This window comes from Colletotrichum siamense (assembly GCF_013390195.1).
Source record: "Colletotrichum siamense strain Cg363 chromosome Unknown KSG_Cg363_contig01, whole genome shotgun sequence".
Lineage (NCBI taxonomy): Eukaryota > Fungi > Ascomycota > Sordariomycetes > Glomerellales > Glomerellaceae > Colletotrichum > Colletotrichum siamense.
In genome coordinates, this window is record NW_023501014.1 from 615340 (window position 1) to 676673 (window position 61334).

The following is a 61334-nucleotide window of genomic DNA, read 5'->3' on the forward strand; positions in this document are numbered from 1 at the left end:
TGCCCCAGGTCCGTCACAGGCTATCGGAACGGAATATCTTTCCGGCAGGTTCCGATAAATTCCCGTCCCGCCTGCATTGTAGATCGCTGACTCATCCCACAGCTAGTCCCAATCGGCGACAAGCCCCTCCAACGAACTAATCCCCGAAAGATGAAGCGCGTTCGCCGGACTCATCTGACGTGAGAACTTCTTCCCCTTGCTCAAAGCCGATGAGCATCTAACTCACTTTCACTTCACGTGATGATGGTTTTCAACAAGCAATATTAATCCTCAACCAACCCGTCTCACTCTCACCTGCATCTACCGACAGGGATATCTCTCAAAAGTGAGGGGCACTCACTCCTCATCCCACATTTCATCCCACCACCTCAACAACCCCTGCCATCTCAAGCAATGGCCAAGCGCGTGTGCATCGTCGGTACATACCCCCCGAAATCCCCGTTCCCTTCCGTACTCCGGTCCGGTCCGGCACTCTAACATGCTCCGTCAGGCGCCGGCCCCTCCGGCCTCGTCGCCGCAAAGACGCTCCTCCACAATACCCCCGCCGGCGCCTTCACCGTCACAATCTACGACGCCCAGTCCCGCATCGGCGGCCTCTGGCCCACTCGCCGCGATGACGCCTCCGGCCTTGTCCACCCACTCATGGTCGCCAACCAGAGCCGCCACACCGTCCAGTTCAGCGACCTCGCCTGGAACCCCGAGGAGCCCGAGTTCCCCCGCGCGTGGCAGATCGGGCGCTACCTAGAGCGCTATCTGAACCGCTACAAGGGCGCCGACGTGAAGCTCGGCCACCGCGTTGTGAAGACGGATCTCGCTGGCGACGGCACGTGGACCGTCACCGTCAAGTCCGACGCTGGTGGTGAGGAGACCAGCGTGTTCGACTACCTTCTCGTCAGCTCTGGCTTCTTTGGCAAGCCCATCGTTCCGGACGTTGCGGGGAAGACGGATGTTCCCGTCATTCACAGCAGCAAGTACCGCGACCTGCAGTCTCTCTTCCCTGATGGAGTCAAAGACGGCGGCAAGATTCTGGTCGTCGGAGGGCAGATGTCCGGCGTCGAGATCTCCGGCACCATCGCGACGCAACGCTCCGCCGCCGTGAACGCACCCGATCCGGTCCCGGTTCCGAACGCAGACAAGCTCTCGGTCCATCACCTCGTCCAGCGTCCCATCTGGGTCTTCCCGCTGTACACGACTCCCAAAGTACCCCGCCTCCCCTCACGCTCATATCTCTCTCAACTGACACGTTCCAGCCCGGCTCTCCAGCAGCCCCCTTCCTGCCCCTGGACTTCCCATCTTACAACCTCAACAACCGCCCTCATCCACTTGAAAACAGCCAAGGCCACATCACTCCTGAGGCTGCAAAGACAACCCACACAATCTACACCACCTCCCTCGGTCAGGACCAGTCCTCCTTCTCCCCCTCCGTCGCCGTCACGCCCTCCCACCACACCGAGCCAGCCTACCTCGCCGTCTCAGAAAACTACATGGAATTCGTCCGCTCCGGCCTCATCACAGTCTCCAACGGCAAACTCACCTCCCTCGCCAACACCACCGCCACAACCACAACCTCCCCCATCGAGAACATCGCCGCCGTCATCCTCGCAACCGGCTTCGACCCCTCCCCCTGCCTCTCCTTCCTCCCCGCCCCCGTCCTCGAGACCCTCAAACACTCCCCAGACCACCCCTCCCTCCCGCTCGCCCTCTCCTTCCACGGCACCCACCTCAAAGACCTGCCCACCCTCGGCTTCGTCGGCTTCTACCGCTCCCCGTACTGGGGCGTCATGGAAATGCAAGCCCGCCTCCTCGCCGCCCTCTGGACCTCCTCCCCCGCCCCTCCTCCCGCGCTCTCAAACGCCCTCCTCGACGACGCCTCCGACTGGCGCACCGTCTCCCTCCGCGACGACCCGCGCTGCTCCCAGTTCCCCATGGGCGACTACGCCTACGTCATGCAGGAATTCGCCGCCGCCCTCCCCATCCCCATCTCCCCGGCCCCGACCCCGGCGACTCCCGAGCTGCCGCATAACAACAAGCCCATGGACATCCTCACACCTGCGCGCTATCTCTCCCCTCTCGCCTCCCCCGAAGCTGAGGCCGAAGCCGCCACCTCACTGGCGCAGACCCACGCCACCGCCGTCGCGGGGCTGACCACCCCGCGCTTCGTCGCCAAGGCCGTCTTCCGCAGTTTGCTGGGCACATGGTCCCTCGAGCGTTCCCTCACAAGCCGGCTGCCGACGCACCCTAGTGGCCACTTCAGCGGCACCGCGCGGTTTCTGCTGCGCGACAAGACCGCCGACGGGCTCAAGTGCGTGTCGGGCTCTGCTCCAGGAGAGGATCCTCAGGATGAAGGGTTGGCGACGGAGTACCTCTACATCGAAGACGGGGAGTTCCGCGCCGATAATGGACTGGTGTTTAGGGCTACGCGGCGGTACGTGTGGCGGTATGATGAGAAGAAGGACTGTATCAGCGTGTGGTTCGTCAAGACGGATGATGCGAAGAGGGCGGACTACCTCTTCCACGAGATTGAGTTCTTGCCGTCCAAGGGAGATGATGCCAAGGGATGGAAGGCTCAGGCTGGGCATCTTTGCATTGATGATTTCTATAATGTGAACTACGACTTTACGTTCCAGAGTGTGAATTTGAAGGAGTGGAATATTGGATATACGGTGAACGGGCCGAAGAAGGATTACACGATAGCTGGGGTGTATAGACGACAGACATAGACAGATATTACAGCCGGCAGGATACTCGATTTGAATTGTATGGAAGCTTCTTTTTGAAAGAAGTTTCTCAGGTAGGGGTAGAGTACTATATGATTTGGTCCTGGCTATGAATGCTATTAACGATGCATACTTATGTGGATACTCAGACACAGTTCTCCGGTGTTCTCTCAATTACCCAAGGCAAGCCTCAACGTGGCTCAATGTCAATCCGTGTGACTCCCAAAGCGTCTTCTGCAAATCGAACATCGATTCCAGTGCCCGCCAGCTCTTGCTCTTACTCTCTTGGAAATCGGTAGAATCTCTTCCCTAACGGTCGGTTCGTAGAAGGTCGTGCGGAGCAGGCAGTGACGACTTCGGTTAAAGTCTCTGCCGCGGATGCAGATGAAGTGTTATCAACCCGCTAAGCATTGTCGTCAACGTCCTGCATCAAGACGTCTCCGTCGCAATCAATCTCACGCAAGCTACCATCTGCTTGTGTTGAAGCTCGTGTCATCCGTGGTTGCCTCCCGGTATTGAGAGCCCAACATCGCCCCAAGCCTTCGGTGCTGAAGGCCCAGATAAGCATGTCGGGACCGGAATCCACCGCTAGAGCTATGATATCCGAGCAGACGTCCACATGTTGACTAGGAACATCGATTGGGAAGGAAAGGCTGTCATGAGAGCTCGCTGTCGGATGTGCGGTATTGTGCGCAGCGACGAAGGAAAGAATGGACGGCTTTGGCCACCACCATCTCCACTGTGTTACTGCTCCGTCGAGGTCTTCCAGCGTGCCATAGAATCTAATATCACGAAACACGTCTGGCGGTATGGTGTAGCAGACAACAAGTTGTTTTTCGGCTTCCTGCGAGCTTTCTTCAGCGGTATGTGTTGTTGGAAACACAGCAACAACACGCACGCCATGCCTGAGGTCGGTACTCGCGGCGTACACAGTTGGGGCATTTGAGGTGGCGCCGACAGGTGGTCTGAAGTGTGCCTTCCGTTGGAATCGCGCGGTGGAACCTCTTGGTGCGTCTGCGCCCAAACATAGTGTTTCGGTTCGAGGGTCCGTAAAGAGAACGTGTGAGCCATCACTCAAAGGAACAGCATGCGTGTTGGCCCATGACTCAGCCGAACCGGACCATGATCGGACGTCTTGTTCTCTGGCTCCGGGACTTTGACGTGGAATGGTAGAAGTGAATGGGTCGGCGAGTTGCTCGGTGACTGTGTGAATACTGGTAATTGACGTCCTTGGCCCGGCAGCCGTTGTTTTGAGGCTATAGACAACGGCTGTTTCGTCAAAGTGTTTGAACCTTGCGAACGCGTCGTAAATGGGATGTGTCGCAGGACCTACAGCGGTGGCTGAGCTGATGAGCCGGAGCCACAGCGACGTATCAACTCCAGATGCTTCGGAGGTGGGCGGAAAGAAGTACAGAAAGTCGCTTTCTGTGGACAGAGGGAAGCGTCGAGCGAGGTCTTGGCCAGTTGGCTCGTCAACCTAGTGAAGCTCAACCGCAGACGCGCAGCCGAATGCTACACACTCGCGATGTGGACACATGGCAACGGAACGGGGCTGATCATCAGCGCCACCGACGCTGTAATAGACACTTCGTAGTATTGGCGGTTCGAGCCACGCGTGCCATTGTTGGCAGACGCATTCCCCATCTGGGTTTACGTATGAAGGTTCCGCGTCGTTGTCCGAGTGGCCTAACGGAGCCTGGGGTGATGTAGTCTCCCAGTCAGATCTTTCGTGGGAAGACAGGTCACAGACCAGACCAACCTGTTCTTCGATGAGAATACCAACGGTGTGTCTTCCGAGGCTGGCATCCATTGCGCAAGCGATGATGTTCGCAGGACACAAGATCCTCGCCACGGGCCTAGGTAGGCCTCTGGGGCGGGAGCTGTCTGCTAAGGCCGACTGTGCCCAACGGGAGCGACAAGGCTCACATCGGTGATCCAGCTCGTAGATGTCGAGTGTTCTGTTGTGGCTGGCCATCAAGAACCGACCACACACACTGGTGCTGAGTTTATATGCACCTGTACCATCCCGACAATCCGAAAACAGCGTTTGGCCGACCTCGACAAAAGCGGGCTGCTCGCTGGAGTATTGGCAGCACAGAGTGCATTCCCTCGATAGCCATTTCGACATTGTCCATATTTCATCGAGATATTGCTTTCGTTGAGAAAAGAGGCTGAGACCGAGAATGTCTTCGACACTTGACCACCAGCCTCCCCTTTTGAGCATCTGAACGAGGATGGATCGGTTGAGGCTTAGTGTGAACCAGGAGCGACAGGTATGTCTCGCGGAGTTGAAGTCGCAGGGATGTAGATAAAGGTAGACTTGGTGCAGTATCTCGACGGGAAGTCGCATGGGTGGTGTTTCGGTCGTCGCAGTGGTGCGAGTGTCGTCGCATTCGAAACTTAGCAGCTCAGGTAGCTCGCCATCCGCGGTGGTGAGGTAGTGAATGATGGGAGAAGTCATGACGGATGTGGTATATCAGAACGAATGTTATTGGGCGTGGATCCTCCGTCCGCTTCGAAGTCTTAAAGGATGATACAGCCGACCAACGTTGCGATATTAGTTGAAGGATGATGTCGAACGAGGTGGAAATGAAAGTGGCATGAAAGATGGCGTCAAATTCGAGCCGCGGCAGAAAGAAGGAGACACAAAACCCAATGCAAAATGCCAGCGCGAACGAAGTAGGTAGACCTACAAAGGAGGGACATACCTGCCTGCCAAGATGCCCACTGGTGACTTGGGGAAAGAGCAAGCACTGCGCCGGGCCGTCTGACCCACTTTTCGTTCCTGAACACGGGGCCGAGCTGTTGCCGCCAAGGCCGTGAACTCCGAAAGTGCAGAGCCGCTACACACAAAGGAGGCAAAAGATGGAAGCCAACAAACCAGTCTGGGAGAGTTGGTTAAAACGCAAAAATTGATCAGTGGGAGGCTTGAACTCCCGGCCTTGGCATTACTCAACACGATGGATGTCGTATTAGTACCACGCTCTAACCAACTGAGCTAACCGACCTCGATGACGGACTTGTCGTAAATATGTCTTATGGAGGTAGCGGTGGATGGCCGCAGAAGTACGAATTGCAACCTCAATGACCCCCCTCTCTCTGTTCCTCAGCTTTTGATTTTCTAAGCGTCGTATGCACTGTATCTGCCCACTTTAACGCTTGCAACTCGTATGCATGCCTCGTTAGGTGCGAAAACGCCAGGGAGCGGCACCCCCTCAGCTCATCAGCATCCATCGTATTCATGGCGCGACCTAGTTCAGGTGGACTGCTCGATGGCCTGCTGATTGACCTTGTTGTCGACCAGGCACCAGATATACCACGTGTCACCTTGTCTAACACATTGCAAACTTCACGAATAATGTGAGCCGTCTCTTATCTATAGACAGCTAGTCTGCAATGCACATTGAAATTCTCACTTGCAAGACTGAACGACGAAGGCCGTACCCGTCACTCCCTCAGGGGCATTGGTGACAGTAAGCTCGCACGAGCTGCCCACCTCGTAGCTAACACTCCGCTGATCTGAAATGAGCACGCCACCACCACCAGGAGCCTGGGAGCAACCCCCAAACGACGATCCGCTTGCGGGGTCTTCAAATTGGACACGGCAGAGGGTTGCACCTATTGCAGTGTGCACCAGAGCAGCATAGAGAGCCGCCAGCAGAAAGTGCGCCCGCGCCATCGCTGTAGCACCTCAGGGTTAGATGCATAGGCCAGATGAAGCAAGCATGATAAGACTCACGTACGGGATGGTGTAGATAACTGACTAGCTGACTGGAATGACCCTATGGCGGAACAGGAAGTCAGAGATAGAAGTTTGGCAAAAAGGCAACGCGCCGACGAGATAATGACGATAACAGTGAAAGTGGTGACAATCGGGCTAGAGGTCCTCACCAGCGGCACTTATGGCATTAAATACTCTCACCTGGATCATCAGTTCGGTACATCTGCTGATTCAATGCCACATTGCATGCTCGTGTCTTGTGGGGCGAGTTTGATGATTTCCATAAACAGCAGGATTCAGGTTGAACATCCTTAGTAGCGGTTCGCTACACTGCTAAGAGTTGAGGTTCACGGCCAAAAGTTGCGTCCAGCCTTCCCTGTGTCGTGTCACACCGCGTCTCGTTTTGCTCCCCGGCTTGTTGGTAATATTCCCAGCTCCGCGGCAATCGCAATAAAAATCCTTGTCTGACTTGCGGGTTAAAGAAGATGGTCAAGCCCTATGAGGGTCTGAGACCAAACTCCTGTCAATGTACTGGTTGCTGTAAGTAAGGCGGCAGCAATGTGAAGGTTTATCACAGCCCTGAGCCTAGCCCTGAGCCTCGGATATTCGGAGCCAAAAGCAGCAGAAGAATACCGAACACAGAAATAGCAAGCAGGCTTTTGTCTCAGAATACATGTACAGCATTCATGTATCTGCCCGGAGTGCGGCAGTCTGTCTGCAAAGGTTACTAGCAGTCAATCTGTGATTTTCCAATCCGACGAAAGACTGTTGATCGATACCGCCACTTACTGTGTGTAATGATCTAATCAGTATCCTGGCGGGCCGGCCCATCAAGGACAGCCGACGAAAGGGTTCGGCTAAACAGTCTTTAGCGCTAGAATGTGAAAGCGAGTTTCTTCCATGAGTCAGGTTTGAATTTCCATGTCATATCTTGGCTGTTTGAGATCCTACCGGCCTGAGGCGGCGCGCCCGCTGGTGCAGCCAGTCCGGCCACTTCTTGACAGCCAAACTCCGACGAGAAGTTAATTGCTCATGGGCTGTTCACCTTGAATTGCGTATTTAACAAGCTTCACTTGCGCTTTATCTTCTCGAGACTTCAATCGGCTTCTAGCACGTCTTGTCACCCACTCTCTCAAACCATCCCTCCCTTTCATCTATTACTCACTTACACCAGGCCATAGTAGCCGTCGTCGACCGACGCTATCGCACTGTTACAAAATGCAGTTCTCTACCTTACTAGTGGTCCTCTTCGCAGGAATCGCCTTTGCAACCCCTGCCGTTGTCGAGCGTCAGCAGAACACTGTGGTACGTAAGCCATCTCACTATTTGGATGATGATCACTATGACTAATGAGGTACCTGGTAGTGTATCGCCTGCCGCGACGATTGCACTCGCAGTAAAGGAAGCGATGCCAACTTCAGGAAGTGTCTTAACACGTGCAACAAGGACCTTGGGTGCACGCTGTGACGTTGAAAACATTTGAATAAGGGCACTATGTATAGCTCAAGAAGACATGTCTGAGATGCTTAACAACAGCCGATACTATGCAGAGGCATGTCTGCGGTTGATGGTGCGTGATCAAGGCAGAATGAACATAGTTCTTCACTTAGCTGCAAAATTGCACTCTTGCACCTGACCATTCTTGCCTCAGCTTTGCCGTGCGTGGGGGCTGCATCGGATGCCAATTTGAGAATTGAAAGTTGAGGGGCGATTTCACCGTCGTTGTTGAAATCGAAGTCGGTAGAAGGAAGGGCGTGAGTCGAGTGGTGCAGTTGAAGTGAGAAACAACCCGCTCAATCCGAGCTCCCGGTTTGCATACCGGCCCCACCTGTCCGGCGGTTGCCGCTTGGTGTTCACATCCAATGTCTTGCTGACATCTGTCAGGGAACCTTTACGTTCCACCATGTCATGTAATTTACATTGCCGCTGTGGGATGAGGGAGAAAGACTCAAGAACCCGTTCGCGGATGACGAGGAAGATGAAGACGCCGACAGCGATGACGACGATAACGACTGTCAGCGCGGCTCCGGAGCAGCTGGTGCGGTGACGGGCGCGTGGAGTGGGTCGTGCCGAGAGTCTCGAGAAGTCAATTTGCTTCCTGCCATCAGCATCCTCGTTCTCAACTGGCACAACTAAGAGTTGACAGGTTGGGCGACGAAGCTGGTCTCAAGTACTCCATGAATGACTTTCTCGATGCTGCTCGTGAGGCTGATCGGAACATCACAACGTCACGAGTTCTTGAGCTGCAGACATGATATATTTTTCAAACAACTACCGCGCTGTAGGATTTGTGCAGTCAATTCTAATACAGTAGCGTTAGTAAAAGTGCCCGCAAGGGCCCGAGTAGAGGTGCCCGAGTCTGGAATCGTAAAGCCGAAAAGGTGGGTCTTTCGGACGAAGTTGACAGCACTAGAGGTTTGCCTTGACATGAGGTTCTAGCAGACGTTCATTCATTGTCAGTCAAGGTGATCGGTCGCGGACTGTTTTTGGTGGTCGCGAGCCTTCCGTTGTGGTGCGGATGACGATGGGGGAAGGCACGTCGGGGCTCCGCTCCTGCCATTTGCTGACAGAACTTCGCGAACATGCCTAGACAGCACCGGAAAATGGCGTTGGACTTTCCCCTCAACAACCCAAATACAACCATCGACGGCGACATGCTTCAATTTACTTCCACCACTTGAGCTTTACAGCGAAAGTGGTCAGAGATTGCAGGCAGAGAACGCCCTTCCATCCGCTGTGGGTCCGGTCCGGCAGTCTCCCGTGTAAGGTACAGGTTAACTCGCAGGCTACCCCAAATTGGAACCTCAGCGCGACCATCAGAAGCACACGTGCGGTATCGCGCCGCGGTACTTCGATGTCGGTAAAGACTTCATGGCGAGCCGCGCCGTCTCAATCCTCCATGCGCGGCCCTGTCCTCGCCATCGGTGGTGTGCCAGCGGTCCGGCCGGTCCGGGGCGATCAAGGTGAACGATTCAGGCGATTGTCGGCTCCTCGAAGGCACCCTGGTTGGTCTGGCATGCGGTAAGCCGCCTCCCTTTCCTCGATACTGCTTGGCGTTGGCGCACAGGTCGAACGTGACTGGCTGACATTCTCAAAAGAGATAGAGCCAAGAGCAATCCCTCGTCATCCCGCCTGGGCGTGGCTAGCAAGATAAACTCTTTTAGATTTCAGCGTGCTAGCGGCACTGCAACGGCACCACCACCGCCGACCACGAGGCGCGGAGACGCGGGTACCGCAAGTCGCGAGCTCCGACTTTTAGACACGGCGCTCGCTCCACCAACACCCGCTGCCTGCAGCAGGGCAGCGATAGTCAACAGCCTTCCGAATCGAAAGCACCCATGACCACCAAACCCTTGGATCATCGATATCCGCGACAACGGTCTGGGTTTTGGGCATCAACCACGAGAACCCAAGCCCGCGTAACCCTTCAAGTTGGAGGCACCGACGCTCGCCATCCCACGCTATCCACACGCAAGCCCTCAACTGCTACGTCTCTCCCGCTGGATGCACTCCCCCCTCCGCTTATTACCATCCCGACAAACTCCCGCCATCTTGGCTCATCTCTCAAAGTGCGTTCTTGACCCCTGTTATCGTAAGATGCTCTGTCATCGAGCCCCTTGAAGGACGCGATTGTCTCTTTATCCACACAGGATCTTATCCAGGCAACTGACAGTCTGTAGGCTGCCTCAAGCGATATCGGTCCTGTTCCAAAACCAAATTCCCTGATTAGTTCAATCCCCTCTTATTAACCTCTTGGTTATCTTGTGAGAGAAGGGATATGCAGTGGGCTTGCCGTACCAATGTTTCGTGCTGCAAGGTCCTTAGCAGCACACACGCCTAACACGCTCAGCAGCCAAACACCGAGCTTCAGGCTCGCTGATAACGGTAGCCGGACTCAGTCAGATCCCCACTTGGCTCCGCCGGGAATAATCACAAACCGCGATGCAATCAAAAAACCTTTTTGCTCCGTCTCCACTGACCGAATCTTCGTGCACCGTCCGCTTACAATCCTCGACACTCTTGTCCACATTGCCCGCTAGCGTTTGGCGTCAATCGTCCTTGGCATGGGAATAATCAAAGATGGCCAACGCCCGCGAAATGGCGTCGCCCTAGGAGACGGAAGATGCCACGAGACGACGAAAAGTTTGTGTGCAAAGAAGCAGGGAAACGAAATCTCTGTGGCGGCCGGGGTGGACCCCTCCGTACCCGGGTCTCCGCTCTCGGGTGGATCCCATCTTTTACCGGCTCCTGCGATCTGTGCGTCCCGGACGAAAGGGGGCTGCTCTTTGCTCTGCCAAACGGCCAACCGAGGATGACAGCGGCATCCCAGCCAGCTTCTTCGTCCCCAAACGTGAACCGGAATAGACTTCTCAAGTTCGGACGGAAGATCAGCCAGCGGCTTCGAGAAGGGAGAAAACAGGAGACAATCCATGTTGATCACTTGGCTCGAGTAAATGTTCGAGAAGAATGGGGAATCGTCGCAAGAAAAAACGCAGCAAACGGTTAAAAAATCATGACGACAACCCGAACTCATCCCGAGATTTCTCCCCCTGCTCAGCCCTGAGAGGGAACATGCCCCCAATCACCCGGGACCCCCGTCCAACCAAGCACGGCGCCACGGCGCTAGGCCCGTTCATAGTCATTCCCTCTTATTCCCAGACCCATCCCTCGACCTGGATTGCCTAGACTCTCCCACAAATACCGGACAGAGCCGCAAGACTCACGAAAAAGAACGCGCCAAGCCGGTCGCGTAAAGCGGGACAAGTCGGGCGGTCTGCCAATGGACACACAAAGATCAAAGTTGTCTAGATCCATGCGCACGCATTGCATCGGCCGTGGGAAACGACGCGATTGGACTGAGCTCTATCGACTCGAAAAAACGAAGCTTTTCAGAAACGGGCCAAAGAGGAAACTCGCCCTTTTCCCATCCCGGAATAGCCTCGTCTGCGTCGCATCAGAAGGAGAAGAAAAGCAAGGACGGAGGTTCGTGTCAAACGTGCCCGACACGTTTTCCGGTACGTATTCGTTGTTGCAGGCGTCCTTTGCAATTCCGTCCCCTTTCCTCCCTTTCCGCGCACCCCTCTCCCCTGCCCGCGGCTGACACAAGATTCCTGCATCTGCAGCTGCAGAGATGACAATCGCACCCACGACCGTCTATCTCGACCTCTCACACTCTGCCAAATGCCAGTGACGAGATGCTGCTGCATCCACCTCTCCCGTTGGACGATCACAGGCTGTACTGCTCAACCTCCGTTCTCGCAGCGATCCAAGCAGACGGAGCAGCAGCAACACGACAAGGTTGGCATCAGTGGGGAATCACAGCCGTCAAAACCTGACGTGTGTACGTATCCAAATCCCACATGAACGGTTCACGGGCCATCACACAGCTGCTTCCAGGCCCATACAGGGATACACTCATTTTTCTCATCAGGAGGCGTCAGGCAAAGTAGACACACGCCTCCAAGAAACCTGGGACCAGGCACACCAAAGACCTGTGTCTGCCAAAGAGATTGCACCATCGGACGGGAAAAGCGGGCCCCGCCCAGCTGGTGGGTACCCCGAATGCCGCGCCGATGCCCACCCATAGACCGAATTGCGACCGGATCCCAGGCCCTGTCGCCAGGAGCAATACCAGGAGATAAGTATCCCTTCGTGACTCGACTTTTCGTCCTAGTGGGCGAGGATATAAATACATGGTGTGCCCCCCGTGGAAGTGGAAGAGAAGAAGTCTTTGCTCCTTGAGCTTAAGTAACAGTCTGGGCCATCACCCTGCAATCGTCTTTCACTACTGTTCCCCTTTTCGTGACTCTTCCCACACGGGACTTCCTTTTGTTTACTAGTTCTGACTACATCGTTTACCCCTTAAGCCTCCAAGATGGAGAACACATCACGAACATCGTCAAACACCCTACCGCCGGGCTCTTCCTCCTCGGAAGGCCCGCAGTACGCCTCCATCACCAACAACAACACAAACACCCACAAGCGCACGCCTTCAAACGCGAGCAACACCAACCGCCGCGCCTCCATCGCCTCCAACATCCTCCACCCGGTGCAGACAAAAGAGACCATCGACCCGGCCCTCGACGTCAACCTGCCCTACCGCACCCTCTCGCCAAATGCCAACCTGGACGAGTACCGCGTCGAGACAAACGACGGCCAGATCCCCGGGCCCCCAGCCGCCGGCGACGGCGCCGGTGGGCCCGCGAGCAACTACAAGCTCGTCACCTTCACGCCCGGCGACAAGGAGAACCCCAAGAACTGGTCCAAGGCGTACAAGTGGTACTGCACCATGGTCGTCGCGCTGACGTGCTTCGTCGTCGCCTTCTGCTCGTCCGTCATCACGGCCGACATCGCCGGCGTCGCGGAGGAGTTCCACGTCTCTGAGGAGGCCGCCCTCGTCAGCATCACCGTGTTCGTTATTGGTTTTGGTGTCGGCCCCATGGCTTTCGCGCCCCTCTCGGAAATCTACGGCCGCCAGGTCATCTACGGCTCGACGCTGCTCATCGCTGTGATCTTTATTATTCCCTGTGCCGTCGCCAAGAACCTCGGCACCCTCATCGTCTGCCGCGCCATCGACGGTATCGCCTTCTCCGCGCCCATGACGCTCGTCGGCGGCACCCTCGCAGACCTCTGGAGGAACGAGGAGCGCGGCGTCCCCATGGCCGCCTTCTCCGCCGCCCCCTTCATCGGCCCAGCCAGTAAGCCCCCCCATCCTCCCTCCCCTCTTCCAATTTCCCACTAACAATCCCCAGTCGGACCCCTCGTAGGCGGCTTCCTCTCCGACGCAGCAGGCTGGCGCTGGCTCTACTGGATCCAGCTCATCCTCGCCTTCGTCGTCTGGGTCCTCATCACCTTCACCGTCCCCGAGACCTACGCGCCCACCATCCTCGCCCGCCGCGCCGCCAAGCTCCGCAAGTCCACCTCCGACCCCTCCCACGTCACCGAGCAGGACATCGACATGCGGCCCCTCTCCGAGCGCCTCGGCATCTTCCTCATCCGCCCCTTCCAGCTCCTCTTCCGCGAGCTCATCGTCTTCCTCATCTCAATCTACATGTCCGTCCTCTACGGCCTGCTCTACATGTTCTTCGTCGCCTTCCCCATCATCTACCAGAAGCGCAAGGGCTACTCCGCCTCCTCCACCGGGCTCATGTTCATCCCTCTCGCCGTCGGCGTCCTCCTCTCCGCCGCCTGCTCCCCCTGGGTCAACAAGCACTACCTCACCCTCGTCGCGAAACACAATGGCCACCCCCCCGCCGAGGCCCGCCTCGTGCCCATGATGCTCTCCTGCTGGTTCATCCCCATGGGCCTCTTCATCTTCGCCTGGACCTCCTACGCGGACCTGCACTGGGCCGGCCCCGCCTTCGGCGGCTTCCCCGTCGGCTTCGGCTTCATCTTCCTCTACAACTCGGCAAACAACTACCTCGTCGACTCGTACCAGCACCAGGCCGCCTCCGCGCTCGCCGCCAAGACCTGCATCCGCTCCTTCTGGGGCGCGGGTGTCGTGCTCTTCACCGAGCAGATGTACGACCGCCTCGGCGACCAGTGGGCCTCCACGCTGCTGGCCTTCATCGGCCTCGCGTGCTGCGCCATCCCCTTCCTCTTCTGGGTGTACGGCGCACGAATCAGGCAGCGCAGCAAGTACGCTTACTCTGGTGACGACGAGGACGAGGCGGCTGCGAGTGGGAGCAGTAGTGATGTGGAGAAGGCCAAGGCGCCGACGAACGCGCTGGAGCCCACGAGGACTTTTGAGCCTGCGTAAAGACCTGTTGTGAGGACAAGTTGAGTGGTGGTAATATTGTGCGTCGGAATGGTGGTGTTGGCTGTTCCGAAGCTGTTGGGGAGGGGACGTGTAGCTGCAGGGGACTGCATTTGTTTTTGGGTTGGTTCACTCGGCGTCATTGGGGAGTGAAAAGGGAAGGAGTATCAGGAGCTGGCCGGCATATTGAATCATAGACGCATTAGACATGGACGGCGATGCCGTAGACATAATCTTGAATAAACCAAAATCAAAAATCACAATCGCCGGGGCAAAGAGAAACCAAGTAGGGAATCGTATATTCATAAGTCGTGATCCGTATCTACCCATAACCAGCCAACAAGTAGGGTATCCATCAACCTAGGTTTTCCGACAACGTCCAGCAGCAGCCTAGATAATGCGCACCGGCAGGGAGTCTCTGCGCGACAGGAGAAACTCTTCCTTGACTAGCGAATTGTCGCATTTGCGTCCCCGCAAAAAGTCCTCGAGGTTTCGGAACGTGCACTCGGAAATCTCCTGCAGCGCCTCCTCGGTGAAGAAGCCCTGGTGGCCGCAGATCAAGACATTAGGGAACGTCATCAGGCGCGTCAGCACGTCGTCGTCGATGATATGTCCCGAGTGGTCGTTGTAGAAGAGGTCGCCCTCGCCCTCATACACGTCGAGCGCGAGGCCCCCGAGATGCTTACTCTTGAGGGCGTGGGTGACGGCCTTAGTGTCAATCAGGCCCCCGCGGGAGGTGTTGACGAGCATGGAGCCGGGTTTCATCATCTTGAGCGTCTTCTCGTTGATGATGTGCTTCGTCTTCTCCATGAGAGGGCAGTGCAGGCTGATGAAGTCGCACTTGGGCAGCAGCTCCTCGAGGGGCAGGTACTCGCCGAGCTCCTTGAAGGCGTCGGACTCGTAGGGGTCGAAGGCGTAGAGGGTGCAGCCGAAGCCCTTCATGATGCGGGCCATGGAGACGCCGATGCGGCCGGTGCCGATGATGCCGACCGTCTTGCCGTGGACCGTCTTGCCGAGCAGGCCGTCGAGGTTGAAGTTGCCCTCGCGGGTGCGGTTATAGGCGCGGTGGGTGCGGCGGTTGAGCGTCTGCAGGAGGGAGACGGCGAACTCGGCGACGGCCTCGGGGGAGTAGGAGGGAACGTTGGCGACGAAGATTCCGAGCTTCTCGGCAGCCTTAAGGTCGACGTTGTTGAAGCCTGCGCAGCGGAGAAGGACAGCCTTCACTCCTGTCTTGTGGAGGTCCTCGAGGACGTCGGCGGAGAGGACGTCGTTGACGAAGACGCAGACGGCGTCAATGTTCTTAACGAGAGAGACGGTCTCGGGGGAGAGGGAGAAGTCGTGGTAGACAACCTCAAAGTCGGAAGGGGAGTGTTCGGCGAGGGTCTTCTTCTTGGCCTCGTGCTCGGCGGACAGGTATTTCTTGTCGTAGGCCTTGGCGCTGAAGACGGCGAGCTTCATGGCGGCGGTTGAGGAAGACGGTGGATGGGAGATTGAGCTAAGCGATGCTTCTTGGCGAAATGATTGAATAAGGCTTGCTAGCTGTCTTTGCTCGAGGATGTTGTCGGACGACGAAAGGATGAAGGTCGGAGGTGAAGATGGCAAACGACGTCGTCGGGGAGAAGAGGAGGTCGAGGGAATTTTGAGGCAGCACAAGGTCTAGCCAAGACATCAGCTCCCCCGCGCCTGCGCGTTCTTTTCGGGTGCCATTCTTGGCTGGAAGGTGGCCGCCTTCCGCATTCTGCAGACTGTTCCTGCCTGTGATGCCTCAACCAGCTTGGCGCGATTCACGTCCAATTGCTCTTTCCGGCGTCCAGGGACCAAAAATGTGCTGAATGACGTGGACGCAGGCGGTCCTGCGGGGGGGACCTGCCGCGCTTTTTAAGCTTGTCCTACGGCGCAGTGGCCTGATCCCAAGAGCTACCCCGCCATGCCTCTCCTTCTGGAGCTCTGGGCAGCTCTCTAACCGAAACGGGCGCTGGGCTGCGCCTGTCACCATGGGCTGGCAGCAGCCACGCCCTGGATTTTCAGGGGAAGCCCCGGTAAAATGACATCGTCACATCTGACTCGAGTGGGAACGCTGCAGAATGCCACAGATGTACCAAATGACAAGATCAAGTCCTGGTGACGGTTCGATTTCATGGTCTCTTACTAATTCCTCATAAGTCATTCAAACGCAAGGCACTCCAAACTCCCATGTGGTATAGTCCTGTTGTCCCCGCTATCCACCGCCATTCATTACTCCAGTCATGAACCCATATCGACTGAGACTATTATCTACAGCTGGTGCACATCTCATCAAAAAGCCGTTATCGGTTGCTACTGTCGGCTTGTTGGCGCCAGATGTGCGTATCACCCAGACTCATCGAACTATCCGACGCAGCCGAGGCCGTGTTCGCCGGAGCATTGGGCCTCTCCGTGTCCACTGCACTCTCGCTCTCGTCTCCCGAATCGTCGGCCGGAGGCGGATCCTGATAGATCCACGGTCGATCAAGACTATGACACGTTAGAGCGAGTCAGGAATGGGGTCGCGGGTACATACCGTGAGGTCAAGCTGGGGTTAATGAACTTCATTCCCTTCTCCTTGTCCTCATCAATCGTGCTTCCTCTTCTAAGCAGGCCCTGCGAAGGTCGCGGTCCTTCAAAGTCCTCGTCAAGAATGGCAGAGTCCTCAGCGTCGATCTCTGCCCGAATGCTTCGGAGCGAGATGAAGCGGGTTAGGGGCTCGAATCGGCGTCGGAAGTAGAAGCTGTACCAAATCGTGAAGATGACCAGAGGCAAGACCAACACCGACTGGGCAAAACCTGTCTGCAGCGCCATGACACTGGACAGAATGATCTCCGCCACGACCAGGCCAAGCACGATACGGTACGAGATCGTCCTCCATGCCGCACCCGTCGCATGCTGCGGCTGGTCCATGGCGTACAGAAGTTGATACTTGTACGTGAAGTACCCAAACGTAAAGTAAATCATTCCCATCGGCAAGATGAGAGCGCCAAACGGCAACGTGCTGTAGATTTGGCACAGCATAAACACAAGCAGCGCCGTCGGGAGATAGAAGCCGTAGCTGAACACTGGCGGCTGCATAATCTCGGCAAAGTCTCTCGGAGTCTTTGCTCCCATGCGGTAGATCGGGTAGAGAAAGACACTGCCCACCTCCAGGAGTCTGAAGGGAAACAGGCCAAGGCCTTGAAGCATAATGAAGTTGGCGTAGAACAGACCCAGGGCCTCGATCCGGGACCCAATCAACCGTGCCAGCTTCGTCGTGTTGCCCCAAGAATCCTGAAAGTCCTGGAAAATCTTAAAGACACTGAGCGCAGTTCCTGAGACGGCGAAGACAAGGAAGACGTTGACGAACGTGAAGAAGAAGTTCTTCGAAATGATGGACAACTCGACGTCGCCCTTGGAGATCATGCCTTGCTGGTACGACAGGTAATCGTACAGGTAGGGCACGGCCACGTTGAGCAACGAGACGAGCACTGTCGTCAAGGATGTCTCAATCAACTCCTTGATGGTCGGGAATTTCTTCAAAAAGTCGACCACAGAAGGGAACCATTGCTGAAAGTTGCAGACGCTCAAAAGACCCGCAATAGCAGCCAGCACGGCGATCCACAGGATAGACAGCGCGGCCACGAAGATGGTAACGGTCCACGATCGCAGCCTTCGTACACCTCGAGGTGCGTATGTGTTGGCCCACATGATGTCTGAAGGCGCTGGCGCGGGTTTCGTCAGGAACTGTCCGGGGCGGGGATCGATGCGGGCTTGGATCGCCATCTGGCAGGCCGCAATACTGTCCATCGTAACGAACGCTTGATCGCTCGGCGCGTATTCCTTCTGCCTGGCCTCGTAGATCTTCTCGTCGAGCCGTCTGAGCTTCTCCTCGTAGTAGTCGATGGCGTCCGTCTGGCGGCTCTGGAGCTTGAGAAAGCCGTACCACAGGCGAATCTTTGGGCGTTCCCGCTCCACACACTCTGGGTGGATTTCGCCATGCCCCAATAGCCGTCCATTTTCACCGGCCTCCTCGTCAATCTCATCCTGACGTGGCTCCAGAACAGAAGGCTCTGCCTCTGGGTCACGCAGACGTTGTACGGATTTGGGCAGAGCAGCCTGCTTTCCAAGAAAGACGCTCCAAGATTCCTCCAGTTTCGCCAGAATTTGTGCTCGTTGCTCGGTCAAAGAATCAATCTCCCTCCAGTCGCGAACCAGGTTAACACTCTCAACACGACCGATTTGGAGCTTCTCAATCAGGTGCTTGATCTTGTCCTCGGATCGCATGTTCTGGGGAATTCCTGACAGACGGAATGTCCTGTCTGTGACGGTTGACTGGGTTCCGAGGTACTCTTGGCGGATGTGGATAACACGGAATGTCTCCTTGTTCAGGATGTACAGCGTTAGCCCTGAAAAGACATAAACGAATACCAGCCATGCCCAGAGATAGCTTCTGTCTGGATCGTCCTTAGAGTCCTTGCCACCTTTGTCGTAAGTGCTCGCGTCGCCGTAGGTAGCCATCCAGTCGAACATGGCGACACTGGTGCTGTTGAGCTTGTAATCTCCTGGTCTGTAGTGGAGGTTGATCGGCAGCAGGACGACGAGGGCGAGGAATGTCATGATAGCCAGGATGCGAATGGCCATCCTGAAGAAAGACAGGAACTACCATTGTCAGCTTAGTTGAATGTGTTCCTCTCAAGTAGCTGGTCCACCTACAACGAATGCATCAAGCCCCGCGGAGGCGAGAACCTGCTCCTCCGTCACACGATACAGGCCGGGAATCCATCCGAGCAAGGTATTCGGAAGCGTGGGCAAGCCAATCTTGGGGTCGAGTCGGCGCTTGCGCGCGGCGTAGAGAGTCGGCCATCGCGGACGAAGAATGCAGAATGCGACGAAAGCCGAGACGCCGAGGATGAGAGAGAGGGCTAACTGGACAATGATGGCACGGCTGCTCGGCTGGAGGGCCTCTGTGGCATCCTTCCCGCCGCACTTGTCTGTCGAGTTTACTATCAGCGCGTCCATCTCGCGTGCATAGTGAGGGTTCGGTCAAGGTGGTTAATATTCTGTCAGTGTTGGCGGTGTAGATGCACCTGTCGAATCGCCAAGCGGTCGTCGGTGGAATCTGGTGATGCAGGTGGTTGGTTGAAACCGAAGCTGGAGCTTTAGGCACGCGAAGGAAGGTCTCCACTTCATCTGAACCTGTGACGTGATGATGCAGCCCGAGATGAAGTAGCTGATTACGTAATTTTCATCAACGGCCACACCGCCGCCACAGCAAGCACGTGAAGACCACGACACTCGCCTCCTCCATTGGTGCAAGCTCCAGCACTCGGGCCACCAACGCTGCGAAGCTCTAAATCGAGATGCTGCGGTTCGGGTGAGCGACATTGTGCTCATAGCGCGCTGCTTCCGATGCCCTAAATCCTCGAAGGCCAGTATGACCTGTGAAAAGAAGCTCACAGACATTATGGGATGCCATGAAAATCAGTATGGTCAGAGTTGTACCTTGAAAATCCGGCGGTTGCTTGTCCGGGGTGTCCGAAGCCACGGCGACGTCTCGTTGAAGCCATCGCCAGGGCAGGCACATGCCGTCAGACGCAGAGCTGCATTGGACCGCAGACACCATACCTTATCTAGCATGGCTTTTCTCACCCAAGCCCGGCTGGCGAACACGCGAGGAAGCCGAGCCCAGCCCTCTGGCAGGCTGCAGCAAAATCACTAGCTCTAGTCGACGGTCGGACCTCCTGCTGAGGTCGGTATTAGTCGCCTACACCGAAGATCTCACCGTGAAGCAGCACTGCCTCTGCAAAGACTCGTGCCCAGGGCAGTCGTCGAAAACGAACCTGCATCTTAGGAATTTGGGAATCTGGGAATTTGGAAGCACAGGACGAACAAGACGGGACGGCCAACTGCTTCGGCCCAAGAGTTGGGAGGTTTCAGTGCTCTGATGCCACAGAGCCGTTCAGAAGCCGACGCACTGACGCGGAATGTTTTCGCGGTCCCCTGCGGCGCATGGCTTCCCCCGAGCATTGTCGTCGTCCTCGTCCTGTCCGTTTGGCTTGCGAGAGGCTGGTTCGATTCAGAGCTGGCTTGACGTTGGAAGGACGGCCTGCAGCAGACAAAGACGGGGCATTCTACCGTCACCAGCCACTTGGCGCATTCAGGCCCTCTCCTTGCAGCCGTTTGCGGGCCAGGCCTCACATCGACGTCACGCCCAGTGACGAGAACGATAGAGGTTGTTGTCAATTGATTGATTGTCAACAGCAGGATGCAGGATGCAGGATGCAGATGCACGATTTGAACGTCGCCGATGCCCGGGAATAAGGCCATGAGTCCCACTGCAGAGCGAACAATAGCGAAGTGCAGGCAGCAGGCCGAATTAAACATGGCGATAGCGATGAGACCGAGACGAAACAGCGTTGCAGGCCGCCCGAGTGCCAAGCTACGGCCCGGGACGGGTATTGACTTAGAGGTACCCGGCCGTAGAGAAGGATGGCGGTCATCTCGTCGGCCAACCTCTTGCTTTCATGCGGCTTCCATCTCGGTCGATGAAATGAATGTCGACTGCAGCAGCTTTGGGTGAGAGAGGCGCAAAGAGATCTGGTCTGCAGCCAAAAGTTGAGCAGAGTTCATCTCCATTACCTTGGCCGGGGAAAGAAGTCTTTGTTATCGACGGGTCTGGATTGGCTGCAGGGCGCACCTGCCGTTGGCTGGCTGCGGAAACTTCCAATCGCAAGCCGCAAACTGCATATCTGCGAGGTGGAAAGGGAGATGCTCCGGCCTATTTTTTCACTGGCCCCTCCCCCGCCGTTCCCCGGGTCGTCCCTGCCCCTCCACTGCCTTCCCAGCGCTCTCCTTCCCTGCCGCTGCACCACCACCACCACCACCACCACCCTCTTCCTGCCTTTTCAATTCCATTCCATAATTACCGGCGGTCTGGATTCAGGATCTGCCAATCGTACCTGCCTATCTGCGTGCATGCCTGCGCAGGTTTTTCACTGTTGCTGCCCCCCTGCACCTACCCTGCGCTACGGCTTTTGTCGGCCCACAACTCGACGACGTCGACCCCTCCAAAAACTCCCCGGTTCACATCTCTCCAACGACCTCGAAAATTTCGGCTTTTTCTAATCAGCTCCATCGCGGCCCCTCAATGCCCCTCACTGCCCCTCGCATTTGCTACAGTTGTTGCTTAATCACGATACTTCCGGGCGCTATTCAATCGCATCAATACGCGGCATACGAGCAACATGGCCGACGCTCAAGTGACTTGCAGCCGGGCCGACGACTTCGTCATTGTCTCCAGGCCTAAGGGAACCGCTTTTGTCGAGGCCCGACTTAACGATGGCGTGAGTTCACCTGCTACTGAATGTCGCAACCTAGCCATCCACCTGTGAATAATGCCACTCACACTCTCTAATTGACAGTACAACTACACCGAAAAGGGCTGGCAACAGATTCTTGCACACCTGGAACGCGAATTGAGCCCCGATAAGCTCAACGACGATGCCGTCATCTCCCTTGAAACAGATTTGAGGGACACCACTCGTGAGTAGAAGTCGCCAATGCCTCCCAAATCATACTGACCCATTGTCAGTCTACAAGCACGTGCCTCCGGGCATATTCCAGTCCTTGCGAGTCGTCGACATCCAAGGACTCGACCCATCAACACGCAAAGTCTCGGCTCGGGATGTTGCCATCAAATTCAACCCCTACAAATTCAGCTCCGAGGCATTCAACCGCAACAAGGCCAGCGTCCTTCCAGTCGCCGCGATTGATGGTCTCTGGGAACTGTACGGCACCCCTTCCTACTCCCCAGGATATCATTATTAACTCCATCCCATTCGTAGCTGCTGATTGTGACCATTGCATAGCGGGTCCACCGTTGACACACGATCGCGGGTGACTCGATGGGTAATGACCACCGGCGCGTCTCGTCTTGAGCATGATGCCTCAATGCCGTTTCCCTCGAAGCTTGGAAACTCTATCCTTTTTGTCCTTGGCCTCAAAGAACCTGGCAACTCGAATATGGCCCTTATGTTAGCACAGAAGATCTCCATGCACCTCTAGAGCCGGTATGCTCAGATCCTTCTGCATTTTGCCGCGCCAGGCCTCGATTTCAAGGACATCACAACGAAGGCTATCAAATCGCCGTCAACCATGCACATAGTCCTGGTAAGCAACATTAGCAACTACCACTGGACTTGGTCAGAACATGAATTCGGCCCAGAAATTCAAACAACCACCTGCCCTGTTGGTTTCGACACCCTTGAAGCATTGCCAAACGTCTTGGCTATCTGCACATCGAGCACAAGCAACTTGCCGAACCAAAATCCCTTCAGCCGCATTACCATGACATTCAGAGTGGCATCTCTGTCGTCGCCTCCGATGTGGATGCCTCAACGTTTTGAGATCTTGCGCAGCCTGTTCCAAGCATACGTGGACGCCGGTGTCATCACCTGCAATGACAAGCTTGACGACTACCGCGATGCCACTAACGGCAGCAAGACTGAGGATACTCCAGGCCTCCAAATTCTTGAACTTGCAAGGCACATCGAGAACGACGTCTCTGCTCGACTCTTGAGACAGATAGTCATCCGGGCTCTGACAACCGACCTCAAGGATGAAGGATGTGACATAGCCACTGCTGTGAGTGCCGTCCGGAAGTGTCACGAACTTTTTGTTGCACAAAGAACAACCATTGCCAATCAAGGTAAGTTGCTTTCCGGGTGTGCATTGTGGATATGTCAAGTTGACTAACATATATGGGCAGGCTCGATCGGGGACAAATCTCAGACGGCCGCAGGAACCTCTGCCGGAGTCGAGCGAGCAGGGATGGAGACCAAGGAAGAGCCAAAGACTTCTCCATGTGAACGGGGAGCCTCCCCCGATTGGATTCTGGATGACTTCGACGACTTGGGCGAGGCCTGCGACGCGATTCTGGATGACTTTGTCGACTTGGGCGAGGAGTTATCGGTTGCTGCAAGTCGACAGTGACAGCCAGTGCTGAGTGGAGGTTATTTCCGTTCCTCGGCGAGCGGTCTCTCCGATCTGGATGGTCGCAAACTTGGCGTCAGGCTGCCATGAGTCCAGAAATATTGCATAGTTATGCCAGGTGACTGGCATGGGGTCTATTGGTGTGTACCGAAGGCCGGTACGCCATGATGACAGGTGTCTAAAGAGCATCGGATTGCTTCACCGCAAGGGCACGTAATTACAGTAGAGCCTTAATGAAATCAGAATGATATCACAAATGTTCTCCTGATGAAACGAGGGAAAAGTACTCTTCACAGGGACATCTTCACTATTGCGCCTCTCATAATGCGGCCAATTACGATGAGTCGGTCGGTCGCACACGCTACTTGAGATTTGAATCTGGGTCCCCACGTCACCAACAAGATGTCCAATCATGTTCTTCGCCCTGATGGTCTAGCGGTATGATTCTCCCTTAGGGCTTAGCAACCCACGTCTGGGAGAGGTCCCAGGTTCGATCCCTGGTTAGGGCCCATTCCTTTTGCTTTTCGACTCAATTGAACCTCTTTTCATGAGAACATGCTGTGTGCGTCCGCTGCTGTTCGTGGCCCTCTCAGTAAATGATGAGATTATGTGCTGTTGCCTAGCATTTTCAGAAATGCATGTTGAATGCATTTGCTCAGGTTTTGATGTTGCCGTATCTCGCCTTGTTTTGCTTACTAGCGGGCATGTTCAGCACCTAGCGGTTGCAGGTCCCTCAATCCCGGCTAACGTGTCCTCATACGACAAATTATCCAGTCTCTTTTCTATCTTCTCTGTCGAGCATCATCAGCCTATTGGAAGAGAAGCTGTAGAAACCGGATGATCTGAGGGTCTACTCCGCATGATATGCTGCTCATTGACATGCGGCCAAGATGCTTTGCCAGCCTGATTGTCTTTGCTATTGATGAGTCAGATGGCCGCATCTCACAGATGATGAACGAGTTTCACACATATCACATCGACAGACAGAACTTTTCGCCCAAAACAACTACCTGTGTCCTCACGCATTTTTTCCCTTTTCACTTCTCTGGACAGAGTTCAAGCCGCCGAAGGAGGTGCCTGCTGCACAAGCTTCTCAAGAGCACGCATGGGATGTCATTCGAAAGGCGTTGCGCAAAGGGAACAATCAACCCTGAGCGGATCAACCCGCGGATAGAAGGGCGCGAAGGTAGTAGAGTGTGTTTTTTTTTTCTCAGGGCTATGAGGGTGGCAATGTCGTCACTTGAGCATATGAACGATGTTGGATTTCGCGAGCCCGCTGCATTGGGGTGTCGTTGGAGATCGAGATTGTACCGGGGTCACATAAGGAGTTGCGAACCGCTTTGAAATTTGAAAATTCTTTCTTTTCAGACTGAAAGGCTTGCCGAAACTAGTCTTGTATTTCTTCTCCGAAAGTGGTTATTTGCAATCCCCACTGGGTACGTTGCTGGTGATGTTCGGCGGTATATCGATAGAGCATTCTCCCAGGTCGTTGCAAGTTCCTTTGCTGTCAAAGCCATCGATTTGAGCGGTACAAGGCTTTCCTGCCTTGCTCGCTTTACATCACACAAGAGTCAGCTAGGCTTCGTTTTACAGGCAAATCCAGAGCTGTTGAGCTTACCTCCAGATACTGGCCCAGCCAGAACATTACCAGCGAGCATGAAGAAGAGTAACGGTTTGATCCCCAAGAGTTGCATCGTGACTAGAAGGGGTGAAGGCACTAATTTGATCGATATGATTGGGGAGTGAAAAGTATTCAAATAAAGCTGGGTGATTGTGAGTGTCAAATTGCTGTGCTAGTGGCAAGTCGTTGCTGTTTATATACCAGCTCTGGCTGCTAGGTGGACTCGAGAGGGTTCCTAACCACTCCTGTGTGACTTGTTCTTTGACGACAAATCCCCCACAAGCTTCGACGAGTTGAGAAAGATATTGAAACAGTCCTCTTAGACGTGTTCCTCGGGAAGTCGGTGAGGTCCGAGTCTCGAGTAGTTAGTGTGACATGATGAGCCAATCAGCCAGACAACTCTTGGAGTTCAGATGACAGCTGTCAATCAAATTCGACAGTCGACGAATCTTTCGATCTTGCATCTCTGGGCCGATCTGAGCTTAGCTATTGCAGCACTAAATGACATAGAAGCAACGATGCACCTCATGGAGACAAGTTCTGAACGTTCCCTAGTAAATGATTTTTACGTTGTCGAGCCTCATACCCGTTGGTTGGCTTCATGAGTATGCACCTTGAAGCATGGATACTATTGGCCAATATGCGCAAATGTACTCACGAGGCATGATTCACAAACGATATTTCTGGTATCTCTGCTTGCTGATGTGCATGAAAGCTGGCCAGTCACCAAAGAGTCTCATGTTCGCCAAGAAGTGATATTGCTGACAGTGGTCTGACTACTGCACCCTCACCCCAAGGGCTAATCCCTGCAACTACATCGTGGTCAAAACTGAGCCTTATCCCCGGGCTCGTTTGATCAACGTTCCATCTTCAATATACTCGCCTCTAAAAGTACGTTCAGAACATAACAAAGGTCTGAAGCCTCCAGTATCTCATTCGCACACGACTTTCTTTCAGGTAATTTCCTTCTTGGGGCATCCGAGACATCACGGCCGAAAGTTCCTTAACTGAGCTTCCAACATTGCCAACGTCTTCCGAACGAGACATGGAAACCAGCGACCGTGAAACTACTGTCGATTCCTTCGTCAGTAGCATAGAACATGTGAACTCTTCATCTTTCAGCAACGAGGGCGATCGGATGAAAGCTCTCTTGGCAGCACAGGCTCTGCTGGTCCGACTCGAGTCGCCGTGGGACACGGCTGTGAGACTCAACATGACTCAAGTAGGCGCTTCGATTCCAGACCAAGTTTTGTGATATACACGCCTAACGACTGCTTATCTCACAGCCGGCTCTTGGTGCTGCTATAAGGACGGTGAAGGATTTGGAATTATTCGAGAGGTGGAACGAGCACGGAAACGGACCACTTACAAGCGCGCAAGCGGCGGAGATTATCGGAGGCAAATGCGATCCTGCGTTGCTTTGTGAGTTCGAATCTGCATGAACTTCTTTTGCCGCGCTCACTGGCATAATTAGACCGACTTCTCCGTCTTCTGGCAGCAAACCATCTCTTAGAAGAACCATCGCTTGGCACATTCAAGCCCACGCAGTTTGGCGTCGCTATCACAGCACCTGTGTTCAATGGGCTCTTCAGTAGCTAGTATGTTCGAAGAACGCCGTATGCGTGATAGGCTTTAGACTTACCATACCCTCAGCTACAATCTCATCCTGCCAATCTACGCAAAATTGCCAAAGTTCTTCGAAGCAACCGGGTACAAGAACCCCGAAGACTCTAGACACTCAGGATTTCAATACGCCCATGGGTGGGATGGAGACCTCTGGTCATACTACCAAGCTCATCCCAAGGAGGAGGAAGAGTTCAGCATCATACAACAAAGCATTGCGGCACAGCAGCCCGCGTGGATCGATGTCTTCCCCGCAGAATCGCTTCTCGAGACAAACCCTGACACACCATTGCTAGTTGACATCGGGGGTAGCACCGGCCATGACGTTCTGAAGTTCCACGCCCTTTACCCCGAGACAGCTTCCCGGCTGTACTTGGAGGACTTGGAGTCCGTGATAGAAAAGGCGGAACTTCCGTCTGGCGTGAACAAGGTGGCTTACGATTTCTTTAAGCCGCAGCCCATCAAAGGTTTGTCTCGTTATTGATTTGGTAGGTATACCTAGGTTAACCGGCTGTTAGGTGCACGAGCATACTTAATGCACTCCATACTTCATGATTGGTCTGATGAACCGGCTCGGAAGATACTTGAGATGCAAAAGGATGCGATGACTCCAGGATACAGCCGGTTACTCATACACGACCACATAGACGTTGAAGGCCCTGCGAACCCTCGGGCTACCGCTTTCGACATTCAAATGATGGTTATGGTATCAGGAAGGGAGAGATCCGAGAAGGATTGGCGGCAGCTTCTTACATCTGTTGGTCTCAGTGTGGTGAAAATTTGGAAATTACCTTCGGCAGCTCACAGCATCATTGAGGTTGAGGTATTACCGGTTTAGGCAAGTACGCCCCAAGACAGGCAATTAAATGGTGCAAAAGGCGTCAAGGAGGCTTCGAAACTCGATAGGGACAGTTTTTCTAAATGGAACCTAATATTACAAAACGCATCGTTCAAGTAAGTCGAAAAGCATTCCGTACCCCATCTGCCGAACTCAGATGTCGCTCAAGCCGCGAGTCTGGGTACGAGCACTCTCTACAATTCCATCGGCAGTTCGAAGCTTCTCAATTACCTCGTCGAGATCATGTCGCTGTTGGACGATGTGTTCATCCTCCCGAGCCAGCTTCTCAACCTCTTCTTCCGTCAATGTGAACATCCATTTTGTTGAAAGACCCCTAAGAGGTCCTGTCTCGTGAGATATGAAGCTCTCAGTAATGTTACTAGTAACATGCTCAATGAAGTTACCCAGCGATATCTATCAAACGAGAGTCAGTTGATACCTATGTGATCGGGGATGGAGGCATACCTCGTAATACACCTTGACAACATCATGGACGTCATTGACCATGTTTTCTTCCGCAGAATGGTGGAAAAGGTGAAATATGGCAGCCCAATGATCCTCGGCGGAATGATACCCTTGTGTGGGTGGATATGAAACGATAGCCTTCATCAGCCGAAGACTGCGGAAAGCCTGGAGTTTCTGCTGGAACCTCACATCCGTGGTCTGCAGATGGGACTCTCTCTCGCGCCGGCAGTGCTCTCTCAACTCTGCAAGAGCCCTTTCTTTCGTTTGTCGCTGAAATTGAGCAATGACCGCCGAGAGCTCTTTCTGAATGATTTCACAGCCACTGCTTGAGCAGACCTGCCGAAGGATTTTGTCGGCTGCGTGCTCGACATACCTGCCGACCTCATTGATATGCTCCTCTGCAATGCGCTCCCACAATTCTGATTGTTTCATGAATAAGACCCGGATAACCTCAGTGTTGATGAGACCAGGAAGCTCAGTTGTCTGCCAGATTTTGAGCTGAGATTGGATTTCTTTCGCAAAGGACGCTGCTGTTTCATCTTTCACGCCTTTCGCTTGTCCCACACGCCCTTTTCTTGGAGGTGTAGTGGGAGGAGTAACCGTGGGATCTGATTGCTGAGGTGGAACGGGTGGATAGTTGGTTGACATTTTGTTGGCAAGCTCCTTTATAGGATCGATGTCAGGGTCCTCGAAGTCGAAGGTGTGGCCTCCCTCTTTCATTGCCTGGGTGAAGCTCTCGTTGGCGCTGCGAGTCAAGGCTCTCACTCTCACGGTCTCATCGTCGAGGAACCCGGGAAAGTAGAGTGCCCTGTTTGTGATCTTGCAATACTTTTGAAGAATGTCTCTCAGGTATTGTTGGCGAAGATTGTGTGTTGGCCTCGGGTCTCCAAGGCTCTTCCTGGAGACCTCGGCTGTCGAAAGCAGCCTTGATATCGTATCTCGAATGGTAGGAAAGTTGTCTCGAATGCGAGCGCAAAGGAGGTTCCCGAGGTGTCTCTTCAGCATTTGAGAGCCGCGACGACTTGGGTTTATTTTGTTCCAAGGAGGCTGGTCAAATAGTTGACTCTCAGCTTCTTGGAGATTGAAGTTGTCGCCATCCTTCGCCGATCGATTTCTCACAACAAACCAGCCATCCTGCATGGACTTGTCGGCGTATTCGCCAGTACCATTGGCGATATCGACAATCTGACAAGCCGTTAATAAAAGAGCTCGATTCTGTGGGTTTGTGAAGATCTTTACCTCGCTTGCATCGTGCAGCATATCGCACTTTGTGAAAACCCCGACGAGTCGTTTTTTCTCTACCACAGCAGTCTTCATGAAGATCTCTTGGCGTGCTAGATCTGTTACCGCGTCGGCCACGCAGCTTCCAAACAGTTACTAGAGGGTCTCATACGACGGGGGAATGGAACTTACATAACAATGTTGGCAGGCTGTTTCATGTAATCGTCAATCATCTTGTTCACTGCCTTCATCTCGTACTCGTTCACGGCGACGGCATTTGATATAAGTCCGGGCACATCGAGAATACTGAAATGAGATCGGGAAGGCCCTGAAAGCTCGATGCGAAGAACCTGAGTGGCAAAGTTCTTCTTTCCTTTGCCTTTTCCGCGTCGAATGCCCATGTATTGGGTCGAGATCTGGAACAAAATTAGCTTCGCCAAATATCTTGTTCTCGAGTACAGCGATACTTACCTCATCCATGACCCTTTTGAAGTCATCGACTCCGAGACGATCAGTCGTGTAGACATAGTCCCTGTAGGAGTGGTCTTCAGGATATCCAAAACGATCAGGGACCTCGGGCTCGGCAATGGTGATCCTGACCGTGCTGACGGTATCGGGAGCCGTCCTGCGGGAGACGATCCTTGTTGCAAAGCGAGTACAGCACCCCGTGCCCACTGGGAAGGGTATATCTGTCAGACTCTGAAGTAGTGACGACTTCCCTGCCGATTGACCGCCAGCAATGATAAGCTATGATAGCCGTGATCAGTGATGCTTGAACCTAGACGATTGGACGATGGGCGATGGAATACCTGAGGAATCGCAAGTTCCTGGCTGACTCCGCATGACTGCAGTCTGTCTATAGCATCAAACAGAATTTTGCTGTCCTTGCTGTCAAAAGGGTTCTCGGATATGGCCTTATCCTGAATTTCTTGACTCTGATGATCTTCAAGACCAGGAGCGGATGCCACTGAGTCGAAGTGTTCATCTACGGCAGATTCGGCATCGGACCTGTCGCTAGGGGCATCCCAAAAGCCTTTCGACGTAGGCGACTCCAGTCCTATGCCCCCGTGGTCTGACTGAAAGAGCCCGGGAGACGGAATTGCCACTTCGGCCATATTGTGAAAAAGAAATCGAATGAAATTGGAAAGGAAGTATGACTAGAAAACGAAGATTGGAAATCAATTCCAAAAAGGTTCAATGAATGGGAGACTTGATATGAATGAGAAACACTGACATTTTTTGAGTGGTATAATTTCGTGTGTAGCAGGAAACATCATTTATAAGAGTAGCTATCGGGTCCATATGAAGCAGCCAGAGAGGAGGGCGACAGAGTCAAACCAAAATCATAAGCGCCTTTAGTCGCTCGTCAAGAACACTAGCGACAAGCGTGCAGTTTGAACACATTCACATACGAAGTCAAATCTGCCTTGCCAACCAACGTAGATGCACATGTCGTCCGACTTCTCCTTTCTTGCTGAATCGCGTCATGAACTTCTGGATCTGAGATGCGTGGGCTTGAAACCAGACAGAAGAGCGCTATTGGTTGCTGCAACACACCATACAAGGCACCCACGCCAATTGAGGTTCAGTTGGTTGTATGCAGGAGTTCCCCAATGTGGTCCAGTTGCGGCTGTTGGTAGCAGATTTGGCCAGGGACCTGGCCCAAATCCATGTGCGGATGCGATTTGCCCGCACGCTTATCAGTTCAATCGGACCCGAGGGAATGGTCGCGAAACGGGCTGAGCCTTCTTGGCCTCGGCCACGCCGACTCGCATGCACTCAATAAACAACGACCTTTAACGCCAGTAACGGGCCCGGCCGCAGATGGCAGGTCGCTCCACGGAGGCCATGTCCAGTCATGGCACGTCGACCGATGGTGGACAGGGGCGAACCGAAACCTGGACAGTCGTAGGCAACCAACAGCCTCCTGATGGTCGTCCCTGATGCGTCCTCTCCAACGAACAAACTTTAGTCCAATGAAGTGATATCAATAGTATAACGACATCTCAAAAAGCAATACCCGGCATACGATGAGTCCGATACACCCGTCATAACTGGAAATAGTGACCCTGCATCCATGCACAAACAGGGGCTGTACCAAGGCGCAAGGAGTAGTTGCAGTAGCTGTAAGTGACCTACGACTCTAAACATGAATACGAGCAAGCCTCCTTGAACCAGCCCCAAGATCACAATGGTCACATCCAGGAGCGCCAGCGGCTCAGATGTTTCACGCCTTCTCCTCGTGCCGCGCCGTGACGATCACGCCAGCTTTCTCCCCATCCTCCGTAGACGCCTGGTACATGTCCTCCGGCTTGTACTTGCCAAACTTGCGCAGCGGGACGCCCTCGTTGAACATCCGGTCAATCTGCTCGAGTGACTTGCCCTTACACTCCGGGATGCAGAACCATGTAAAGACAAACGCAAGGACCAGGATGCCTGCAAAGATGAATCCCACCTTGGAGCCTAGTCCGGCGCCTGGAGTGTACAGTAGGTGGGGAATGCTGAAGTTGACGAGGAAGTTGGCCAAGACGTTGACCATCGAGGCTGTTCGCTGGGAGGCGTCGCGGAGGCGCAGGGCAGGGATCTCGGTTGACACGACATAGTTGAGGGGTGCCCATGCCAAGACATAGGACGCCGCGAAGACGGTCAGCATCGCCACAATGCCTGTCTTGACGGCAAATGATGGATCCGAAACTGTGCCGAGGGAGCCCATGGTCACGATGGCTGCAAACTGCAAGACAGCACCGACCAGAAGGAGAGGCCTGTAATCATGCTCGTCAACGTTGTCCACCAAGATTTCAAGGAGGAGAGGGATAACACATACCGTCTTCCTACGCGATCAGTCAGGTAGAGACCAATGAACACCATGACCAGGTTGACAATTGCGTTGACAATGGTCATGGTGAAAGGATTTACGGTTCCGATATCCTTGATGAAGATTGCTCCGTACGTCGATGCAAACGCCTGACCGGTAGCTTGTTGGAAGAAGTTCATAACCATGACCACGGCAGTCCTCTTCAAGTTGACGCCTTTGAACAACTCCCAATATTTCCCCTGTTCAACCTCCTGTTTCAGAGCGTACTGTAAGGCGGCAAACTGTTCGTCGATTTCGGCGTCCGTGATCGTACCGACTCGGAGCTTTTTGAGCGATGCGTGAGCTTCTTCAACTCTGTCCTGGGTCAAGAGCCATCGCGGTGACTTTTCCGAAAGGTTAGTCTTTATACACCCTAGAGTTGAAGATCTGGGAATTACCTCAGGGATGAAAAAGATGAGGCACATCACTATGACTGGAATGACGTAGAAGAGTCCCATCGGGATCCTCCAAGACGCGTTCCCCTCCAGTGTGCTGGTGCCTCTGCAGACAGAGTTGACGATCAGAGTCCCGAACTAATGATATCAGTTAGTCCGAGTAAATTTTCGCTGACAGCGGCTATCTCTCACCATAAGACTAAACTGGTAGGACCCAACAGCGAATCCTCGAATCTCGGATGGCACGATTTCTGATTGGTAAACTGGCACCACCGCCAACTCCATCCCAACGTAGATGTCTTGGAGATATTAGAACCACCCTTGGCAAAGGATTGAGCGTCGGCCTTACAGTTGAGAATGCGCGCGGCCATAATTTGCTCTCTAGTGGATGAAGTCAAAGCGATCGTTGCCGGAATAACTGCCCAGGCGCTCATGCCGAACATGCACCAGCGACGACCCCAACGGGCACTGACGAGACTGCCGATGATGACGCCAGCGGCGAACCCAATGTAGTTGAGACTGTTGAATAATGATAACCAAGTCGGAGGAATCTTCCACTTTCCAGTTGTCGGATCCTGATCGCCAAATTGCTTCTGGAAGGCGTCCATCGCCTGTGTCGTAGAGTAGCCCGCATTGTCGAAGCCATAGTTGAAAGTCGAGATGGCAACTACAGTGAACGCGACCGCGAGAGTCCGGTTGAAGTGTTTGAGAATCCTGTTTGGAGCCATGGTGAAGAAACTCTGTGGCCAGGTTGAGGGGATCCACGCCGCGGCTGACAGGGTACACTTGGGAAAGGAGATGATGCATCGCGGATCTTTAAGTATTTGAACGCGTTCGCGGCGTTGATCCTGTGCCTTGTTGGTTGGTATTAAGCTAGGCCTCTCTTCCTTGCAAGGTGGGGTTGAATTCAAGGATCCAGAGGTTTGGCCTCCACTAGCAAACAATAAAACTCGTTCGACCTGCGGACTGATGGCAAACCAACACATGGCATGGCGGAGACGGGAGGTTTCCCCAACTTGGGGAAACCCACTGGGGAAGAAGCCGTTCAAGGCGCTAGGCACTCGGGAGATATTTCCTGGAGGAAAATTGTGGAGGAGCTGAGCCCAGAACGAAAATCTTCTGGCGGACGACCGGCCGGCTGGGTTTTTGGCGTTGGACTAGGGAAGCTCCGGGGCCCGGAACTCGGGGGGAGGCAAAGCAGCAAACAACATCACGGAACTCGGGCGGAACAGAGCGCGAACTCATTTCCCCCCCGACTTCCCAACCCCATCACCCGATCTCATGCATCTTTCACATACATGTTTGGCAGAAGCCGCGGGTAAGAAAAGCATGGAGGCGGCTGCTCCATATCGAGCGTCTGGGCGACCCCGAAAGGGCCTCCAGATTTGTTTCCAGTGCCGGAACCGAAAGGTAAGTTTTTTTTTTTTTCGGCCTCGGATCGGAGGTGCTCCGCTTCGGAAGAAGGTCACCGTTCCTAACCCGCATCCGATCAGGTTCGATGTGACGGCTCACCTGGGGGATGCGAAAACTGTCACAGACTCAAATTTCACTGCTCTTTCTCAGTCCCTGATGCATCTTTTGAAGATGAAGGGCCAGCTGGCCAGGCAGACCCGAGCCACTTGAGGCTGGAGAAGAGGCGCGTCCGCAGAGCATGCATCCAATGTCGGGATAAGAAAACAAAATGCTGTGGGACACAGCCATCCTGCAGGAGGTGCTCCCAAAGAGGCGCTCCTTGTCAATACCCAGATCGGGTTGCCAAGTCCACATCGCCGAAATCCCACCGGCAGCCAGCTACAACACCGGCTGAAGAGTCTTTTAATGATGGCAATACACGTAGAGCGTCTTCATCAGCACGAGGTACCTCGATCGCGCCGTCGCAAGCACCGTCCCCCGGCTTGTACGTAAAAACCCTCCAGAGAAGCCTGGCGTACGCTGACATTCTCCCCAGTGAGTTGAATCTAAATAAGTCGATCATCAAACAGCACATTGACGCCTTTTTCGACTTGGTCTATCCTATTCCCTGCTATGGCTTTATCCATAAGGCCACATTCTGCCAAAGTTGGGCACAGGACACTCACAACCCTCGACTCTTGAAGGCCATGTGTGGTCTTACAGCACGGTATCTTGCCTCAGGAGATCAAGGTCGTCTGCAACAAGCGACTAGATGGATACAGGAAGCGGAGATGCAACTCTTCATGCGACTGAGCGAGCCCTCACTATCGGATATTGAAGCACTCATGCTTACAACTCTGGATCACATCATGGCCCGCCGTTTCAGTAAAATGTTGATATCTGCATGCCTTGCAGCCCGGCTAGCCTATATGATGAGGTTGAACTATGAAGACGGCCGCCATGGGTTCCTCATGCAAGAGCGCCGCAGGCGTCTCATGTGGGCGATTTTCACACTCGACACACTTTACTCTAGTGGCCGGGCTGAGTTCACTGGATGCTCAAAAGAGACAATTCACCTGCAACTACCATGCAATGAGCGGTCGTTCACTCTGGACATCCCAGTTATGACGGAGCCCTTGTCACCTCCTGATATTCCTACTACTTCTGATCTGGGGCTTATGGCATACAACATCCGGGTCCTGGATATCCGAGATCGTATCCAGAGGTGATGCTCTCCATTTTCGCTGGACATGTACCTTAGCTAACATCAGTTTCAAGACTCTCTCACACGATAACACACCGTCGAAAACCACTTCCAGAATGCATCGAGCAGTTGAAAGGTCTTGCTGATGAGCTCGATAACTTACGCCGTTTACTACCACAACACTATCACTTCGACAAGAAGAATCTCTTCCTTCGCGCATATACTCCGCAAAGAACATCATTTGTCATGTTTCATGCGTGGTGGCACCAATGCCAGTGCGATATGTACCGATTTACTATTCCCGGCTTCCGGGAAGGGCTCCCTTTCGAAGACCTGCAAAGTCTATCACCAGAATTTGTCGCCTATTGCAGAGATCGCTGCCTTGAGCACGCGCTAGCTGTGTCGGACATCATGGCTACAGTAACTGAAATGGGGAAGGACATCTTCATTACTGACCCGTCCCTCGCGATGTGCGCCTTCCACTCCGCACGCGTCATCTCCCGCCTCGGCTCACCAGAATTCTCACGCTTACCAAGAGCATTATTGTTAGCCAAGCTTCAAGCTTGCTCGGATATCCTCGAAACTCCCTCCGAAGTTTACCCAACGACTAAGTTGCTTCGAGGTGGTATATCGGATCTGATCCACGATGCCGAGCGGGATTCTGGTGACTCTAGCCCAATGAGGTCCGGCTGGGACTTAGAGAAGCCCCATGAACATGCCGGCGAGGTTGCTTCTGTGCCGGATAGTACCGGCAGGGGCTCACGTGAAGTGTACTCCAAATACAGCGTGACGGATGAAATACGAAAGCTTAAGTTTCAACAAGATGGAGAAGATAATGTGCAGCCATACCTGGACGACAGTCGGGAGACGAGAGATCAGCATGATATGACTCATCCACATGCCTTCGGGATGCCCGACATCTCCAAGCCCGACGGCGCTCAGTCCTACATGGCGATGCAGCAAGATATGACAGGGAATTCGGTTGGGTTCCCGCCTGCTGGATTTGGAGGCAACACTGCGGTGTACGATGTTTCCATGACACTGGGATTTGAGCCAAGTTATGATGAATGCCAGCCAGATCTGTTCTTGGACTCATTTATGCCGCTTCAGACCGACTGGAATATGGCCGATCCTGGGTGCTTTTGAGATTCAAGGCTGTTTTTAGTCACATACCGAAGGTCTTGCCATCATGAAGTAATTTTAAAGCAAAAACATTTATATATTCCGTCTCATTATGCTCGAGTCTGAACTCGATTTGCTATGATTTGCGTGAAGGTCAGAGACCGTTCCAGAAAATGCTCTTCTCAATCTTGAAGGAACCCATCAATCCTTCAGTCGCGGACACCACATAAACAAGGTAGTCCCCTTTCTCACAACACCAGCTGTTCCTCTTCTCATCCCAGACGGCCGTACTGTATTTGTCGATTGGAATTGTTGCAAGTTTCCGCTCACCTGGCTCAAGATAGATTTTCTTAAAGCCCTTGAGCTCTTGTCGTGGCCGGGCAAATTTTGAATCTTGAGAGACGGCGACGTAGCGGATGTACATTTGAATAACCTCAGCGCCCGCCCTCTTGCCGGTGTTTTGTATGCTGAATTGGACATGGGACGGGCTGACTTGAATACCTGAAATGTCGAAAATTGTGTAGCTCAGTCCGTGGCTTTATGAAGCTTCTGTCAGCTCAACTTTTAACCGGATACGAGATACCAACTCACCCGAAAGGAAATGCAGGCGTGATACGACGCGTCTCATACCATCGGTATCCAACGAACACGCCCTCGGAGTAATGCACCTTCCCGTTGTCACTACCAAAGCTAAGGAAGGCAGGATTGTCTTCCAAACGGTCAGGGAAAGTCATAGGTAGCTTCCCGCTCGGGTTGATGCGCCCGAAGAGGACATCTGCGACAGCGTTCCCGGCTTCGTTGCCGCCGTACCAGCTGTGAATCATTGACTTCGCCGAGTGCCTCCAGGGCATCCGGATGGGGTTCCCTGCTTGTGTGACGATGATGGCGTCTGGCTGTGCTTTCAAGACAGCAAAAATGAGCTTGTCGACATGAGGGGGCAAGTCCATGTTTTTTCTGTCCTTGCCTTCCTTTTCCAGATCGGCCTGCGCGTGTGTGAGCTTGGTTTGTCGAACTTCAGATCTAACTTACGTTGAGACCAGCCACAACCACAGTGTACTTGCATCTCTTGGCCAGCTCGACTGCTCTCCGGATACCTTCTTTACGATCGATTTTCCGACACCCACCAAGTCTGCAAGCCCCACCTGGAATCGCTAGCAACGAGCCACCAGTTACCTTTGACGTCGAGGCACTTCCCGCCTCCACCCGCAGGACATAGCGCTCCCCGGCTATCATCTCGTAGACAGCTCGCGTTTCTGCAGATCCTTTACCAAAGAACATCCCTCCTGGTGTCTGTTCAGTTGAATTGTCGATGACAAGTTCGTCGTTGATGTACAAATTGCTTTCTCCGTATGATGCGAGACCGAATTCGTAAGGCCCGGTGTGTTCGGGTGTGAAATGCGCTCGCATAGACATGAAAAACGTCTCCGCCTTTTCGGGATGTCTGTAGTCCATGAGTTGATACGTGGTGTCGGGTATTGTGACATGATCGAATGGCTTCCGGCTAGCCATGTTATGCGGTTCATTAAACATCTCGATGGTAACCCCAGGGAGACCTGCGTCGTCGAAGACATGTTCTGCAGTGAAGGGAGGCAGCAAGATGTGTCCATAGACGCCAGGTTCATGGTGAACCTTCGCGTTTGGTAATGACCCTCGGATACCCTGCAGGACAGAGCTGGTGTAGTAGGGCCGCAGACTAGCACTTCCACCACCACATGCAGCAGGGATCTCTGCATTGGGTCCAATCACAGCCACTTCATCGCATTGTTCTGCTGTCAGCGGCAAGATGTTCTCCTCATTCTTCAACAACACAATGCTTTCGCCAGCTAGGCGTCGATTGAGATTTCGATCCTCGGGCACATCCCGAGTGGTCTCTTCCTTTCCAACTCTTGCCAAAGCCGCATCATTGACAAACTCCAAGACCTTCCTGGCGCGTTCGTCGATAGTATGTTGCGCAACCTTGCCCGAGAAAACCGCAGCAAGGGCCTCCTTCTCGCGATATCTGCTAGGTCCAGGCATCTCAATGTCGACACCGGCATTCAAGGCGGCTTCGCAAGAGTACGTCCCGTACCTGACGAGATTAGCTAATGCATACGAATGGACAGAGAGACTGCTGGTACCAATCGCTCATGATGAGCCCGTCAAATCCCCACTCTTTCCTCAAGATATCTTGTAGAATCTTGGGGCTTTCTGAGACGTGCAATCCCTGAACCTTGTTGTAAGACGACATGACAACTCTTGGGTTGCTATCTCGCAGAGCGATTTGAAAGGGCATGAGATAGATCTCACGAAGAGCTCTGTCAGATATGCAAACGTCGACCGACATCTTTTCCGTTTCTTGATCATTCGCCACGAAGTGCTTGAGAGCGGCTAGGGTTCCTCGTGACTGAACGCCTTTGATAATAGAACCCGCAAGAATTCCGCTGAGATGCGGGTCTTCTGAGAAGGATTCAAAGCCGCGGCCATTCAGTGGTGACCGGATGATGTTAACTGTTGGGCCAAGCCAGACGTGAGCTCCTTTGGCTTCACATTCTTTGGACAATAGTTTGCCGGCCTGTTCAATGAGTTCAGGATTCCAGGTTGCTCCTAAGCCGCTTCCGCAAGGTATGCACAGGGCCGGCACGGGGTTGAAGAACCTGGAGCCCCGGACGCCGTTGGGCCCATCGGTGCATTTGACAGCCGGGACGTCGTACTGTGGAAGAGGTGTGGAGTGCCAAAAGTCGGAACCTACGAGTCTGTCAATCGATGTCCCTTTAATGCAGGGGAAGACCTACCTGCTAGCAGCGAGATCTTTTCGGCAAGAGTGGCGTTCTCCAGGACATGTTCGATGTTGACCAGCTTCCGCGGGGGTGCCTCCATGGCAGAATCATTCCGTTCAGCACCCATTGTGCACCAGACTGAGGTCCTTCACAATCTGTTTGAATGATAGATAAGCCTTGAGTACGAGAAAGGCATACCTCATTCCACGTAGTGATGCTGGCAAGGAGATTCCGGACATGAGATGACATATCCTGCGCCTCGGATGTCGGCCGGAGAGGATCCCGGATGTCGCCATAGTGCAGATGGTCCAGTGGAGCAAACTAAATTAGGCCCGTAGAAGGTCGCATCCCGGCGGCATGGCCCCTGAAATGTGTTCATCAGCGCTCCTGTTAAATTGGCGGAGTCCTTTCGATGGCGGATGGCTGGCTGGCTCCTTGTCGCACATGACGGAACAAGAAACACTTGCAATGCACAACGTTTTCTAGCCTCCGACCACAAGGACATGTGGTCCCGTACCAAGCGATCGAGAAGAAAGAAATTTTGATATCTGTATTCATCGTCTCTCGTCGCACAGGTTTCCTAGGTTTCCTCGCTTCTTCTCTAGCCGAAAGCTGCCAACACACTCTTGTGACCACCATTCGCACTCACAGCAGCACCATTCACCCAGCGACCCTCCTCACTCGCCAAAAAGCCAACAATGTACGCGATATCCTCCGGCTCACCAATCCTAGCTGCTGCTGTGATGTCTTTGACCTGTTGGTCGAGAAAGTCTGCGGGGAAGGTTTTCTTAGCATTTTCGAAGGCGTCAGTCGCCGTTGGGCCAACGCTGACGCTATTGAACGTCATGCCCTTTTGTGCGGAATACTGCTCTGCAAAGGACCTTGTAAAGCTCTCCAGAGCAGCCTTGCTTGCGCCGTAGGTCATGATTGGGTCCCTATTTCCTTGCTTGCCAGCGATGCTAGAGATGTTGATGACTCGTCCGCCATACGCTGGAGCGTGGGGCATGAATGCGACGGTCAAGCTGACAGGGGTAAACACGTTGGCGTGCATCATCTCAGCGAAGTCTTCGGGTGTCGTCTCGGTCACCGCTTTAGGTCTATCGGCGTTTCCCAAGATTGCGTTGTTGACCAGAATGTCGATGGTCTTTGCCTCCAATCCAGAAAGGGCTTCATTGATCACTCGCTGACCGACATCATGGTCGACCATGTTGGCCTGGATCATACACGTCCGCTGAGCGCCGAGCTCGCGACAGGCTTTCAGGGTCTCCTCCGCGGCTGCCTGATTCGAGACATAAGTAATGGCAATATTGGCAATGCCCTTTCGCGCAAAGTGGATCGCGATCCCTCGTCCTATTCCTCGCGAACCTCCTGTGATAATCGCTGTTTTCCCGGCCAGAGACCACGGCTGGGATGTGGTGGTCGATTCCGACATAATGAGATTGAGATCCATGATTTCGAGATGACGGAGAAAGATGAGATGCTTGCTACCCCAATTACGCCCAGATTGGCAACGGCCTTGATTATGTACTGGTCCCAATGAAAGCGTTTGATGGGGATTACAAATAGCAACAGACTTCAGATGATGATTGCGCTTCGATCACTTCTGAGTTCCCGCTAGGTAATATTTGAGTTTCGGCTCGGGCATCAGGTACGTCCGAGGCTCGCAAGACTCACAGACTACCGTGAAACGGAATTTTGGAGAGTGGCATTGTTGGGAACTCTGACTTTCCCATTCGTCGGCATCTTTCCGATTCGTGATTTCTATCGGCTTGAGGGTCAGTCATGTGACGCCCAAAGTGGCACGATATATGCTCGTGGGTCAGCTATTTCAACTCAAGCAAAGTGCCTCAATAGAGGTTCTTTCTTCACAAATACGAGTTATCGATAACGGGCTATCGGTCGCTACTAGCCTGGCTCCTGTAGTCTTGATATGTCTTTTGTAACCGATCTTGCGTTATCTACTTTTTCGTTTGGTTGAGACCGAAGGTTGTTAAATGCGGCCAGTCTAAAAGGAATCATTAGCACAACTTCAACCTCAGTCCATACCTTTAACGTACCAAATGTGGTTCTCGCCGCGTTGACATGAGTAACCTTGACACTTTCGCCGACTTTCACACTCTTGCCAACTGAAGAACCGAAACAGTATCCATATCTTCCAAATACCGGACTATACTTGGCGCCCTTATCAACTCGTCGATCCTTGTTCAACTTCTTCCAAGCCATACCACGATCATCGGTTGCCGTCTTCCCAGTAGCAAAGTCTACTGTGATACTCTGACACCGGTAGCAGTTGGCTGTCAGCGGCATTTGAACTCCTCCGCCGAACGTCAACTCGCCCCAGAAGTCTTCCACGAAAGGGCCCGATGCACCTTTCACGACGATGTTTGGTCGAAATTTGGTGATGTCCATGCGATAGTCCCCATCTAATCGAGATGTAACCTGGTCGTTGGACTCTTCGGTGACCACAAGATAATGAGCCAGATCATTGAAGACCAGTCGCTCTTCCGGGAGAGAAAGAAAGGGTATAAGTGACTGGATACGCTGCAGGAGCCGAGCCCTTTTGAGTCCGCCTTTGCTGTGAGGTGCCATTGAGCCGAGGACTGGTCGTGATCCGTTGCCAATATAGGCCAGCCTGGTTTCAAAGCCAAGCCGTTCCGAGAACCAGGACGACAACTTATCGCCCATATCGTACGCTTTCGCGTCGCTGGCATGCAAGCTGATGCTGTACTCATCACAGCCTTGGGTGGAGGGCTCAAGAGGAAATCGAATCTCGTCCTTGGTATTAACCCCAGCCGCTCTTGCAGCCGCACCAAAGTCGGTATCGCCGCCATGCCACCTTACAACAACTTCGCCTCTGCTTGAACTTTCGCTTCTTCCGTCAAATTCTACTGTCGCTTGGAACAGTGCAAGTTGCAGGTAATACCCGGCCAACATTGTCTCGTATCTCTTGGTCTCGTCTTTATCGCCATCACGACGGACTCTCTGCAGAGAAAATGTTCGGTCCCCTATAAAACCGTATTTTCCTAGGTGGGCCTGTTGAAGAGCGCATCCTCGCAGACCTTTGACGGGGTAACAGTACAGCTACTCAGTATTCGTCAGCATACACAGACTCAACAAACTCCAAGTTTCGGGTCAGCTTGATACCTGTGTGATCTCTAATGAGTCTCCTGAAGTTGAGATTGACTGTAACAGTTGGCTGCTTATAAACAAAGTCGCTATCAGCGCCGCGACGACAACAACAGCGGCATTCGTCGTGATCGAGGGTAGGAAGGCTATCGGTATGTCCGTGATGTTGGTGATGGTGTCCATGACTTGTCTCTCTGCCCTGATGATCAGAGCTTTTGTTTCACTGGACTCTGGCAAAGTCAATGAGCGCCAGTCGCTTTCGCTAGACGGACTTCACGACAGTTTTATTGTGTAGTTGTGCCTATCTGTCGCAACTCCATGCAGGGGTAGACCCTAAACTAAGCCTCGACTTGTCATTCAGACTCCGTAGAACGTGCGGAGTCGCGACTAGAAAATGTCAATTCACACCAACTAAACCCATTACGGAAAGAAGATGGACCAAATCCTGCGGGCAGACAAATTCACGGCCAGACACCCCGGCCCGGATCCAACGCATCCTCACACCTTTCCCCGCACATCTCCCCCAGGTGCCGAACCCTTTATCGCCTATCGGTGAGAGGGGCGGGCTTGCGGAGCGGGTTTCTCAACACTGATAACGACCAACGTCAGATCTCTGTGTTCCTTATCGGACCCTCTCTCTGCATGATTCTTCAATTCAGCTCTACATCTGTCATCTGAACATAAGGAGATCCAGCTCCCAATTCGATCAAGCCATCGCATCATGGTCACCAACCGCGTCAGAGTCGTCGAGGGGTCCTGCTGGCCCTGCAAGAAAAGACGCATCAAGTGCGATCTCACCAAGCCGACTTGCGTTCGATGCGCCAAGATTGGCGCTGACTGCGATTTCAGCGTCCGGAGACTCAAGTGGTGCACGCGTCCGACTATCAAGGCCCCGGCCATCTACCAGATCACGACCCGAGATGTGCAACTAGCTTCATCGCTGGCCGCCGATGAGAGACGCGCGCTCGACTACTTCCACCACCGCCTATGGCCGATGTTCACTACCGCACCCGAACCCTGTGCCGCGCCGATTCTGCAGGCCCTCGAACATCGAGTCGTGCTTCTGGCGACATGTGTTATTGCCGACGCCCACCGGGTGCTTCAAGACGGGCGTAATAGCCGTAACCTACTCCGTATGAAGCGGCTGGAATGCCTGGCGGCTTTGAGAGGCGAGCTGGGCGACACGCAGATAGCCAAGATCGACAAGGAGTCACTGATGACACTGCTTCTGGCAGTACTACTGCTCTACTTCCACGACGGGTATCTAGAGTGCGCACAAGCTTCCGCGTCGACCACGAGCCATCATGGTGGTGTACGGGCAATCGTCGACAGCCTGGGAGGCATCAACACCGTCCTAGAAACCAGCCACGAGTCGATACATATGCTCCTTTCCGAATTTGCGTCTACGGACCTCACGTCAGTCATGCTTAAGGGCGGCCAGCCTGCCTTCAAGGCGGAGATTTGGGAAACGATAGATACCCGAGCTGTTTGGTGGGGGAGAGATATCCTCGGCAGGTCTTCATTGGCATCAGTCTTCCAACAGATATCTCGCTTGGCATGGTATCTAGATGCGCTGATCAAAGGATCAGAGCAACTCTCCATGTCAACCGTGAGGGACTTCGAGACTGCGCTATCGCCGGTATATGCCAGAATCACCGACGCAGCAGAGAGCGATACCGAAACTGAGACGGTGGCCAACGACGCGTTCACACTCATTCGGGTATTTCAACATACGGCACTCATCTACATGTACCGAGCCATATGCGGCCTGCCGGTCTCTCATTCCCTTGTGCAGCAGCACGTTCTTCCGTGTTTGGAGTGCATTCTAGACATCAAGCAACCATCCAAGGTGCTCAATTGTGTCATCTTTCCTCTTCTGGTGGCTGGTGCTCATGTGTCCTCACCAAGACATCGAAAGGCGGTGCTGGGTTTGGTTCAGGTTATCCGTGATGAGATACGATTCGCTTCGTTTCATTCTGTGTCTGATGTTCTCACTGGGATTTGGAAGGCTGATCGGGAGGAGGTTTCATGGTTTGAAATGTTTTCGGAACTTGGAGTTGATGCGATTGTACTATGAAATGGTATTATGTTCGTCCATGCACACTAAAATATACCCGGATGTCACTACTCTACAGAACCGTTCCCATATTCAAGTGCACAGCCTTCGTTTGTGTGTAAGCTGCGAGACCTGCCTCTCCCAATTCGCGACCAACACCACTTTGCTTGACACCACCAAAGGGAACGCGGATGTCAGAGTCATTAGAGCTGTTGATCCACACCATGCCGGACTCCAGACGAGCGGCTACACGGTGGCCGCGCTCAATGTCGCGGGTGAACAAGGCCGCACCAAGACCATAGGATGTGTTGTTAGCCAGCAGAATGGCCTCTTCTTCCGTCTTGAAGGGCGTAATGGCAACGAAAGGTCCGAAGACCTCCTCCTGGAAGATTCTCATGTCTTTCTTCACATCAATGAAGACAGTAGGCTCAATGAAAAAGCCCTTGCCATCACCGACATTCTTGTGGGGAACACCGCCCGTAACTAGCTTGGCACCTTCATCCTTACCCGACTGGATATATGCCAAGACCTTGTCGTACTGGGCCTTGGTAATCTGAGGACCTTGGAAAGTGTCGTCCTTGAAGGGGTCGCCAACCTTGTTCTCGAGACAGATCTGCTTGAATCGTGCGACATACTCCTCATAAACCTCCTGTTGAACAAGAATTCTGGACGTCGAAGTGCAAATCTGGCCTTGATTGCTCATGATGCCGACATGTCCCCACTTGGCGGCTTGGTCGAGGTCCGCGTCCTTGAAGACCACAAGGGGTGACTTGCCACCGGTCTCTAAGGTGATGTTCTTGAGGTTGACGCTAGCCCCCTTCATAATCTGACGACCAGTTGCAGTGGAACCTGTGAAGGCGATCTTATCGACGTCCTCGTGGGAGACGAGGGCGTTTCCGGCCTCTCTTCCGAATCCGTTCACAATGTTGATAACACCAGGCGGGAACCCGGCCTTTTCGATCAGGGTAGCGAAGTAAAGAATAGAAAGAGGAGTCTGCTCGGCAGGCTTGAGAACCACAGTATTACCACAAGCCAAAGCAGGGCCGAGCTTCCAACTGCAAAATCCTAGTGAGCAAGGTAATTACGGAGAGCTTTGAGGATTTCAACTTACGCCGCCATCATCACTGGGTAGTTCCAGGGAATGATTTGACCGCAAACACCAATTGGCTGCTTGAGTGTATAAGCGAACTTCTGTGGTGTTGTTGGGATTGTCTCGCCGTGGATCTTGTCGGCCCATCCAGCGTAGTATCTCAAGGTGGCGATCGTCTCAGCGAGGTCCTCGCCGACAGCCACGCTGAAGGGTTTTCCGCCATTCCAAGTCTCCAGAGTCGCAATGGTTTCTTGGTGTTCTTCAACAAGATCTGCCAGCTTGAAGATCAGTTGGCCTCGCTCGGTGTTGGAGATGTCGCCCCAGCCGGGACCATAGAGGGCGGCTCGTGCAGCCTTTACGGCCTTGTCGACGTCTTCTGGGGATGCGGCTTCGACAGAGATGATTTCGGACTCATCACTGCATGATTCGATTAGCTGACGGCATCATCGATATGGAAACCTGGTTCGTCAAAATGAACGTACCTCGGGTTGATGGCAGTGATTTTGGAGCCAGACGAGGCCTTCACAAACTCATTGTTGATGAAAAGACCGGTGGGCAGGTTGATCTTGGTGCCGTTTGGCGCAGTGAGATCTATCGCAGGTGCCGACATGTTGAAGAATTTGGAAACGTGAATGTGGTATACGAGGTAATCCGGTATCAGTGACGGCAGTGCAGAAAATAAAACGTGGGAGGAAGACGCGCAGATAGCCCTCAGAGCAGCTTGCGCATCTTAAGACACCCCGAAGACCCCGCCATATCGAGCGTTCTCAGATACAGTGACAATCAATTGCTCACAGATCGAATACTGATTTGTCATTGAACCCATTTGGGCAACGTAGTCGACCATCAAGCCAGTCGTTATAACAGACCCGCATGTCCTACGCTACATGGCAAACTATTCTCCTGATGTAGAAAAAAGATGGGCAATTTGAGACGAGCTACCAAAAGGCCTCCCCAAAACAGCCTACAGAGCTCCCCCGCATTCCGCAAGACATGCCCAGGATAGCTCTGACATCCTGGAGACCTGGTTCTTGAGCTCTGGCGGAGGGGTCGGCTGGTGCGGGGTTGATGCAGGGCGTGCGGCTTGAGCTCCAACCTCAGCTTTCCGAATTGGGTAACAATTTGGACCAATTTAGTGGGGCGTCGAACATGGCACAGTCATGGCGCACATGGATGAGCGGACATGATAAGGTTGATTGACGTCTAGCTTGGGCATATCCTACATCAAGGATCATTGGCTGGCGCCATTTTGAATCGGAAGAAGGCTGCCGAGACTGACAGCAGGAGGAAGACAACAGCCAAGTCCATGGTACTCCGTTGCAGTCGCCAGGATGAGGCAGCTCCAACAGACTTGACCTTGGAGTCTTGCATCTGGGAAGAAGTTGAGCAAAATATCCAGCCTTCGTTAGGAGTAGGCTTACCTGAGGCTCATCTTTCAATTTCCCAACTAGAAGTGACTCGAGTTTCTCCCTAGCAGCTTCGCTGTGTCCAACTTCGTGAAAGGCTTCGGTGGCATCCTGGCCAAGAACCTCAACTAAAATGTCGTCGCCACCACCGCTGAAAGTTAGATATTACAAGGTGGTGTGAAAAAGCGCTGGAACACATACGGATGCTCGGTCAAATACTCTGTTACGTCGTAAACCTTCTTACTGACAACAATAAGGCCAGTACGATCGGTTGACCGCTGAGCAACGTCCTGGAGCGTGAAGGTTTTGGACATGTTGATAAAATTTGAGAGAGAGTTGAAATTCGTTTGTAAAGATCAGCTGAAGAAAGCCCTGAGAAATTGAAAGCCTGAATCAAAGGGGGTACTACAAGTTATAGATACCTAGTGGTCGCGAATATAACAACGGCCTCGGCTGGCGCCAGAATAAAGTAGATACAAATGACATTGCTATTCAAGTATAGATTGGCCCGCTTTATTGGTTCCTATCCTCTGCGTACCTTTGTAGAGACTCTTCTGGTTCGTTGCGGAATGCCTAACTTCTGGTAATACCGAGAGCAGGAATTGACACGAGTCACTTCGCACGCTGTCTAGAAAGCAGAAATATAGACTGTTTATTGGATGCCTTGCGCATGTGCCATGTGCTTAAGCTGTTGATGTCAAAGCCTGCGTCAAAGCTTGCGTCACAGCTGCGATTTCTCGTAAGGAAGTAAAATGAACACTTAGTGAGTCATGGATGTACCTCAGTGATCTTTCGTATTGCATGTTGTTAAACACCATTATCCTTGCTAATTAACCAGCATGTTCCTCGAAGCTTCAAGCAGGAATGAGAGCCTCAACCTCGATCTCCACCTGCATACCCTCTAGCCCAAGCTTGCCAATTTGGATACAAGTCCAAATAGGTCGGTGATTGGGGAAAAGCTTCTTGAAAAGCGCCGTCATAACATCAAAACTCGAATCCATGTCGAGATGATACGAGCGGATTGCATGAATGTCGTTGAAGGTCAGCCGAGAGTCGACGGCCTTGAGGGCCTTGAGAACATTGTCGAAGGCAATGGCGATCTGCTTCTCAAGGTCTGGAGTGATGGCGCCGTTTTCATCCCACCCGCCTTGACCGGATGTGCGGACAATGTTGCCCAGCTTCACAGCTTGAGAGTAATGATATTGCTCCGCATTGGATTCGGTACCGGGATAGTTGAAGAACTGTGCCGATGCCATGTTTCAGGATTCAGATTCTTGTTGCAGAGTTGAAAGAAATTGATTCGTGGTGGGCTTTCGTAAGTGACTTGGTTTGCGGATTGTGGCCAGTGATGGAGACTACCTGAAGTCATATCTACTGCGCCTACTTATCTACGCGTCTGGTGCCAAGCTCTCGGTAACCGCGTCGACCGATGTCAGACTACCACGTGTTGAAGCACAGCCAACGCGGGGTTGACAGGGGCCATCAGGTCGTGGGCAGCAGTATGGTCGATCTAATTGCTAATCTGGTGGCGTCATTTGAATACTCCTCACGCGGGCCGCTGCCTTGACTCCTATCTGAACGCGGAGGGATGGATAACTGCGGGTCGATCTTGACTGTTGTCAGTCCGTCATGATGTCCAGGTCCAGGAAGTGGTCCATGTTGTTACTGGACCGGGTATAGCGCCATAATGCGGGGTGTTTGAGGGTGAGCATTCAACCGATATGCCCGGCTCCGGGCAAGTATGCACACAAGTGGGTTGCCAAGATCGGAGCCGCATATAGCTCCATCCTGCAAAGAGATAGATTAAGACGATCGGCATACCACTTTTGATGTGGAGCTTCGGATGGATATCTCATAACCGGAATGGGAGAGCCTCCACGTTGATAACAACCTACATTCGTCGAAAGATACGACCAAATGGTCATGATAGTGGAAGTTGTCACTCTCCAAGTCCTATCTTTATACGGAGCATGGTTATCAGCGCTTGATATATGATGGGTTTTTTGATACCGTCAGCTGGGGTTCGACGTTTTCGTTAAATTTCCTGATAGAGGTGATCCGATTCTGATAGCCCCTCCTCCTCGGATGTGGCCTCCGTCTTGAGGGAATGATGACCAGACCTGTAACTGTGCCGTCTCCAAAGGTTTGCGGAGTAAATTGAGCCTTCTTCCGTGGACAAAGTCTCCAAATCATGCAACCGAGAAAATAAGTTAGATGATATGAACCTTGTATTCACAGCCATAGCGTCGAGACCCAAAGTTTCCACACCACATATCAAAGGTCTGACGACTATCACAGAGATCAAGAGTGAAGAGCCTATCTCGGCTGTTGAGGCCGCTGGTCAATGGCAATTTGGAATGCTAGTAGTGGTACAAGCCTACCCGACTTCGAGACAGAGTCTACGAATATGCTAGGGATACAGAGAGCGTACTACTACCTGCTGAGACAAAGAGTTCTTTGGGAAAGGGTTCTACGTGTTATTAAAAAAGGATTTATTCTAGACTGCGGTATTCAATGAGCATTAGCTCCGTGCTTCTCGACTAGCTTCCAGTATTGTGATGCAGCATTTCTCCTCAGCGGCTTGCCGATGAAGATCATGACCACACACAAAGCCCACAGAGCCACACCAAGTGCAGCCGTCAGGATGAACGCATTTCTGAGGCCAATATTCTCAATCATTGGTACGACAGCGTAGCTGAAAGCAAAGCCTAAAGTACGTTAGCTTGTGTGCTGCCGATCGAAAGCGTGAGAGACTTACCCATCGTATTACGAATCATAATAACAGATACAAATCCTTCTCCAGCAACTTCCTTGAAGCTATCCAGAACGTATGTGAAGGCCAGACTAGTGCCTAAAGGTAGCGTGACTGAGATGATTCCCAATCCAAAGGCGATGCCAACCCAGTGAATACCCAGCGATGCTCCGACTCCGTATAGAATGCATCCGATGGGATGGGCAATGAGTGCCACGATGCCGAGCCAGAGGCGATGCTCCGGTTCCATCACCCCGCCATGTCTGCGTGCCATGATCACTGACAAGGCATCGCTTGCCCACCCAGAGATAGCACAGCCAATGGAGACTCCAATGACAGCAGCCAGGTAGAAAAGACCAATGACGTTCGAACCGAAGTTGTAAGGAGGATTGCCGAGTATCAGGGCGAGAGACCCGCCGACAACATTGTACCATGATAGGATGCCGCCAACAAGAAGGCCCGCGAAAAGGACAGTCGGAAACCGCAGCAGATGAAAAGGCAGAAGAGTTCGTTTGAAGTTCCTTGGCTTGCGAGAGTCTTGGTATCCCCATAGCTTCAATTTCGACCAGAATGGCCGATCGGTAATAGAGCTGTATCCCTGTGGCTCGTTGATGTCGATACTAGAGTTTATCGTCGCGACTCCAATGTTGTCAGGCTGGGGTTTTTTGGTCTTGTTCACAACCCTATCACTCAAAACTCCTCCCTCAGTGTCAACAGCGTCAGCTTTGAGCCCTGCCGTGCCAATGATCTCCGGGTGAACACTCGGTCGGTAGAACATCGTCTCCTCAAAGAAGAGAAACGTTGAGACGCTGAGCGCGCCACCCAAAATGGACAGGATGTATTGAATCCATCGCCACCCCAGGGCTTCAGCCACAAATCCTGAAGCCACGGGGCAGAGAAAAGCACCGCACCATAGCGTCCAGCTGTAGATTCCCATGTAGAACCCCCTTTGGTGAACGAAGAAGAGGTCATCAATGATGACCTCGATAAGGGTCTCCATCGGGGAGGAGACAACGCCGAGAATGATTCTGTTGATGTAGAACTCGGCGCTCGACTTCGTGTATGCGGACCAAAGAGTGACGAAGGTCGTCAAGACAATGGAGAAAACGAGACTAGGTCGTCGGCCATAGACCAAAGCGAAGTTTTGGGTGATCAGTGTTCCCCATCCAAGGAAGAGGTACATCAGGCCATTGCCCGTACTCAGGTTGGCGACTGATATTCCCGTGTCGGCTTGTATTTGCAGATAGGCGGGCGAAAGACCGGAAACAATGGCGGCAATAAAGAAGCACCAAATCATCACCCAAATGATGTTGAATGTCTTGCGCTTCTGAGTCCACGCGAGCGGATCATTGGGGTCGTTGCTCGGCTGAGGAACAAGCACGATGTTGGGTTGGCCACTTCCGTGCTTCACATCAAGAACACCCTGGGTGTCAACGAGTTGAACCGTTCCCGGAACCTCAAAGGAAGACATTGGCTGTGACATGACAGCTGTTGAGATGTAAAATGAACAAAAAAGAGTTTGTAGCTTCTCGGCCTGATTCAGCGCAATTGTGTGCAGCGAGCTGACGATATATCACGAGAATCTCCGAGGATTATGGCTAATTCCAAACTGCCGAATGAGTGGTCGTCGAATGCAGGATTCCTGCATACCATGTTCTAGGTTGCATATACTGGGTTCTGTGCCTTTATGTATCAAGAGGTCTCATCCATGCGTACGCTAGACCGATCGGGGGAAAAAGATGGGCCAGCACCACCTGGTCAGTCGCCCCAGCATGAGTCGCACGAGACGACTGCAAAAGTCACTGCCCAGGAATCGTAATCTTTAGTATTAGCTATCCGGGAGCCAAGGATGGCCACGTATAGAAGCTAGAGATAGAATTCTTCTAGGGTAAAAAGCGCAGGAACGGCGCTCTTCCCCGCATGAGCCCCGTTGTGACCAATGTACCGTTCTGATAAGTTCTCGTTCGAGAAACTCCACTACGTCTAGCTAAGTAGTGACTACCGGCGTTCAGGCCGAGATAGTTAACTTCATCGCCCGAGTTGTGCATGGGATGCGCGGGACGAAGCTAGCGCTATCAAGCTACCGAAGTAAGCTGCAGTAGCCCTCATCGCGGTGCCTGATAACCAGGTTGGCGATGAGAGAATTGCAACCTCACGCGAACCTTATTTGCTTCTAGACGGAAAGTTTCTCGGCTGAATTTTGACAATTATAATCTAAGCGGAATCGCCCTTAACCTTGTTTCTTCTCACGAAGCCATAAGCCTGAGGCCCAGACCCCGTGGACCGCCTTCGGCCCTGAATTTTTGGGTCCACATTGGCCCGGATTCGACGGCCCGTTACGACCCCACGACGTCCGTGTGAATGGGTCTATCTCGTTGACGCCCCGGCAGTCCCCCGGAACACGGAACACGTTATCACCACCACGAGGCATCACTGAGATCGGCCCGCTTGACTGCCATACCAGCGCTGAATCATTAGAAGCTGAAACATTGGCTTCGTATTCCATGTCAGATGCTTCAAAGGCATTAGAGCAAGTGGGTGCTTGATTGCTAGCAATAGAGTTCATAGTCCTGATAAGCCAGATGGAAGCTTCACTCGAAGATATCCCACATCGTATATCATACTACTTGCCCAATGCCATAACGAACATTACATCTGCTGTGTACCAAAAACCCAGAAAGGATCGTCCAAATACCTACTTTTCTTCGACTTCAACCTGTTTGCGCCTAACCGTAGGCAATGGCTCGGCGTAAACACCAGTCTTCTTCCGCTTGTCTCTGCGACTCGACACACAACACCACACACAGCAACCGCACAGCATGATTCCTATAACTGAAGGAATGACTGTGACCAGAACCAAAAACTCAGTAAGACCACGATTACCTTCAGGTCGGTATGATATTCTTGTCGTAGCAATCGCTTCGCCGGGCACCCAAGTATCCAACGCCGTTGACAGACTTGGTGGCGGCGGAGACAGTGTCGAGGTGTCGGACTCTTGCCATGTGATGTGCCATGCAGGATGAAGATCATATCCTTCGGTATATACTGTGGTTGATCCGTTTGAATATATAGCCGTGCGATTACCATATGTGTCATAGTAGCTGTTGAAGTACCCCAAGCATACCGGATACATGGTCTCGATTGGCAGTATGTCTGAGGTAGTTGTGACTAGTCGGTAATTTCTTATCATTGTTAGTAATTTCAGGCGACCTATGGGGATGCCAAGACGGTGATAGCGCCAACCTCAGACAGCAATATGCCGTGGATAGTGTGGTAGAAGATATAGTTTTTGTAGCCAGGAGATGTGCTACCCAGCCACTTGGACACACTGCAGGACTGAAGTTCAATTGCCTGCGTCCGTCGTTTTTCTTCCACTGGGATGGCTGGCATGCTGAGATGCGCGGATTAGCCAAATTTGAAAACGCTATATCAGTGGTCCCTTTTGTCGTCCCGTCTACGTGAATCCACATTGCAGCCTCTCGAATAGTAGCGCAGTCCCAGGGATACCTGAACGGAGTTGTGAGCGCATCCTTTTCAAGTTCCGTGGTTGACGCTAATGCGACAGTTGAAGTGGGTGCGAGTGTCATGGTTGTAAAAAGTCGAGTGCTGGCAGGTTTTGGAAGACTCTTTCCCATTCAAATGAGGAAGTCAAAAGTGGGACGGCAATAGTGTCTCTAAATACCCCCTCCCCCGCGGGAGCATTTCGACAATAAATTCGTATTCCAGGCACAGCCGCACAGAGCCTGTAGACTGAGCAAGCGTTAACGCCAACCGAAGTCTCCGTACCAAGACAATGTCCCATTGCGAGTGGCTCAAAAGGCTCGCTTCCGAGAAATTGTCATCCTCAAATTCACTGGGACCTTCCTAAACAGCGTTAGCAAAACCAGGAGGTGACTAAAATTGGATATGCCTCTGCTCTGTGCCGCATCCGCCACAGTCGACTTTGATCTCAACCCGTTTCCATGGATGTTATGTTGGAAGTGACTAGTGACTACCCAGCCCACGGCGTTATCCGAGGATTTCTATTTGGCACCCGTCTTGGGTGTAGCAACTACGTCGGAATCGCCCGCTTGCTAGCAAATCAATGTAAATCTATAGTTGACATGCTGCATTTTACTGGGCCCATTTTTAAAAGACGCTCAGTATGGCACCTCTGAAAAATGTCAATTTGTTCTAACTGAATAAGAAACGACTCATTCGAAATCTAACTGATTGCTAAGTCCAGGCTCAAATGATGGTAATGACTGTAATGCTCTATTGATCAAAGAGACTTCCGGGGTGTCGTCGCAAAGGTCGATCAGGCAATTGGGTGCAGACGTTAAGCTTCCATTTGGAATTTACGCCTTCTCCTTCGGGTCTTTTTGATCTCGTTCATCCTTTCCCCAATTCTGAGGATCTTTTCTCCGCGCAACGGCAGCGCGGTGAGTGTTCATCATTATTTCTTTCGACTTGACTAAATTATCATCCTCTCTTTTCTTGTCTTTGTCCTGCTTTTTGTCATGGTGCATATCATCCTTTCTCATGGACTTGTCATACAAGACAGTTTGGCGTTCGAAATTGTCGTCCGAATCGGTCTTCCTATGCTGCTTGTCACCCTTGCTTGACGACATACTAACTATAAACAGTAACCAACCTTAGCAAATTTGGACTATTCACCTATCAGAGCACGAAGAGAGGAACTCACTTGAAGAAAGCGTTGAATTCAACGTATGATGATATGTTGCCTGGATCGTCTTTAAAACCAATATACGCTTGATTTGAGACTGCTTTGAATTGAAGCATCAAAAGGCCGATCTATTCGCAGGATTTTATCGTGTCCTTACTTCTTCACGAAACGGTCATCTCGAAATAGGCATCTTGTGAAAGGTGGTGTGTTCACGAACACACGTCTTAGAAATTGTATCTGCCTCGAGTATGCTTCCGTCCAGTTGATGGCTCGAACTTGTATTCTAATTCTACAATTTCAGACATGTCTTTCACTTTCTGGCCACTGTTTTCGGTGGAAGATACGAAGAACCGAAGAGATTCATGTTCTGAAATGGGTGTTTACCAAAACAAAAGTGCACATCAATTATGGTTTCCCTTGGCCGATCTCCGACATAATCAAGTTTTACCAATGCAAACCGCTTTGATGTCTCGTTGGAGGTGATGGTTTTCACAACGGTTTCCTTTTGTTTTCTCCTCCACCCTATTACGGCTGCGGTGAATCAGACCAGGCTGGAGATAGTGAAAGCTAGTGTTCAGGGTTATGCTGATGAAAAAGCGGGCGTTTTCCCCCTCTTGCTTCGCTCTTGTTTCCTCCCCCCAAAAAAACTCCCAATTCATTGCTGAACAACGTGGCAGGCCCCAATGAATGGAGCTACAGCTGCGGTATTGGTTGGAACGGATGAACAGTCTACTTAACCCACCAAGCCTTACATAAGGGTGCCGATGGGTGGGGGCTGTCAAATTGTTGTCGCCAAGGATTGTGCCTCACCGCAGCAGGTGGATGACAAGTGTAGGTCAGCTGGTCACCGCATTTTACCAGCTTCCGGTGAGCAATTAAAAGGCTTTACCTGCTTTGCATGGTTTCTCTGCCTGTGGTTTTATTTTGTTTGTTCAATCTCTCTTTCCCCACCAAGCTCCCCCGCCCCCGGGCATGACGACATATCAACTCTGGACGAATTCTTTCTGACAGTGCACAACGCGAAAATGCGTGCTCGGCAAAACTCCGACAACGATGCATGGGACCGGAAGGACGACGGTTGGGACGAAGCTGTGAGAGAAGCTAGTTCGGAGTCCCGATATCGCCAAATCACAGCTTTCGTCGAGCGAGTCTTCGAAGAGTGCGCAATGATAGCCTTTCCAATATACGTCGGCGGCTCACATGTCTCATACCCAATTCGATTCGGAGGCTCTCCTCTTAGGGTCGTGGTACGGTTACCTCTCACGGATCAAACGACTTTCGCCGCAGAAAAGCTCTTCTTGGAAGCTGCTACGACCGAATGTCTCTCGAGGCAGTCTCAGTTATCTGTTCCCAGAGTCTATCATTATGGAATGGACCCTGAGGTAGGGGCGTTTAGTATCATCCAGGATTACGGTGCCAGAACGAGTATGTGTGAGTTAATGTGGGCTCAACGACCAGATGAAAGCAATATGCCGATCTTATCTTCTGAAATCTCAGAAGAAAGACTCAAAATGCTTTATCTGGATATGGCCCGTTGTGTGCTCCAGATCGCGCAGCCCGCATTTCCTCTTCTCGGCTCTCTGGTCGGCACGACACCTGGATCATGTGCTGTATTAGCGCGGCCCATCACTCTCAATATGTCCAGTATGGTGCAGCTCTCTAACGTTCCCGAATCAGTGCTGCCATCTCCAGGTTCCACGTACCAATCAGTTGATGATTGGTACGTGGCTTTGGCTGACATGCACATCGCGACACTTCTATTTCAGCACAATGACATTGTGTCGTCGGAAGATGACTGCCGTTGCAAATACGTTGCGCGACAATTATTCCGCAGACGAGCCAAGCAAGGCCAACTTTCCAACTTCGGGTTTGCTGAGGATGACTGGTCAGCCCGTTCTGTCGCCGATCAATCGAGGTTAGCGATGCCCCCTCGGTCAGGCTCTTTCCGCCTTTGGAATGATCATTTCCGGCCATCGACTGTCCTGATGAATGAAAGCGAAATGGTTCATGGTGTAATTGACTGGGAGTTTACATATGCCGCGCCAACTCATTTCGTCTTCGATTGTCCTTGGTGGTTATTGCTCGAGTGGCCTGAGGAATGGAAAGACGGCATTGAAGAATGGGCGTACATTTATGAGATACGGTTAGGAATATGGTTATCAGCATTGGAATATGTGGAGGGTGAGATGGGTCCAGGTTCCTTTCGCCTTTCGACTTACATGCGGGATAGCTGGAAGACGGGCCGATTTTGGTTGAACTATGCCGCCAGAAACAGTTGGGCGTTTGACAGCATCTACTGGAAGTATCTAGATGAGTTATTCTTCGGTGCCAGGGACAATGGAGTCCCGCATGAGAAACTCTGGGAGACGAGGTTGCATCTTCTGGCGGACGAGGAACAGGCAGCGATGGAGCCGTTGGTACAAATCAAGATGGCAGAATCGAAGGAACGAACTTTGATTGACTGGGAAGATGAGAAAGCAAAGCAACGTATGTCATCGTTCCTTTTTGATTAGGTATTCAAATACTGCATTCCATATTTCTCTGCGAGGAAATTCGAATTGAATTGAGGGCAGCGTGAATTTTTCCGCCGCATCCCCTCGACCAGCAATAACATCAGTTTCAATCAGCAAATACTTTTCTAGAATCCACATGTCTTCTTACCCGGGCAGATACTTTCAACTAATCCGACGAGAAACTACTTACATCAGCTATCACCTGTGCTGATTGAATATTGCTTAAAAGAGGAAAAATAAGACAAAATCTATAAGACAGCCTCTATCGCCATTGCTGCTGCTCTCGTCGTCTTTATTGTATAAAATCATTGTCACAGAATCCCCATGGCGAGCGCTCTCTTTACAGAAAGTTGCTGGCTAATTATCTGACACAAGAGTCCTCAAGTCATCTTGCGAGTTACAGGCGCGCAGGTCATTAGGAATAAAGGTCTATTATAGGAGTAACTATTCAGAAGGGTGGTCTATATCGTAGGCTAATATTTATACGCGTAGCTTACGTAATACTATACGTTATGTGATAAGTAGTGAAGCTATAGCTTAAATTAAGGGTATTATAATATACCCCCTTAAACGTTATAAATAGCTGAAAAACCTATTCCTTACTACTATATACTTAAAACCTAGCTAAATTTATTATATAAAATATATAAAAATAGCTTTTAAAGTAATAAAATAAATAAATAAATAAAATTAGCGTTTATAGTTATATTTATAGAATATAAGAGTACTTAATAAGGTTACTTAGTGATTAAAGTAAGTTATAAATATATTTAGAATTAATAAAATTTCCTAATATAGTTAGTATAAGCTATTAAGTATAAATAGTAAAAGTAAATAAGACCTCTTATACTTTTTTATAATTAAATTTTTCTTTTTTAAACTACTTATAATTTATAAAAATAAGTTTTTAAAAATCTTAAATTACTTACTATAACGCTTATATACTATTATAATAATTATTAGATTATTTAATATAATTATTAGAACTTTTACTAACTATTTTATAAATTAGAATTTATAATACTTATTAATAAAAAAAAAGCTACTATTTAGATATATAAAGTATATAAGTATAAAAAAACTACTATTATTACTAATAGCTCTCTCTCTATCTCTAATAATAATAATAATATTAAGGAGTTTACTATACTCTCTAGCTTTTCTATATTTCCCCCCTCTTACCCCCTCTATTTTACTATTAAAGAGGTTAAAGATAAAAGTAAGTTTAACTCCCTATATATATACTATTTAGAGTAGTTTTAAGCGTTAGAAGTATTATATTAATTATTTAGAATAGCTCTCTAAAGACCTCTCTATTATAAAGTCTCTTATAAAGAGTACTTTAAGTCTACTTTTATAAATAAGACTTAAAGTTATTATTATAACTTTATACTTACTTTTATTAGCATTTTTAATATAAAGTATTATAAAAAGAATTAGTATATTTTATATACTTCTACCTCTTATAGCTACCTTTATATCCCTCTAATACTTATTATAATACCTTTTACTTACTACTTTTAAGAAGTTATAAAGTCTAACTTTATAAACTAAGCTATAAGTATAATATCTTTTTAGAAGTATTTCTTAATTTTAAGAGCGTTTTTTATATTTTAAAAGCGTTTTTTAATCTTTTATTAACTTTAAATATAGGATTTTAATTACTAGAGAGCTAATATCTAATATACTTTTATTTTCACTTAAAGTAATATTACTAAAACCTTTACTTTTATTATACTTATTTTTATACTTCTAGCTACTCTTACCTTTATACTTACTCTTCTTTTAGCTCTTATTATACCTATTATACTTACTACCCCTCTTATTATACTTATTATCTTTAATACTATTTTTACTATTTTCTCTCTACTTAATAATAGATAAAAAGTCCCCTTTAGCTTTACTATAGCTAATAAACTTCTTATAGCTACTTTAGCTTAATACTAATAGAACTAGTTAGATATATTTATTACTACTTCTTAGACTTATTAAAGCTAAGTTTTATTATTAAGTTTAAAAAGTTTCTATATATATTTAAAGCTTTAGCTTAAAATAATATTTACTTTTAAGTATTTTAGATTTATTTTTAAGCTCTTATAAGCTAAATTAAGCTTTTTAGCTATAAAGCTAAATATAGACTTTCTAACTACTATACTACTTTATTTCTTATTATTCTTATTTTAAATCCCTTATAATAAATATATATATATTTATTAAGTTTAATAATATATAAAAATATTTAAACTTACTTTTAATAAGGTTCTTTATAAAACTATTAATAAGTATTAAGTTTATAAGTATATAAGCTATATTAAAACTACTTTTTTAGAACTCTTATTATAACTATATATTCTAAATATTTATATAGTAGAGATATATTACTATATATTCTCTATTAGTAATTATAAGTTAGATTATTTATTAATTATTATAGTTAATCTTCTAGATATCTTTTTTTATATTTAATACTATATCTTAAAAGAGTTTTTTAAGTATTATTACTTCTTTTATAGTATTCTTAAAGCTTAAAAACTTTACTTCTATTATAAATATTATAATAGTATTTTAATATATAGCTTTCTAATATATTATACTTCTAAAGAGGAATATAATATATTTTTAAACTAATCTCTATATTTCTTTATTATTAGTAAATAAAGTATTACTTATAATTTAGAAAACTTATATATTTCTTATATTTCTAAAGTAAAGAGTAAGGAAATATATTATATAGAGATATTAGATTATTTAGTTAACTACTATTATATAAACTAATAAAAGGTTTATAAGAAACTATAAGAAATATATAGCTATAAAAGCTATATCTAGATATATTATTATTACTAAATAAAGTATAAAACTAACTTTCTTTTAATACTTTTTTATATATATAGAAGAAATTTATTCTTTATTCTTTTTAAGTTCCCTAAGAAGTAATAAAATTATAAGATATATTCTTTTTTAAAAATTAAAATATTTAGTAACTTTCTTAATATATAAGTTATATACTAAATAGATTTTTTAAGCTATATAATTTCTAACTACTTAGATCTTAAGATAATACTTAATAATATCTTAGTTTTTAAGTTTATATTTAGCTTTTAGTTTATTAATAATTTATTTTATTTTAGAAGAGTAATCTTAATAGTATAAAATAAGTATATTATTTATATAGAATAAAACTAAGACCTAACGTTTAGGATCTTAGAAAAAATATACTTCTTTTAAGTTTAAAATAAGTTTTAGCTTTTTTAGAGTTATTAAGAAATATTTATATTAGAAAAGAGGTATATCTCTAAAACTATATAAAACTTTATTAAGCTTTATATATTTTCTTTTATATTTAAAACCTTTTAAGAGTTAGTAGTAAATTAGAAGTCTATTTAGATCCTTTTTTATATTTAAGAAAATATTATCTATATTAAATTATTATATTTTAAGATTAAACTAAGTAGTTAAAGCTATTATAATATAAAATATTTTTATAATAAGAGTTACTATATATATATTTTCTAAAGTGCTCTTTTTTTAGAGGTTTCTTTATATATAGATCTTAGTTTTAAAACGCTTTAAATTACTATTTATATTAACTTTATATATAAATACTTATTTTAGAAATAAGAGTTTTAATTATATAGATTATTAGTTAATTTCTTACTATATCCCTTTTTTTTATAATTTCTTAATTTTAAGTTTTATTACTTCTATAAAGTATTTCTATAGATATTTTAGAAGTATTAAAAGTTTTTTCTAGTTTTAAAGAAGTAATTAAAACTTAGATATATAGATATCTTACTCTAAGTTCTTATTTTTATACTTTTATTTCTAACTTCTAATATAACTTTATATATATAAATAAAGTATTATATATTTAGAAGAACTTTTTTCTATTACTTTTTTTATATTAAGTATAAATATTATAAAGAAAACTTCTTAAGTATATTAATCTTTAATTAGAATAACTTTTTCTTAATATTTAATCTTAAAGAATAGCTATTCTAACTTATTTCTCTTATTATTTATATTAGAATAGATTCCTAAGATATTATTAATAAATAAAATAAAGTTTCTAAATTACTTTAAAAGTTATTAATTTTATTAACTTAATTAGTTTACTTTTCTATAATCCTTTTAATTATAAGCTTTTTTTAAAGCTTTTTTTAAGTTTTTTACTTTAGATATTTAGTTTATAACTCTAAGCATCTTATTTTTTAATTTAAAAAGGTTTTTAAGAAGTATTAATATTATTCTCTTATTATTTATATCTAATATTAATATTTTAAGTTAAACTTAAGGTTTACTATCTTTACTTTAACTTTTATTAAAAGTAATATAAATATTATTATTTTTTTCTAAAATATCTATAACTTCTTTAGTTTATTTATAAGAGTTATTATTAGATATATTTAGTATATTAGCTTCCCCCCTTTAGCTCCTAATTATAATTTACAGTCTTAAAGTATATTTATAAGTAGAGAGACTTCTTAAAACCTCTTTTTAAGTTTCTTTATATATTATAATATCTTATAACTATATAATTAAAGTTTTTTACTTTTTAAGAATATCTTCTACTATATTATTAACTTATTCTTATATACTTAAAAACTTAAGTATTAAGTTTAAAAATAACTTAAGTTTTAGTTCTTCTTTAATAATATAATATATAATTTTAACTAATATTACTATATATTTATCCTCTTTTAAATAGAACTTTAACTTATTAAATTATATATTATATATTATAACTACTCTTTTAAGTATAGATATTTAGATCTTATATAAGTTATATATATTATTAATATATCTAACTAAATATCTAAGGTATTCTTATAGATATACTTTATAATATATTTTTCTTTATCCTTTTTCTTATTCTTTTTTAAGTAAGTATATATAATAACTATATATATATATTTATTTTTAGTATAGCTAAAGGTCTCTTCTAATTATAGATATATAAAAAGAGGCTTACTAATAGAAATATTAAGTATATTATTCTTCTTTAATTTAATTTAGTAACTTCTAATTAGTTTTTTACTATAAAGATTAATTAAAAAAATA

The 61334-nt window shown here is 50.0% G+C and overlaps 20 protein-coding genes across 20 annotated transcripts; 7 read left to right on the top strand and 13 right to left on the bottom strand.

Moving 5' to 3' along the window:
• Positions 1–393: 393 nt before the first annotated feature.
• Positions 394–2720, top strand: FMO1 (putative flavin-containing monooxygenase 1; the record flags this gene model as incomplete). Its single annotated transcript, XM_036631996.1, has 3 exons — positions 394–418; positions 491–1200; positions 1251–2720. The coding sequence occupies 3 exons, from the start codon at positions 394–396 to the stop codon at positions 2718–2720; spliced, it is 2205 nt and encodes a 734-aa protein (XP_036501174.1).
• Positions 2721–12313: 9593 nt separating this feature from the next.
• Positions 12314–14197, top strand: CGCS363_v000148 (putative MFS-type transporter; the record flags this gene model as incomplete). The annotated part of the gene is made up of 2 exons (XM_036631997.1): positions 12314–13136; positions 13191–14197. The coding sequence occupies 2 exons, from the start codon at positions 12314–12316 to the stop codon at positions 14195–14197; spliced, it is 1830 nt and encodes a 609-aa protein (XP_036501179.1).
• A 387-nt stretch (positions 14198–14584) lies between these two features.
• Positions 14585–15652, bottom strand: ldhA (D-lactate dehydrogenase; the record flags this gene model as incomplete). Its single annotated transcript, XM_036631998.1, has 1 exon — positions 14585–15652. The coding sequence occupies one exon, from the start codon at positions 15650–15652 to the stop codon at positions 14585–14587; it is 1068 nt and encodes a 355-aa protein (XP_036501178.1).
• Positions 15653–16500: 848 nt separating this feature from the next.
• On the bottom strand, positions 16501–19201 carry CSC1 (Calcium permeable stress-gated cation channel 1; the record flags this gene model as incomplete). The annotated part of the gene is made up of 3 exons (XM_036631999.1): positions 16501–16687; positions 16734–18841; positions 18896–19201. The coding sequence occupies 3 exons, from the start codon at positions 19199–19201 to the stop codon at positions 16501–16503; spliced, it is 2601 nt and encodes an 866-aa protein (XP_036502185.1).
• Positions 19202–21426: 2225 nt separating this feature from the next.
• Positions 21427–22246, top strand: CGCS363_v000151 (uncharacterized protein; the record flags this gene model as incomplete). The annotated part of the gene is made up of 4 exons (XM_036632000.1): positions 21427–21525; positions 21604–21724; positions 21774–21969; positions 22051–22246. The coding sequence occupies 4 exons, from the start codon at positions 21427–21429 to the stop codon at positions 22244–22246; spliced, it is 612 nt and encodes a 203-aa protein (XP_036502186.1).
• A 90-nt stretch (positions 22247–22336) lies between these two features.
• On the top strand, positions 22337–22936 carry CGCS363_v000152 (uncharacterized protein; the record flags this gene model as incomplete). Its single annotated transcript, XM_036632001.1, has 1 exon — positions 22337–22936. The coding sequence occupies one exon, from the start codon at positions 22337–22339 to the stop codon at positions 22934–22936; it is 600 nt and encodes a 199-aa protein (XP_036502187.1).
• A 1601-nt stretch (positions 22937–24537) lies between these two features.
• CGCS363_v000153 (uncharacterized protein) lies at positions 24538–24690 on the bottom strand (the record flags this gene model as incomplete). Its single annotated transcript, XM_036632002.1, has 1 exon — positions 24538–24690. One exon carries the CDS (start codon positions 24688–24690, stop codon positions 24538–24540), a length of 153 nt encoding a protein of 50 aa, XP_036502188.1.
• A 1149-nt stretch (positions 24691–25839) lies between these two features.
• Positions 25840–27255, top strand: mpaG-0 (O-methyltransferase mpaG; the record flags this gene model as incomplete). The annotated part of the gene is made up of 5 exons (XM_036632003.1): positions 25840–26016; positions 26081–26216; positions 26269–26392; positions 26448–26884; positions 27065–27255. 5 exons carry the CDS (start codon positions 25840–25842, stop codon positions 27253–27255), a joined length of 1065 nt encoding a protein of 354 aa, XP_036502189.1.
• Positions 27256–27408: 153 nt separating this feature from the next.
• dymA (Dynamin-A) lies at positions 27409–30056 on the bottom strand (the record flags this gene model as incomplete). Its single annotated transcript, XM_036632004.1, has 6 exons — positions 27409–27669; positions 27721–28905; positions 28960–29083; positions 29134–29357; positions 29413–29688; positions 29751–30056. The coding sequence occupies 6 exons, from the start codon at positions 30054–30056 to the stop codon at positions 27409–27411; spliced, it is 2376 nt and encodes a 791-aa protein (XP_036502190.1).
• A 1112-nt stretch (positions 30057–31168) lies between these two features.
• Positions 31169–32918, bottom strand: fmqE-1 (MFS transporter fmqE; the record flags this gene model as incomplete). Its single annotated transcript, XM_036632005.1, has 5 exons — positions 31169–31703; positions 31766–32139; positions 32194–32328; positions 32383–32489; positions 32540–32918. 5 exons carry the CDS (start codon positions 32916–32918, stop codon positions 31169–31171), a joined length of 1530 nt encoding a protein of 509 aa, XP_036502191.1.
• A 1788-nt stretch (positions 32919–34706) lies between these two features.
• On the top strand, positions 34707–35932 carry CGCS363_v000157 (uncharacterized protein; the record flags this gene model as incomplete). The annotated part of the gene is made up of 2 exons (XM_036632006.1): positions 34707–34807; positions 34861–35932. The coding sequence occupies 2 exons, from the start codon at positions 34707–34709 to the stop codon at positions 35930–35932; spliced, it is 1173 nt and encodes a 390-aa protein (XP_036502192.1).
• An 86-nt stretch (positions 35933–36018) lies between these two features.
• bglK (putative beta-glucosidase K) lies at positions 36019–38791 on the bottom strand (the record flags this gene model as incomplete). Its single annotated transcript, XM_036632007.1, has 6 exons — positions 36019–36023; positions 36239–36444; positions 36500–36891; positions 36938–37976; positions 38026–38632; positions 38680–38791. The coding sequence occupies 6 exons, from the start codon at positions 38789–38791 to the stop codon at positions 36019–36021; spliced, it is 2361 nt and encodes a 786-aa protein (XP_036502193.1).
• A 474-nt stretch (positions 38792–39265) lies between these two features.
• Positions 39266–40096, bottom strand: asqE-1 (Short chain dehydrogenase asqE; the record flags this gene model as incomplete). Its single annotated transcript, XM_036632008.1, has 1 exon — positions 39266–40096. One exon carries the CDS (start codon positions 40094–40096, stop codon positions 39266–39268), a length of 831 nt encoding a protein of 276 aa, XP_036502194.1.
• A 526-nt stretch (positions 40097–40622) lies between these two features.
• Positions 40623–41973, bottom strand: marc1 (Mitochondrial amidoxime-reducing component 1; the record flags this gene model as incomplete). Its single annotated transcript, XM_036632009.1, has 3 exons — positions 40623–40669; positions 40722–41745; positions 41809–41973. The coding sequence occupies 3 exons, from the start codon at positions 41971–41973 to the stop codon at positions 40623–40625; spliced, it is 1236 nt and encodes a 411-aa protein (XP_036501231.1).
• A 538-nt stretch (positions 41974–42511) lies between these two features.
• CGCS363_v000161 (uncharacterized protein) lies at positions 42512–43867 on the top strand (the record flags this gene model as incomplete). Its single annotated transcript, XM_036632010.1, has 1 exon — positions 42512–43867. The coding sequence occupies one exon, from the start codon at positions 42512–42514 to the stop codon at positions 43865–43867; it is 1356 nt and encodes a 451-aa protein (XP_036501230.1).
• A 52-nt stretch (positions 43868–43919) lies between these two features.
• aldA-1 (Aldehyde dehydrogenase) lies at positions 43920–45546 on the bottom strand (the record flags this gene model as incomplete). Its single annotated transcript, XM_036632011.1, has 3 exons — positions 43920–44901; positions 44958–45353; positions 45419–45546. 3 exons carry the CDS (start codon positions 45544–45546, stop codon positions 43920–43922), a joined length of 1506 nt encoding a protein of 501 aa, XP_036501233.1.
• Positions 45547–46160: 614 nt separating this feature from the next.
• Positions 46161–46656, bottom strand: CGCS363_v000163 (putative cytochrome b5; the record flags this gene model as incomplete). Its single annotated transcript, XM_036632012.1, has 3 exons — positions 46161–46307; positions 46358–46493; positions 46544–46656. The coding sequence occupies 3 exons, from the start codon at positions 46654–46656 to the stop codon at positions 46161–46163; spliced, it is 396 nt and encodes a 131-aa protein (XP_036501232.1).
• Positions 46657–47196: 540 nt separating this feature from the next.
• yjgH (RutC family protein YjgH) lies at positions 47197–47598 on the bottom strand (the record flags this gene model as incomplete). Its single annotated transcript, XM_036632013.1, has 1 exon — positions 47197–47598. One exon carries the CDS (start codon positions 47596–47598, stop codon positions 47197–47199), a length of 402 nt encoding a protein of 133 aa, XP_036501227.1.
• Positions 47599–48853: 1255 nt separating this feature from the next.
• CGCS363_v000165 (putative MFS-type transporter) lies at positions 48854–50577 on the bottom strand (the record flags this gene model as incomplete). The annotated part of the gene is made up of 2 exons (XM_036632014.1): positions 48854–49050; positions 49101–50577. 2 exons carry the CDS (start codon positions 50575–50577, stop codon positions 48854–48856), a joined length of 1674 nt encoding a protein of 557 aa, XP_036501226.1.
• Positions 50578–52186: 1609 nt separating this feature from the next.
• CGCS363_v000166 (uncharacterized protein) lies at positions 52187–52484 on the bottom strand (the record flags this gene model as incomplete). The annotated part of the gene is made up of 2 exons (XM_036632015.1): positions 52187–52276; positions 52338–52484. 2 exons carry the CDS (start codon positions 52482–52484, stop codon positions 52187–52189), a joined length of 237 nt encoding a protein of 78 aa, XP_036501229.1.
• Positions 52485–61334: the final 8850 nt, after the last annotated feature.